This window comes from Eptatretus burgeri, unplaced genomic scaffold (genome assembly GCF_056783735.1).
Source record: "Eptatretus burgeri isolate ZD-2024b unplaced genomic scaffold, Ebu_testis_v1 Ebu_testis_scaffold_175, whole genome shotgun sequence".
In the NCBI taxonomy this organism is placed as follows: domain Eukaryota; kingdom Metazoa; phylum Chordata; class Myxini; order Myxiniformes; family Myxinidae; genus Eptatretus; species Eptatretus burgeri.
This window is the reverse complement of record NW_028222125.1, coordinates 17,501-70,703: the sequence shown is the minus strand read 5'-3', so window position 1 is coordinate 70,703 and position 53,203 is coordinate 17,501. Positions and strand designations below refer to the sequence as shown.

General features: G+C 39.0%; 1 protein-coding gene across 1 annotated transcript; it reads right to left on the bottom strand.

Moving 5' to 3' along the window:
* Positions 1-7,121: 7,121 nt before the first annotated feature.
* Positions 7,122-23,833, bottom strand: LOC147007431 (deoxyribonuclease gamma-like). The gene is made up of 8 exons (XM_085867166.1): positions 23,628-23,833; positions 20,096-20,193; positions 18,841-18,927; positions 12,378-12,490; positions 10,176-10,288; positions 9,531-9,676; positions 8,222-8,318; positions 7,122-7,675 (listed from the first exon to the last, which is right to left on the bottom strand). The coding sequence occupies exons 1-8, from the start codon at positions 23,769-23,771 to the stop codon at positions 7,616-7,618; spliced, it is 858 nt and encodes a 285-aa protein (XP_085723292.1). The 5' UTR covers positions 23,772-23,833; the 3' UTR covers positions 7,122-7,615.
* Between the last annotated feature and the right edge of the window lie 29,370 nt (positions 23,834-53,203).

Here is a 53,203-nt window from a genome sequence, read left to right as displayed (position 1 = left end):
AAAAGAAATCAAAACTGATAACTTGTATTCTTTGTGATAATACGGATGATATACTGTCTCCCCAAGATTTGGATAAATCAAAAAAGAACCTCGTTATCTTTGATGATTGTGTTAATGAGAGAAACCAAACGGAAATGGACAGCGACTACACAAGAGGGAGAAATTCTTCTTGTAATTGTATTTATCTTAGTAAATTGTACTTTCAACTTCCTCGTCATTCCATCAGAAACAATGCTAATACTTTTATTTTATTCAAGTTAAATTCAACAGATATAAACAATTTTTGGAGAGATAATTGTTATACAATATGTAGTAAAAAGGAATTTGGGGATTACATGAAGCACCCGACTGAAAAATATAAATATATTGTTGTGAAACAAGATGAGATATTAAATGATATTTTCCAATAAATAAATGGATGCGAAAGAAAGAGCAAGAAGATTTTAGGATCGAGTTTGTTTCAAAAGTTGTAAAACAACAGGAAGACATAAAGAAGAAACGCAGACATAAACTAACGGGTGAAGAAGCATTTGAAAGAAAACAAGAAAAAAATTTTGAACCACTTTTAAAAAATTCCAAAAAAAAATTGTAGATGTTTCCACAGTTCCCACAATATAATATACCCCTAAAAAACTTCAAATGACAAAAAAAAAGATTTCAGCCAAATGACGGAGGAAGAATTAGAGCATATAGGAGAATTAGAATATGATGATGAGGGATTATTTCAACAACTGGAAGAGAAAAATCAACCCCCTGATTATATTATGAATGCTCTTCAAAACAATGAATATTCAGCGGAATCCAAAACCAAAGCAGGACTCATTCCAACAGAACAACGAGCAATATTTCATCTTGTTCAAGAAAAGGGATTGATATTTAATGATGAATTAAGGTTCTTGAGTTCTGCTCATCCCTCTGTTAAACAAACCCCCAGATTAATTTTTCTTCTCACAAAAGATGGAAGACAAGCTTCATCTGTGAGGAATGAATCAAAGTATTTTAATAAACCATTGGATAATGAAAATAATGATGATAGAGTATATAATGATTTGACGAACTCTGTTGATTATAGGGTTAGTCTTTCTGGTAAACGTCGCAATAATGAGAAGGAGAAACACATTCTTCAGTCTTTAAGTAGGCCTGGTTCAGGTGCTCGTTTTCTTCCAAATGACCCATCGCAATTCTTTAATAGACTGTTATTGTTGTTAGGCAGTAAGAAGGCTGGAAATAACAATTGTTTTCATGAAGCATCAGCCATTTTAGACCAGTTGATGATCATGAAAATAATTAATAAATTTCAATATAAAGACATTTTATCTCATATTAAATAAGATGAGAAGCACAATCCTGAGTTTTAATTTCACAACAAGCGACCATACATCTTCATTCCCATATACACGACAACCTGACCCAACAAAAGAATATGAGGCATCTTTATTGTCCATGGAAACTTATAATACCTTATTTAATATAACTGAGAAAAATGACAAGTTTAGTTATAATCCGGGAAGTGGACACAAAACTATAACAGTCTAATCCGGAGCATATGAGATTTCTCAAATATCTTCCGAAATTGCTCGTCTTATGAAAGAACAGGGTGATGAACCAAAAAATATTGTTATAGACATTCAAAAACATACTTCAAAATCAACGATTAAACGTAAAAATAACTACAAGGTTGATTTCACAACAGATAATTCATTTAGAGAGTGGTTGGGTTTCTCCTCCAAAAAGATTGAAACTAATGGGACGTTTTACAGCGATAATGTCATTCAAATATCCTCAGGAATAAATTCGGTATTCATTTTCTGTGATTTGATTGATGGTTCTTATAATGATGGAATGAAAACAAATGCAATATTTTCAGTCAGCGCATACTCAACCCCAATTGGTTATAAATTCAATATGGAACCCAAAAATCTGGTTTATCTCCCTCTGTCAAGAAAAACCATACACAAAGTAAAGTTTAGGATAACCGACCAAGATAACCAAGAACCCTCAATCAAAATCTCAACCCCAACCCTCATTCAAAATCTCAACCCTCGCCCAACACAATGTTTTTTTTTTTTCAATACGTATTTCAACAATATATATTTTTTATGTTTTTTTTTTCTCTTCTTCCAATGATGTCTTTTAAGACTTTCAGGTTTGATGAAGGAGAAAGGTAGAGTAAGAACCTTCTTACACTTTTTTCCCAGAACTAACAATATATATTTTTATGTTTTTTTTCTCTTCTTCCAATTCTGTCTTTTAAGGCTTTCAGGTTTGATGAAGTAGAAAGGGGGAGTAAGAACTTTCTTGATATTGCTCTCATCAAGCACTATCCAACAAAGAACTACATAGATAGGTTTAGATCCCAAAGAGTGGTAGCATTTCAAGTCTCCAAAATAAACCCAACTTTCCAAGTCTCCAAGGTATAACCACATTCCTGTTGAGTTTCCAAGATACGTCTCACATTGTGAGTTATCAAGCCAGAACCCACATTTCAAGTCTCCAAAAATATAACCATCTATCCAAGACTCCAAGGTAGAACCACAATTTCCAGAAATATTGTGGGTTTCGGTGATAGATCTCACATAGTATAACTGTGGATCATCAAGGAAAACTCCATTTTTCCAATTTTTATGGGTTACGGTCATCGATCTCACATAGTATAACTGTGAATCATCAAGGAAATTTCCATTTTTCAAAATGTCTGAAATTTGTGAGTCTCCAAGGTAGGTTCCATATTTAGAACCATTTTGGCAGAACCCTTTTCCCAAGTGTCCAAGGTAGTTATTTAAACCATCAAAGCAGAACTCATTTACTGATTTTTTTCTTAAATTTGTGAGTCTCCAAGGTAAAACTTGTATTCTGGCTCATCAAGGTATAACTTGTTCAGTGGGTATTGTCTTGATAACTTGCAATGAGTACTATTGCTGTAAAACTCTTTTTCAGGATTTTGCTGGTCTCCAAGGTATAACTCTTTGGTTGGGCCATCAAGGTTGGGCTCGTTCTGTGGGTCTTGCTCGCTCACAAGGTCTTCAACCAAGCCAACAATTTCGTCCCAAGTTATGGAAAAAGCAGTATTTTCATTTTTTATTCCACAATTACACCATGTGATACAATAAACCTATGAGGTATAACTCTCACATAAAATTTATCCTGGAATCCACACATGACACAAATAGCTAAGTCTGCCTCGAAGAAATTCGGAGACCTGTTCAGATGTCGAAGATTCTTCTCCTATGAACAGTTGCTCCAACTCGACAAAGGATTGATTCATCCTTGTGACTGCTCACATCTGGGGAGGTTGCAGCTACACAAACTTACTGGACAGAATTGAATCCAAAGTTAGTTGACTTGTCAACTCTGCCAATGTGAACTCAAAACTTGACACGCTCAAATTACGCCACAGAGGAGGCTCTCTTTCTCTTTTCTGCAGATACTACTTCGGTTTCTGCTCACAAGAACTTACTTCTTGTGTACCTCCACCATTAGCGAGATCAAGGTATACTGGACAAGCCACTACATCACATGATTACTGTGTTGCCATTGGTGTCTCAAGGCTGGGTCATTACGTTGTTTTTTTTCTTCCCCTCCACTGCCAAACTCTGGAATTCTTTAACTTCTCACATCTTCCCAAACACATGACTTTCCCCTTTTCAAAAAACTGATTTATTACTTCCTCAAAAACTCTTCACCTATGCTCGTTTTCCTTATGTTTCTATAATTCTTGGGAAATTCTATAATTTCCTTATGTTTCTTAGGAGGAATCTGTGTCGATTCTAACATCAATACGCCTGCTGTACACCTTGTGAACCTCGAGTCTCCAAACCTTGATGTCATCTGGCTTCATATTTGTCTCTTGGCAATCACGATCTTTCTCTGTTTAACGAACTGTTCTCCCAATTCTGCAAACTTTATAGCTTTCTTTGACTGTCTTAACTCTTGCCATGAGGCCAGAACTTCCGAACACCCTCAATCAGAATTTCTCGATCTCGTAGACTTCAATGTACATTACAAGGAGTGGCGGAAATCTTCCCACATGGATGTTGGGGGGGTTGAAGCTCTTACATTTTCCATTCTTAATGATTTGGAACAAATTATCACCCACCCTACCCAAATCCCAGATCCTCATGACCACACGACCAATACTTTGGATTTATTCTTCACTTCCAATCCGTTGCTTTACAACCACAAAATTTCACCTGAAATTGGTTCTTCTGACAACAATCGTGTGAAAATCACTTGAATTACCACCACTTCTTCTCATCTGACTGCTCCGTTGAAACGTCAGTATTGGCATTTCAATAATGCTGACTGGACTGGTTTACAAAACTTCTTTTCTGACTTTCGCTGGAAAGACTACTGCCTCTCCTCAAGCGATGTCTCTATCTTTACTGAACGTACAGCTGAGGTTATTGTTGCAGAAATGGAGGCTTATATCCCCTTCTCTTTCAAATCTATCTCTTCTTCCTCTGACTCGCATTCAGCTTTCATATTTGCCATGTTATTCGTGAAGCTAAGCATTCCTTCATTCAAAAGAAATGTGACAACCTCTCATCTTCCACTAATAGATTTTTTGGTCCTCAGCTAAAAGTATCTCCAACAACCTCTGTCGCTCTACTTTTCCTTCGTTTTTCCATTCCAATGATACTATCGCTGTCTCTCCAACCAAAAAAGCAACTCTTTTTGGTTCTCTTTCTCCTCGAACTCCACTCTGGATGACTCGAACATTCCATCTCCCTCTGATACTCCTCTCACCAATCATATGTCCCTCCAAATCATCTCTTTTCATGCAGCCAAAAAATACTCCTCTCTCTGGACACAAGCAAGGCCAATTGGCAAGATGGCATTTCTCCTCGTGTTATGAAGGAATTTGCTTCATAGCTTGCACCCTGCTTGCTCGTTTGTTTCGTTTTTATTTAAAACCCCAAACTTTTCTACTTTCCTGGAAACATGCCTTAATGCAGCCTATTTTAAAGAAGGGTGATCCTTCAAACCCTTCGAATACCGTCCTCTTGCTCTGACTTCCACTGTTTCCAAAATCTTTGAATGTCGTCTCAATTTCCATTTTCTCAAGCATCTTGAACCTCACAGTCTTCCATCCGATCACCAATACGGCTTTCACAAAGCAAGATCTACAGGTGATATCCTTTCTTACATTATGAATATGAATGTCTGGGCCTCTTCTTTGAGAGACTTTGGGGAATCCTTTGTTGTAGATCTTGATATCTCAAAAGCCTTTGACAGAGTTTGGCATTGGGGTCTGATGTCCAAGCTTCCCTCTTTCGGCTTTCCTCCTTCACTCTGCTCTCTCGTATCGAGCTTCCTCTATGACCACTCTATCTCTGTAATTGTTGATGGTTCAACATCGATCCCCTTCCCTATCAACAGATGTGTACCTCAGGGTTCCATTCTGTCTCCAACACTCTTCCTTCTTTTTATCAATGACCTTTCTTCCAATCGTAACCAAATGCACTTATATGTTGATGATTCAACATTACATTCCTCCATGTCTTTCCCATCTGCCCCATCTTCCCTCACTCGATCTACATCTCGTTTCATCACAGCCACCTCTTTAAATTCGGATTTGGACAAAATCTCCAAGTGGGGCAAATGTAATCAAGTTAAGTTTAATGTCTCTCTCTCTCTCTCTCTCTCTCTCTCTCTCTCTCTCTCTCTCTCTCTCTCTCTCTCTCTCTCTCTCTCTCTCTCTCTCTCTCTCTCTCTCTCTCTCTCTCTCTCTCTCTCTCTCTCTCTCTCTCTCTCTCTCTCTCTCTCTCTCTCTCTCTCTCTCTCTCTCTCTCTCTCTCTCTCTCTCTCTCTCTCTCTCTCTCTCTCTCTCTCTCTCTCTCTCTCTCTCTCTCTCTCTCTCTCTCTCTCTCTCTCTCTCTATCTATCTATCTATCTATCTATCTCTTCTCCAATCTCCTTTGAAAATTCTACAATTACACTTTCTGATACAATAAACCTATGAGGTATTACTCTAACATAAAATGTATCCTGGAATCCACACATTACACAAATAGCTAAGTCTGCCTCGAAGAAATTAGGAGTCCTGTTCAGATGTCGAAAGTTCTTCTCCGATGAACAGTTGCTCCAACTCGAGAAATGATTGATTCGTCCTTGTGACTGCTCTCACATCTGGGGAGGTTGCAGCTACACAAACTTACTGGACAGAATTGAATCCAAAGTTAGTTGACTTGTCAATTCTGCCAATGTGAACTCAAAACTTGACACGCTCAAATTCCGCCACATAGGAGGCTCTCTTTCTCTTTTCTGCAGATAGTACTTCGGTTTCTGCTCACAAGAACTTACTTCTTGTGTACCTCCACCATTAGCGAGATCAAGGAATACTGGACAAGCCACTACATCACATGATTACTGTGTAGCCATTGGCGTCTCAAGGGTGGGTCGTTACGATGTTTTTTTTCTTCCCCTCCACTGCCATACTCTGGAATTCTTTAACTTCTCACATCTTCCCAAACACATGACTTTCCCCTTTTCAAAAAACTGATTTATTTCTTCCTCAAAAACTCTTCGACTATTCTCTTTTTCCTTACTTTTCGATCAATGCAGTTCTTTTATATAAGACTTGGCCTCGATGTGGACAATTTAGTCCATTACTGAAGACTTCAACATGAAAAAGGTGGGGCAGCTCAGCGAATGATGGGATTGAGGCAAAGCCATTGGGATCCCCACTCTTTGATGATAGTTGGAAAACTACTGGCTCCTGGGAAAAACCTTCCTGGGTCAGATTGCAGTCGTGTGTGTCGTGTATTTGCAGTAATTTCCCCTCTACCTCCTCACCCATCATGAAATATATAATTACCAATTTGAGTTTTTTTTTTAAATCAACAATTAAGTTCTGTTTTCAAGGCACACATCCTTTAATGGAATAACACAGCTGTGTGATCATCATCCCTAGTTTGTCTTGTGAAATCATTTGGAATGACATTTTGATCTATGTTTGTGTGAATGTTGTTCCCAATTGCAGCTTTTCTTCGGGTACATCTCTCGAATTGTACTGGATATCACATGGCCCATGACTTTTTGCAAACACCTAAAATGGAGCGGATTCTATAAATTATTTTCTTTCTGAAAATTATTCTGTCAGAATGATAACGACATGGCAGACCTCCACAAATGATTTATTATTCTTGTTCATGGCTTTCACACATTTATGAGGAGACCTGAAATGAAGCCATATTGAAGTGAACAGCAGGTAAGCAAATTCAAACGCAATACATTCATGTGTTTTCATGAGTTTTATTTGCAGGAAACAGACATTGATGGAAGAGTTACATAAAGAGTACAGGAGGAACAAGTAAATCAGAAGAAAAAGAACAGCTCGGTGAACTGGCATGCATAATGTGAAGAGGTTGTGAAAAGACTGCCCAATCACTTTACTGATGAACCCCAAGACAATACCATTTAAAACTTGTTCAATAAACCACTTATAGAATTATATGTTCGGCAAAAGATTTGCAAAGGGACAAGAAAAGCACAAATGCTGAATAATCACGAATTTAATCCCTTAAAAGCTCCATTATTAGCTGCATCCTTTCATTATGTGCTCTCGGCGATTGCATCAAATCGAGAGTTGCTCACGATCTTGGGTGCGACACGTTTAAACCGGTATTTCCTTCAGATCCACTTCGATAGGGTAATGGTCACTGACACACAGAGCCTGTGGGAGTATCAGGAAAAGGAATCCTTTAACCACGTTACTTTGAACATGTCCTCATAAACATTTCAAATCTTATCTCTTATCATCAAACTTATTGATCTAACAGATCAAATGTATTGTGTATAATATTACACTCGTCTCTGGGTACTTTAAATTCCAAACACACATTGATCATCTTCTGTGTTTACTGAGGACATTTATCACCTCTGAAATGTTGCTCCAGGTTCATTGAACTCATCCTCAATTAAAATGGGAAAAAGTATTATATAAAACAGAAATTTCATTAAACTGGGAAAACCAAAAAAATCATTACGTCCATGGAACACAGAACTGTATTAATTGTAAACCAGATAGATCTAAATGAAGGAGAAACGTAACCTTTCATCCTTCATTGCCATGTAAAACCCGATTGATGTACTTGTGCACACTTTATGGAACGCCAAGTATAACCAAGCACCAAACGATCAACCATCAATAGAAAAGTGCACTATGAATGATCGGTATGTTCTGAATGTCCAATCAGTGACAGGTATACCCTGCTCATACCTCATTCTCACTGAGAGAGTATTCCGTCTGAATGTTCAAAGGTTTTGCTGATCCAGGTACAATAGCCTCTTGTAATGCCGATCCAAAAACCACAAATCTGTAAGTTTGAAAACACGTGAAGGGAAACAAGGGGGAGAGAACCGAATTACACACAGAGGAAGGTAACTCCAACCCTACCCCAAAACCTAACCCAAACAGCACACAATATCTCATCATTATGTTTATCATGATAGGGTGTTGTGCCATTGGATGGACCAATGAATCGGTGTAGGATTTCAGAATGTAAGGATTCCCTGCAGATCCCACAAGGAAAAAGGTTAGGAAAACAAGTATAAAAAAGACATAAAATGACACAGCCCCGTTGTTTGAGTAATTTTGCTGTGTGGACGTGAAGGGCGAGCCCATATTTATGTGCAACTAAAATGGACGCCAGCCTACCAGTCGGCCATCTTCGATCTGATGTGGAAAAATAAATGACTAGCATATGTAAGACATCATTCGTTATGTGTATGACAAGTTTAAACAACATCGGTAAATGCATGTCCGAGAAATGGTTGAGGACACACGCACGCAGGGACGTGAACAGAAACCAAATCCGTTCGCCCTCATTTCGCATGAAGTCCAACAGAGGCTAATAAAGTTATTCATCTGAGATGGAAACCGACTTCGAAGTGGTTTCTGTGCCAGGTGTGTGTGTGTGTGTGTGTGTGTGTGTGTGTGTGTGTGTGTGTGTGTGTGTGTGTGTGTGTGTGTGTGTGTGTGTGTGTGTGTGTGTGTGTGTGTGTGTGTGTGTGTGTTCATTTATGTGTAGTGATGTAATCATATTGCAGTTGGTAGTTCATGAGTCTAACTGATAATCACACATAAATCATCATGAAACATGTAAAGATAATTTGTTACGAATCAAGAACACGTTTGTGCAAAGTTCCTTTGAAGAAAACAATTCACTTGTGTGTCTGCAAGGTGTTTATTATTTAGTTATTTATTTATTGATATTGCATTTAGTCTAAATGTTGTAGTTAACATTGGTTACTATTAACCAACACCAGGCTTGTGGTTAACAACTGAAGCTATGTCATTGTAAGAGGAAAGGGAAATGAAAGGAAATAGGTTGAGAGTTTGGAAAATAAGGGAAAGGGTTGGGGATAGGTAACAGGTAAGGAATCTGGGTGGAGTGGGGTAAGGAGAAGAACAAGTTTCACATTTTTGCGAATGTTATAACTGAATAATCCCAATGAGCACATCATTCAGGATTGTAGTTGCTCTTACTATATAATGTCCCAATATAATTGAGGAATTGCAAACAAACCGGTCATTTGCAGAGTTGATATCCTCTTTCACCATTGTGTCCATATTCTCATCAATGAGCCAAAGGAAGTCACCAAACTGGTTCAAACTTTCGTCCTCCTGAGGATGTTTCATGGCACTAAAGTCTCCGAGAAACATGGCGGTCATCTACAGAAGAAACAGAAAAAGGTAATGTGATCTCTTTGGATCCTCGATCACCAGAATTATATTATTTAATTTCTAATCTTCTTTCCAGATGAAGGATTGAAGGATGCGTGATGGTAATTGTGTAAATGTACTCATGTCCACGATTGAAGGATGTATGATCGACGTTATGGAAATGTACTTGTGTCCACAAAGCTCCATTTATGACTCCATTGATGATGTTGGCTTCGTGGACCCTCAAAAACCAGGGAATCCATCCAAACATTCGTTGCACATCCTGAGCCCTTGACTTTACACCATTGTTATTAAACTTTCTGAAGTATTTCTCAAAATTTTGTTGAAGGTTAATTTCAATATGTACCTGCGTTATAAATTATTGAATTTACATTGTGTCATAAAAAATATTTCAAGAGTCATAGAGTATGTGGAGTGGATATTAAATTTACAACGGGAGATCTGCACAGATTTTATTTAAAAAACGAGTTTTTTTTATTGTTCTTACCGTGTTGTACCACTTTGATTGAACTGCTTGAAACATTGAAGAAAGTTTACGACTTTCTTTCTTCACTTCATTTGGATCCGTCCAAATGGGGATAAGAATCAAATCCCTGATACCTGAGAAAACCAAAAATCATCCGTTATGATCCGCATAATCATTTGGCATAGGTTTTACGCCGGATGCCCTTCCTGACGCAACCCTGGTCGCCTCTTATGACACAGGGATATGGTACACCTATTCTAACCGGGGCATATACATATATATATATATATATATATATATATATATATATATATATATATATATATATATATATATATATATATATATATATATATATATATATATATATATATATATATATATATATATATATATATATATATATATATATATATATATAGAGCCTGGTGTTGGCGCAGTGGTTAGGGCAGCGGCTTGGGATCCAAAAGGTCCTGAGTTCAAGCCCCGTTGGGCCACTGAATTAATACACCAGGGGGTTGACTCAGCCTGTCATCCTTCCGAGGTCGGCGAAATGAGTACCAGTGTACTGGGCCGGTGTATACCCCGGTTAAAATAGGTGTACCATATCCCTGTGTCGTAAGAGGCGACCAGGGTTGCGTCAGGAAGGGCATCCGGCGTAAAACATGTGCCAAATCACTATGCGGATCATACGGATGATCCGCTGTGGCGACCCCGAACGGGACCAGCCGAAAGAAGAAGAAGAAGATATATATATATATATATATATATATATATATATATATATATATATATATATGTATATATAAATATATATATATTTTTTTTTCCAACGAAATGTTTATGTTATATGTTGAACAAAAAACATACCTTGGTGTGTTTTGATGATCATTCAGAGAGATTTTTGAATATCGCTCATATTGGTCATCTTTCCTCATAAATGTGTGTGTGTGTCAGGCCATTCATCCGTTAATCTCCTCCATAACTCCAAAACTATGAAAACTCGGGGCCCTGAACTTTGCATGCATACGAAGGGAACTCCACTGGAGTGCATTAATGAAAATTGGGTGTTTGAGTTAATTAAAATACACCTTTGGAAGATATAATTGTTTGCAATGTTAGTTCATTGTGTTTGCTATTTTTCAATTTAATTTCGACCCAAGGAGTACACCTGAATGCACACCGCTGATATGTATTACCTTTAGTGGATTTGTCATTGGAAATCAGTACTGTGAGGATTTTGTAACAACGCACATCGTTGGTGCACTCAGTCCTTGGAAAAAGATGAACAAGCTCAATCTAGATCCATACATTGGGAACATAATCTGTGCAGAGCGTTGGTGCTGCCTAAGCAGTTTCCTGGGCTATTGGGCAGAATGCTGGACAGATCGCCACTCCGACACAGGATACCAACAAGCTGGTACTTATTTTTGCCAACCTCAGGATGACAGGCTGAGTCAACGCCACCTGGTCTTAATTCAACAGCAAATCGGAATTTGAACTCAGGACCCTCGGATACCAAGCTCACCATTCCAGCCATTAAGACATGACCCAGCAATACGCTGAATCGACTAACGTGGAAATCTGCTTCAAAGAAAAAAATCTCAAGTTTGCCACTCATGTTGAGCTCAAGGAGAACCTATCACTGTTCGCTCGACTGCTCATCAATGCATGATCACACCCAGATGTTGATCTCCAAGTCGCTGTTGGAATGTGCCAGTTCAGTTCCATTCCAAGATCTCGATTTACATCAGATGGCTCCCTTCAAGTCTGCCTGAACAAGTTTAAGCTGATGGCGATCTTGGAAGCTCACACACAAAAGGACAATGAACCAAGGCATCTCAACACTGATCTCGAAACAATCACAGACAATGGGGAAGAGCGAGACACCGATTATATGGTGTCCTCATTCTGGGATCTCAAAATGTATTATTGAACTCGTATAAAAACATGGAACCCGACTTGCTTCCAATGTTCCATAACATATCAACACATTTAATACAATAAACATTAGATTTATCATAAAATTCCCATGGGAATACACAAGGCCCTGTACCAATGGGGGTGTTATGGAACAATCAAACGAACTCATGAACAATCATCACACAATAATAAATCACATTCCAAATCTGTAATGAAGTGTAATGAAATATTAGTAAATATTCTTTTGTACCGATAAAAGAGCATTGTGTAAACTAAAATGTGAAAGTTTTTAATACTTACTGGTGTTATTGGCCTGAAACCTCACGAAGAATGCCTCTGGATGAAAGATATTATAATCTATTAATTTTGGACCCTGTTCCGTGGAATCATATTTCATCTCCACCAAGTCTGATCTGCAAACAAACAAAACCAGTAACTAAACTTGCATTGAATCGTGTACAACATGTAATACAAACTTCCTGCTCACATTTCTTACATCAAGGATTTTCAACTTTTGTATGTTTGGGTCGACCCCTTCACACATATGGCAAAAACAGAGACCTCTTTCAGGGAGTGATCCCTCCCAGGAAATGAAAACTTCTTTAATACATGGTGTCAGACTCACGGAAGAGATCCAAACAAATCGCACACAGACACACATCTACACACGCACACACACACACACAGACACAGACACACACACACACACACACACACACAGACACACACACACACACACACAGACACACAGACACACACACACACACACACACACACACACACACACACACACACACACACACACACACACACACACACACACACACACACACACACACACACATCACTTGTTCCAGGATTTTCAGTCATCTGATTGTTCTTCCTGCACATTGAAGTTATAATTGTGGTCACGTGGTATCTGTTGGTCATATTTCCGGGGTCATGTTTCCAGTATTAACTCTGTTGAATTGAACTTGGTTCACCGTAGCACTGATAACCATTTGTGTGCGGACATTGTTTCACTGTGTAATTGTTCTTTCACCGAATGTTTTTCTTTATCTACTTCCGGTAATTTCCCGTGAATCTCATGAACCAGTTTCCTCGTATTTGTTCCTCTGCTCGTCTGTTGAAGAATATTCCCTTCGTGATCTTGTCAACTTGGTTCATCATTCTCAACACTTGAAACCTATTGATCTTCTTCTTCCTCTGCTTTGAGGTTGGGGGATATTTGGGGGTTTTGATCTTTTTCCTACACGGTGTGTGCTCCACCTATTGTCGCTCTCGTTCTGCTCATGTTTATGTTATGGTAGAGTTGTGTTTATTTATGACGAACTCAACATTTGGATTCTTGTGTCCACAATGTATGACATCACAGTTTGAGTGGTGGTTGTCCGTAAACAGAGCGTTCTGTTCCATGTGTTCAACACAGACATCCCTCAGTATGTTTGCCATGAACTTGCCTGCCACACAACTCAAGTTGACACCATGCTAATTGCCTTGTTCATTCCTGTTTCCTTTCTTTTTGATCAGCACTCCGTCAGCTTTCCTCCAGCCTGATGGAACTGTTCCTTTGAGAAGGGATTTCTGCTCGATTAAACAGAAGGATGTACACACGTCATTCAGAATGTTGGAATGGATCTGATCTGATCCTGGGAACCTGTGTGGTTTTTAAGTGATTGTTATTATTTTATAAATTGGTACAATATGATGATGGTTGTGAAGGAGAACGAAATAGAAATTAAAGAGACATTGTCCACCAAAAATGTTCAAATTCAAATTGAGATTCAAGTTTGTTTCATTCTGAATTATCTTCAAGTTTTGAAGGTTTATCCTTTCTCTTCATCACAAATCGATGAATCCTGAAGTTGTTGATCCCTTGATAAGTGCAGGAAAAAAGGGAAAGGATGTGATGAGAATCCACCGAGGAAGGATGTCGGTAAGAAACGATGGACGTCGTGGGAATATATATTATTGTGTACCTTATCGAGGCTCGTATGAGAGCGAGCACACAACACACAACAATGGGGGCATGAGACATGAGCGGCGGGAGTGGGAAGGACAACACAGTGGGGAACAGAGACATCAGGAAATCTGTGGAATGGGGCGGGGAGGGATGGGGGGGGGAACACGGGGGATACAAGATGGACATTACAGGGAATTTCAGTCAGGAAAGCAGGGAATTTGAAGCAGGTGGGTTTGGGGTGGACGAACGGGGGTACAAAAGATAGAGGTATTGGATGGGGGACAATAAGGTGTTGTGGTGAACAGCGGTTTTGAAGGCCTGGAGGGAAGAATGGGATTGAACAGAGTGAGGGAGTTTGTCCCAAAGGTGGGAAAAAGAGGAATGAAAGAGTGAAGGTGAGCAGTGTTTTGTGATTTTGGTGGTTTTACTCGAAGGGGTTGTTGGCGGACCTTGAGCACCCTTTGGAAACATAGTGGGGACAAATCACAGACTCAACAGGGAGGGGGGTGGGGGGCAAGACCGGAGAGGAGACGGCAGAAGACAAAAAGACCACTGACAGACCTGTGGTGAAAGAGAGAGAGAGGCCCAAAGACTCAGCCTCTTCATGGGAGATACCAATGATCCGAAATGCCTTGGTTTCCACAGGGTGAAGCCGAAAAACGTGGGAGGCAGGAGCACCAACCCAGAGGGGAAAGCAGAACTCCATCAGGCTGTGGACAAAAGCTTTGTAAGTGGTCAGTAGCTCAGGTGGGCCGAAGAAGGACTTTGCACGATGGAGGATTCCCAGTGACTGGCTTTGACTGGCTTTGAAGGCCAGGTTGGAAATGTGGCTTTCCCAGGAAAGATCATGGCACATAGTGAGACCCAGAAGCTTGAAAGAAAGGACTTCTTCAAGAGGATTGTTGAGAAAGTGGATTGGGGGGGGGGGGAGTCGAAACGGTCCTTTCAGAGAGACATAGTGAGAGTGTGAGATTTGTCCGGATTGAAAGACATGTTCCACGTGTTGGACCAGTTTGTGATTTAACCCAGATCTGCAGTGAGCGAAGAAGCTGCTGCATGCCGGTCTGAGGGATGACCGATGGTATGGCAGAGGGTAGAGTCATCAGGTCAGGTCAGGTCAGGTATGGGAGAATGTGCCAGAGCAGCGCGTCACTGCGTCCACTTTCCATCGGTCGGTACTCCAGGGGCCTCCGTTTGGCCACCCTCCAGGCAGATGCCTGGCCCATCCCCATTACCTTGAGATGCCGATCAGCCTGCTGAAACCACGAGGCATGTGGTCAGCCCATTGGCCTCCTCCACTCAAGAGACTCCCTCAATGAGATAATCTGGTGAGCAGGATCAGCACTAGGAAAATGAGGCACATGTCCATACAGCCACAGCTGATGCTCACAGACAATGCAGGTAACAAATCTCATTTGAGTCTCTCTCAGCAACCACTACTTGGACAAAAAGTCCGACTAGCGATAACCAAGGATTCTCCGAAGAGACCTGGCACCAAATGAATTAAGTCTCCGTCTCAGATCCTTGGTCAGAATCCAAGTCTCGCATCCATAGAGCAAGACTGGAAGCACCAATGACCTGAAGACTCGAACTTTTGTCCTCCCGCACAGGTACCGGCAGCGCCACACCCCATTATCCAGAAATCCATGACTCCCCAGGCCCGACCCAGATGTCTATTGACCTCTGATTCACAGCCAGCAGAGACATGAATATCACTGCCAAGGTAAGTGAATCTCACCACGACCTCAACATCCTCACCACAAACATGTACAGACAGGACAGCAGCATCCAAGATGTCATTGAGAACCTGGATCTTAGTCTTGACCCAGGAAATCCGTAATACCAGTGGCTCCCTCTCCTCATTCAGCACCTCGAGGGCCACCAAAAGGATATCTCAAGTCTCCACAAAGATGACTGCATCATCTGTGAAATCAAGGTCAGAGATCTTGACATTCCCAAACGATGCAAGGCAGCTTGATCTCTCTGATATCCTCCCTGGAATCCAGCCCATAGAAGTGCTGAAAAGTGTGGGGGGCAGTACGCACCCCTGACGAACTCCAGTAACAACTGGGAATATGTCAGCACTCTCAGTACCAGAGTGGTGTTCAGACATCAGATCGTTCAGTTTGGGTGGCACCCCATGAAGACCAAGAATCCTCCAGAGGGTATCCCGATTCACTGAATCAAATGATTTGCAGAGATCAATAAAGGCTGCAAGCAGCAAGAGTCATCAGCAAAGAGATAAATCGGATTTTCCAGAGAGTCGGAGAGATCGTTGATGAAAACAAAAAAGGACAGGGCCCATAACCCTGCCTTGAGGAACTCCAGCCTGGACAGGAAGAGGGGATGAAAGCACTCCAGTTTGGGCCACACGTTGACTGCAACAGTCGAGGAAGTCTGCAAGCCATCAGTGTAGATTGTCTTGGAGACCATCGCAAGAGAGTTTGGGGAGCAGGACAGGGTGCGATACCTTCTGAAAAGCACGCGATATGTCTGGAGATATGGCTCTGATTTCATGTCTGACATTGAGGACCTCAATCCATTGTTGGTAGAGCAGAAGCAGAATATCCAGGATAGAGTGATCTGGTCTGAAACCAAATTGATTGGAAATCAGGCCATTGGGAGGAGGAAGGATTTAATGTCTGAACCGATGAAGGATTCCATAGCCTTGCTGATGATTGGGAGAAGGCTGATTGGTCTGCAGTTGCAGGGATCTGTTTTTGCACATTTTTTATGTGGGACAGTAAATTTTGCTGATTTCCAAGCTGATGGCAGATGACCTTGAACAAATGAGAGGGTGAATAGAACAGAGAGATGGTGAGCAAGCACAGAGGAGCAGGTTTTTAGGACACGTGGGCTGATGCCATCTGGACCTGTTGCAGAATCTGAGTCGAGGTTTGACAGCAAGCTCTCCACCATGTCAGGAGAAAAGGACACAGAGACCAGGGACAGTGGCATGCGACTTGGTAAGGTTGGGACAGAAAGCGATGGGTTTTGGACACAAGATTTCAATGCAAACACCGAGTTTAGGCATTCAGCCGTTTTCACTTACGGTATCAGCAGTGGGGCCAATTGAGGTCAGGGAGGGGATGGAGGGGGAACACACACCTGAAACTGATTTGATTAGTTTCCTCCAGGATTTGGAGGAGGGAGAGAGGTTTGAGAGTTCAGACTTGAGCTTGGAAAGATGTTGTTTTCTGGCTCCCCTGAGGGTAGATACACACTTGCTCCAAGCTTTATGGAAGGAACTGAGATTACCCTGAGTTGGGTTTGCTTTCCATGAGGAAAAGGGAAGTTGTTTCAGGAGAACTGCCTCGCCACAAGCTACAGTGAACCATGGGAGGGAGGAAGGGTAGGACAACTGAAGACGAGAGGGGATAAATCTGTGCATGAGGGAGAGCAAATATCTTCGAAAGAATTCCCAGGATAAGTTGATGTTGGAGAAAGTAGTGACGGGAGACCAGTCTTGAAGTTTGATGGCTTCTTGGAGAGCCTGCCAGTCAGCTTGAGTGAAATGTCAGACTCGAATGCACTGAGGTGGTTCTCTGATAACAGCCAGAGAGATGTCCACTTTGACAAGGACGTGGTCAGAAGAACCGATTGGAGCAGAGAAAGAACAGCCAATATTTTCAGGCAAATTTGTCAAAATCAGATCCAGAAGAGATGGAATACAATTGGTTGATATCCGGGTCAGGAAGTTGACCAGTCCCAATGAGTCGCATAGAGCTTTTGCTGAAGTGCCATGACAGGTGAGAGAGGTACCCACACCTTGCAAACTGGTATGATGACAATTGAAGTCACCACATATGAGGTCGAATTGAGAACAGACTGTGGAAATAGAACAAGACAGGTGAATTATGATGCAGTGAAGAGCACCACACGTGTGAAAGAGGCAGATGAGGCATTATAAGAAACCGTTATTATTATTATTATTATTATTGTTATAATTATTATTTGAGAGTTTTCATCAGATTAGGAAATGGAATGTTTGTAGAAAAACCGTGGAGTTGAATCGTGAATGGGGAGAAACACGTGTTTATGGGAGGTGTAACGTCAAAAGTTAATTTATTTATTTCAAATAAGGATTGCGTTACATTTGGAAAAGGGAAGGTTGAGGTAAAATCGTGGAGGTGTGTGGTAAATATGGAACGGTAAACGCAGAGTGAAGCTGCTGGGTCAATGAAACGTATCAGGAAGAGTGGAGAGCGACACATGATTACAGGAGGTGTATATATAGAAAGGATACAAAGAAGATTATTAATTGTTGATGTATTTTTGAAGAATAGGTAAGATTCGCGAATGGAAGGTTGGTGGAAGAAATCGTGAAGGTAAAGGCTCGAGTGGGTCAGCGCAAGTAGAATAAAGGTGTGCCTGCAGGATTAAGAAGAAGAAGAGGAAGAAGCAGAAGGATCGGAACTCGTGGGTATGCCAGGAGAAAGGGAGATTATTTTTGGGGGGATTTAAGACAAGACACAGAGTGTTTTGTTGAGAGGGATGGGGGACGTTGGGAAAGTGGGGAAGATAGGAATTGCAGGTAATAGGGAGAGAATACAAATAAAAACCATTGTACACCAAGAGGGGAAGGATGGGTTGGAATGGAGTTGTAAGTGAAAAATCCCATTTTTATAAATATTATGTGAACTTGGACACGAAAGAAATGTTTATAATTCACTTTTTACATCCCATTCTCAAATCATCTTGGTACAACAAATGTCATGTGTGGATGTTTATAGAAGGGAATACAATTGATCTCACACCCCTCGATGTCATGATCCTTATCAAGATCATTGGATGACGTACCGGTAGATGAACGCAAACACTCTCCTCCAGGATCCTATCATCATTTCTTCACTCTTAATGTAGTTGTAGGTGTTTTCAGGGAACTCCCTAGGGGAGATGCTCCAGTTAATAAGTTCCAGTAAAACCTGTGTCAGGAAGTTGGATTTCAATGTAAACGTTCTTTTGATAATTCCATGTACTTTTCTGAACATCCATTTCAAAATAACATGAGATAAATATAATAATTATAAAGGTCCAACAACGTGAAGATATACAATGAAAAACAAACAACAAACAAAGTTAATGTAAAATGTGATGTAATAAAGAGCAGATCATGAACCATGCTTTAAACAGAGCGTCGGTGCTGCCGAAGTAGTTTACATGGCTCAGGTTACAATCATCGACGGGTCACCACTCTGACACAGGGAGTCAGGACAGGAATTTGGAATTTGGCCAAGGTGCCAGAGATAGCTCGCCAACTCTTCACGAAGTACACCGTGGGATCAATAATGTCCAAAAACGAATGCTGGAAGATGGGACGTCCAGTTCAACATCCATGCAAGGCATTGCACACACAAGCACACACACACACACAAACCCTGCCTGAGAAACACCACCCTGACAAATGATAGCTCGGCTGAGATTCAAACCCAAACGAGTCATCTTTGAGGTGAGTCTGCACACCTGCAGACCATGCTGCCAGCCCATGAGAGAAAGATGTAAGCAATTAAAATAGTAGATTATTAAATATAAACGAAATGATCCATGAGTTTAACATGATCAACCATCACAAGGTATTCCAATTCAGTCTCCAGATCTCTCTCAAAATGGTTCATTCTGGGAAGTCTATTATTTCCCCTTTCACTCTTGTCCATCTCTACTCTCTTATTTCCTGGCTTGGCGATGATGTACTCAAACACAAAACATGGTTCATGATGGAACCCTTTGAGAACCTTCATAATTCCAGAAATAAACTCGAACAACCTCTGCCACTGTCAGAATGTTGCAGAGAAATGTGTGAGTGAACTATAAAACTACATTTGAATAATTTCCTTCGAATTCTCAGAATTGTTTTCAGCTTAATCCAAACACTGTCATAAATATTTGATCTACAGCTTCATCATACCCTTCCAAATGTTTCTTTATTTAATAAGGACGGGGTCAGAGAAATGTCAAAGAGAAAAGTTCAAACTTCAGCACAAGGTCTTGTTCATGCTCATTGCCACTGAGAGGCTTCGTTAAAATGTAGATTTTGTAAATTATGAAGTTGCCAAACCTGTTCAGGAGGTCGACTAACATTGCTGCTCGATTCACGTCTCCTTCAGAAGGAGGTTTTGTTGTGATCAAGAGGAGAATGTCACAACGTGTGAAAATCTAAAGAGAACAAACAAAAGATCACTGACTATGAGCTGCACATGAAAGTGAAATGAAACACAAAGACGATTTTCTTGATACAGGTCCAGATTTAGACTCATTGAACCTCAATTCATTCAAAACAATGGAGAATGTTTCATTCAATTCATTCAAAAAATTATTCAACAATTCATTCAAAAACAAGGATTGTGTGTTAACCTTTTGAACCCTGAGCTCCTTGGACTTTCTGTTCCCCCACCCTGGGATCCCTTCAGAAAAATAATTGAAAAGTTGAAATTTGTTTTATTTTTGTTTTCTGCGTTTAAAATTATTTTTCTAGTCCTGTAATTACAATTAAATGATATTTTGAACCAAAGACTGTCTTGCTTTCTTTCTTCTTGAGTTTCTCACCAATACTCCAGTTTGTGGTTCCATTCAAACGAGCAGTCATATCCCGACTTTCCGATAAATAAGAATTCTTCACAGTCCGTGCACCAGTGTATTGTCTTGCAGCGTTTTGGCAAGTCCTCGTCCTTTGCCCGAGAGTTCCTTTGCTTTGCCATGATGTCCTTCTCTCTGCACACAACACATCGATTGTTGGTAGTCGCATGTGGAGCCTTTTCTACATCATGGTGAGCATCCCGTTTCAGTCCTCGCTCATCCTGAAACTGCTGAGCGTCGATTACCAAATGCTGTTTCAGTGGATTGAACATCTCCTGCAAGTTCCTGACAGTTTCTCCATAAATAAATTGAAATTGGCTGCTCTCTTGTTTGGTGGAGCATGGCACTTTGTGAAACCCATCAGAATGTATGCATTGTACACAGTACACATGAAGAATTTTATTACCAAGCGACCTGGCCATTTATCGTGGCGGTGGCATTTCTGCAATTGAGTAATTTGGTCATTTTTGTTTGTCCATCCCCCCCCCCCCCCCCCATATATGCATTATGGGCCTTCACTGCTTTTGGACAAGCAAGAGTAATCTTTCTTTTTTCAGCACCATCCCATTGAATCCCATTGAAGAGGAATTCCCATTCCCCTTTTTGATTTCATTGTTTCACCTTGTGAGGGTCTTGGGAAATTATCTTCTGCTGGTCATAGTAGTTCCACACCTCCTTATCCCTTGTTGTGTGATCATACACTTAACCACCTGAACTGAGGTGTTGAATCTGTCAGTGTACAGGGAATAATTCCATCCTGAGAATTTGTCAGTCATTCGGACGACCAAGTTCCCTGTAACCCCAAGGTTATCGATAGCTTCGGCATCATCTATCCTCCCAGTGCAAACTTCAACATGACACTGTAAACTCCCAATCCATCCTCTCCACGTCCTCTGCCCCAACCACGCCGTCGACCTCGACCACACCCCCCACCAACACCTCTGTGAACTCCCACAGCATTGTTGTCAGTACTGTCAGTTTCACTTTCCTGTTTGAAAAGTCATTCCCTTGCTCAAAATCACTATAATCATCATCATCATCATCATCATCATCATCATCATCGTCATCATCATCATCCACATCATCATCATCCACCTTCCTCATCAACAGACATCACATTTCGACTCATTTTGGAATGCTTTTTCACTAGAAACCTTCAAAAACGTTCGTGAATCTCATGCTACAACTTCCGCAGAATATTCACTTTGGTGTATTCACTAGGATGGGCCAATTGTGGTGTGTAACAAAGCGTGTGCACGGGGAAATCCTCCCTCGCACTTCCTGAGCTGTCCGCGGCAACATGGACCGAAGATCAGGTGCAATATAATGGAGCCACTAATTGCTCGGAAGTTACTCGTGATAAACAAGAGCATGTGGTGGCCGGTTACTGACCTGCCGCTTGGGCTTATGGAGGTTTCTTGAGCAGCTGGTTTCCCACCGCAAGGGTGAGAGAGTTAAAAAAAAAACTCAAATTCGCAGGTTTGAGTGAACATTACAAAAATATAAGAACTAATTTGTGTGGTTACAAAAAGCAAAACAATTATAAGATCTTATGAATATTTTCAAGTGTATTTGTTTGTGTGTTCGTATGTTATTATTTCATGGGTAAACCATAGCATCAAGAAGCCACAAATTTTGGGTGTCAGTCCTTCAGAATCTGACCAAGGTTTTAAGTGACAACACATTGCTCTGTTTTCAGGCTGCCAAAGGCCACTAGAAAGTGTATATTGGGATGTGGGGTAAGACAGTGCGGTCGCCATCCCGCAGACAAAAGGTAACCACCGTGAGGCTCGTAACTTCATCGCTGTTCAATGTCCGATACATCCCGAAATAACCGCTGTGAAAAGCTCACCCAGGTGGGCAGCGCAGGGTACCATCTCCCCCCAATCTTTGGACAGCACTGGGTAGCCACTTGTGGTTATCAATCGAATTCACAAACATTCCCAATGCAATATTATTTTGTATTCATTTTTAATTCCTCAAGAGAGTGCATAGAAGTGAAACATAAAAAAAACAAACAAGCACACAATTCTCAAATTCGATATGTTATGATGACAGGTTATATCTTCCAGAAGTATGTATTTAATTTTTTCCCCAAATTAATATATCCTTGACAATTAAATTACTTTATATCATTCATGTAAAGAAATGTAAGAGATATTTTGGATATCTTGGAAAATTCCTTGGAACAAACATGAAAATCTCATCTGGATGAATTCCTGCTTCTTCTCATGAGACAATGCTAATTATTGCTGCAGCTTTTATCCAAATATCATTCAAAAATGTATAAGCATAAATTTATTTTACAATAACATCTCATTTTGTTGTATCTCTCCTCCCACTAAACTCATTTTCATGTCACATTGGATTCCTAATAAAGAAATGCCTTTGCAACTCACCTCTGTAACTACTTGCAAACTTTATTTTCTGATTCCTAAAGGAATATTATCTCCACACCCTTATTACAAAAAGAAGATCGGGGTGATCGAGGCACATTGCTTCTCTTGACTAGTTTAGGGAAAGTGTTATGTTCTTCAAACCAATCATTAACCATATTGGCCTGTTTTTAGGAGGTCTTTTACCAGATTTATAGTGTCTCTTAATGTCTACATAGCATCGCCTTCGAATCAAAACATTCTTTCTGAAAATTGACCATTGTTTGTGAGAACCTTTTGATTCTAAGGTGGTGAAAGTCATGAAGTTTCTCTTCAGAAGTTGTATTTACTCCTTCAGAGGGATCAAAACACCCAAATGATGTAACACACATTTAGTAAATCACGTCCAACTCCTTCATCTGATTTTACAGCACAAACAATTAAAATAAATGCCTTATAAATGACACCAATTTCACTGAAATGTGTGATTTATTATACACTTAAGCAAATGACAAAATTTTCAATGGAACTGTCTTTATTTTTGCAATGAAGACAGTAATTACTTTCCCAGTTATTTTCATCATCTTCACTTTTAAAATTACATCAAAACCCCCATTATCATGCACAGATTTTGCTTACCTTGATTATCTCCTGCATGACTGTTGGACATTGCGATTGAACTCTGTTGCAGACCAGCCCACTGTATGAACAAACTTTCAAAGCATGGTTGATGTCAAAACAGCAGGCGAGGATGAAAAAGAACAAGAACAATGACTTATGCATCTTTCACTGGCGAGGAAAACAGTCGGCAAAATGTTCAAACTGCAGACGAAAAGGTTCACACAAGTGGTGAGGTCGAAGTTGGTCCTTATATAGCACCTCTTGACACATTTTGTGCCAAAGGTGTGGCTTTGCTGATGAGAAGTGCTGATCCATGCTTTCTGCAGGTAGGGACATTGTGATAAATAACAGGCTTTATTTCACAACACGTTTCGTTCCTCCACACATCACAAATAAAGAAGGAAACTTTTATGTTCCGGTTGAACAAGGACACACTTGTTTCAAGAAGGAAAGAACATCTTTATTCAAAGGACATTCTGTTCCCTCCACCTAGTCGACATGGTGGTTAAATTGTTGATTTGAGGTGTCTCAGAGATCTTGCAAAAATCTCATTCAAAACAATTTTTAAAAAGGTAAATTTGTCTTTTTGATCAATTTGTATACCTTGACGATGCTCATATGAGAGCAAAAGCATGGTTGATGGTTGATGCATGGTTGATGACGAAGAACATAATGCATGGTTGATGTCTTATTAAATAACAGATGAAATTGATCTCTCATTTTAAACAATTTAATAACAGGTTTAATTGATCTCTCTTATGTAAACAATTTAATTACTGGTGAAATTGATCTCTCTTTTTAATCAATTTAATAACACGTGAAATTGATCTCTCTTTTTAATCAATTTAATAACAGGTTTAATTGATCTCTCCTTTTAAACAATTTAATAACAGGTGAAATTGATCTCTCTTTTGAAACAATTTCATATCAGCTGCAATTGATCTCTCTTCTTAAACAATTTAATCACTGATGAAATTGATGTCTTTTTAAACAATTTAATTACAGGTGAAATTGATCACTCTTTTTAAACAATTTAATTACAGGTGAAATTGATCTCTCCTTTTGAACAATATAATCTTCTTGTTTTTCTTCTTCTTTCGGCTGCTGCCGTTAGGGGTCGCCACAGCGGATCATCCGTTATGATCCGCATAATGATTTGGCACAGGTTTTACACCGGATGCCCTTCCTGACGCAACCCTGGTCTCCTCTTATGACACAGGGATATGGTACACCTATTCTAACTGGGGCATACACCGGGCCCAGTACACTGGTACTCCCTTTGCCGACCTCAGAAGGATGACAGGCTGAGACAACCTCCTGGTGTGTATTAATTCAAGCGGCCAACGGGGCTTGAACTCAGGACCTTTTGGATCCCAAGCCGCTACCCAAACCACTACGCCAACACCAGGCTTTTTTTTAAGCCAACACCAGGCTTTTTAAACAATTTAATAACAGGTTTAATTGATCGTTTTTTAAACAATTTAATAACAGGTGAAATTGATCTTTCTATTTAAAACAATTTAAAATCAGGTGGAATTGATCTGTCTTCTTAAACAATTTAATATCAGGTGGAATTGATCTCTCTTCTTCAACAACTTAATAACAGGTGAAATTGATATATCTATTTAAAACAACTTAATAACAGGTGAAATTGATCTCTCTTCTTCAACAATTTAACAACAGGTGGAATTGATCTCTCTTCTTCAACAATTTAATTACAGGTGAAATTGATCTCTCTTCTTCAACAACTTAATAACAGGTGGAATTGATCTCTCTTCTTCAACAATTTAATAACAGGTGGATTTGATCTCTCTTCTTGAACAATTTAATAACAGGTGGAATTGATCTCTCTTCTTCAACAATTTAATAACAGGTGGAATTGATCTCTCTTCTTCAACAATTTAATAACAGGTGGAATTGATCTCTCTTCTTCAACAATTTAAGAACAGGTGAAATTGATATGTCTATTTAAAACAATTTAATAACAGGTGAAATTGATATGTCTATTTAAAACAATTTAATAACAGGTGAAATTGATATGTCTATTTAAAACAATTTAATATCAGGTGGAATTGATATGTCTATTTAAAACAATTTAATAACAGATGAAATTGATATGTCTATTTAAAACAACTTAATAACAGGTGAAATTGATCTCTCTTCTTCAACAATTTAACAACAGGTGGAATTGATCTCTCTTCTTCAACAATTTAATAACAGGTGATATTGTTCTCTCTTCTTCAACAATTAATAACAGGTGGAATTGATCTCTCTTCTTCAACAATTTAATAACAGGTGGAATTGATCTCTCTTCTTCAACAATTTAATAACAGGTGGAATTGATCTCTCTTCTTCAACAATTTAATAACAGGTGGAATTGATCTCTCTTCTTCAACAATTTAATAACAGGTGAAATTGATATGTCTATTTAAAACAATTTAATAACAGGTGAAATTGATATGTCTATTTAAAACAATTTAATTACAGGTGGAATTGATATGTCTATTTAAAACAATTTAATAACAGGTGAAATTGATATGTCTATTACAAACAATTTAATAAAAGGTGAAATTGATATGTCTATTTAAAACAATTTAATAACAGGTGAAATTGATATGTCTATTTAAAACAATTTAATAACAGGTGAAATTGATATGTCTATTTAAAACTGCTTCAAACTAATTTGCAAATGATCGACACAAAGTGCAATATTAATTCTTCCAAATTATAATCATCATTTTGACTTTTTAAATATTCTGATATTCTTTTAAAAATGTCATTAATTCTGATAATGAAAGACGATGACCATTGATTATTCTGACAGAGATCATCAGACGTCACGATGTGTTGACTTTATCTTCATGTGTGCGCATTGTGACTGAAGAATCTCATTGAAACCTGTACATCATCAATCTATTTCACAAAATGTTCTTTTATTTGTTCTGCAAGATTCCACACCCATCAGAATTAATGGTAACAAAATTCAAAATGTTCAAAGACTTCTTGGTCATAATGTCCCACATCTGACCTTGTCTGGGCCGGTTTAAAGAAATATGCACACAGGAGGGAAAAATCAGAAAGTTTTTATCGCCTTGGTCAAAAACAACAAACGCACAGGAATGCAAGCAACGGTCAAACAGCGGTCCAACTACCAGCAAAGCAATTCTGGACAGATTAATATATCAGGCTGTCAGCATCATATAATTCCTTTACAGAGGTTTGTCAGTACACAAAGGCTTGCCAGCACATTGATGAGAAATCTAAGAACAGAGAGAGAAAGGGAGGGAAGAGAATGGAGGAAGAAAAAGAGAGGACATGGAGTACATCCAGAGAGCAATTCGAGAATAATGAAAGAATAATACAGGAAAGCAGACATAAAGCTGTGGAGGCAATTGGCTTTTGGCCTTTTGGCTCCAATACATAATAAGCAAGAGAGGATACATTTGATTACAAGTTCTAATAAAATACATTTGATTATAACTTCCAATAAAATGAGTTGCATCAAGGTGAATATATGTGGAGTAATTAGAAACAGGGGTAGTGAAAAGAAAACAGGTGTAGCAATTAATGTTAATAGAAACGGGTGTGGTAATTAGAAACAGGTGTAAACTGAGACAACAATACTTATTAATGGCCACATTCAAACATTCATTATAAAACGACCAAAACAAGAAAGACTGACTCAATCAGTCAATTTCCTGACCCAGATCAAAACCAATGGATCTCCATCTCTTCTGGATCTGATTTTGACAAAATTTCCCTGAAAATATCTGCTGTTTTTCCTCCACTCCAATCACTTATTCAGACCACGTCCTTGTCAATGTGAACATCTCTCTGGCTGTCATCAGAGAACCCCCTCAGCGCCGTCGAATCTGGTATTTCACTCAAGCCGGCTGGCAGGTTCTCCAAGCAGCCATCAAACTTCTAGACTGGTGTTTCTCTACTTTCTTTCGCAAAGCAGCCATCGCTACTTTCTCCAACATCAACTCATCCTGGGAATTCTTTCCAAGAAACTTGCTCTCTCTCATGCACAGATTTATCCCCTGTCGTCTTCAGTTGTCCTACCCTTCCTCTCGCCCATGGTTCACGGAGGCTTGTTACGAGGCAGTTGTCCTGAAACAACTTGCCTTTGCCTCAGGAAAGCAAACCCAACTGAGGGTAATCTCAGTTCCTTCCAAAAAGCTCAGTACAAGTGTGTATTTACCCTCAGGAGAGCCAGAAAACATCTTTCTAAGGTCAAGTCTGAACTCTCAACCTCTCTCCCTTCTCCAAATCCTGGTGGCATCTAATCAAATCTGTTTCTGGTGTATGTTCCCTTCCATCCCCTCCCTTACCTCAAATGGCCGCACTGCTGAGACCGCATGTGAAAAAGCTGAATGCCTAAACTCGGTGTTTGCATCAAAATCTCGTGACCAAAACCCACTGCTTTCTGTACCAACCTTACCCAGTTGCATGCAACTGTCCCTGGTCTCTGTGTCCTTTTCTTCTGACAAGGTGGAGAGCTTGCATTCAAACCTCGACTCAGATTCTGCAACCGGTCCTGAAGGCATCAGCCCACGTGTCCTAAAAACCTGCTCGCTCCTCTGCTCTTGCTCACCCTCTCTCTGTTCTATTCACCCTCTCATTTGCTCAACGTCATCTGCCATCTGCTTGGAAATCAGCAAACATCACTGCCCTGCATAAAAAGGTGCAAAAACAGTTCCCTGTAACTGCAGACCAATCGGCCTTCTCCCAATCATCAGCAAGGTTATGGAATCCATCATCGCTTCAGACATTAAGTCCTTTCTCTTCTCTAATGGCCTGATTTCCGATCATCAATTTAGTTTCAGACCAGGTCACCTTATGCTGGATATGCTGCTTCTGCTCTCCCAACAATGGATGGAGGTCCTCAATGGCGGACATGAAATCAGAACCATATCCCAAGACATATTGCGTGCTTTTGACACGGTCTGACACCCTGCCCTGCTCACCAAACTCTCTTCCTATGGTATCCAAGGCCATCTCCACTCATGACTCGCAGACTTCCTCTCCTGTCACAGTCAACGTGTGACCCTAAATGGAGTTCTTTCATCCCCTCTTCTTGTCCAGGCTGGATTTCCTCAAGGCAGCGTTCTGGGCCCTGTTCTTTTTCTGGTTTTCATCAATGATCTCTCCAACTCTGGAAAATCCTCTTTATCTCTTTGCTGATGACTCCACCCTCTGCCGTACCATCGGTCATCCCTCAGACCGGCAAGCAGCAGCTTCTTCACTCACTGCAGATCTGGGTAAAATCAAAAAATGGTCCAACACGTGGAACATATCTTTCAATCCAGACAAATCTTGCACTCTCACTTTGTTTCTCCGAAAGGACCGTTTCGAACCCCACCATTTCCAAAGCCAGTCGACAACTGGGAATCCTCCGTCGTGCAAAGTCCTTCCTTGGCTCACCTGAGTTCTTGACCACATACAAATCTTTCGTCCACAGCCTGATGGAGTACTCCCCTCTGGGCTGGTGCTCCTGCCTCCGACCTTTCTCGGCTTCACGCTGTGGAAACCAAGGCATTTAGGATCATTTGTGTCTCCCGCACTGAGGCTGCCTTTCGGCCACTCACTCTCTCGCTGCAGGCAGGTTGGTGGTCTTTCTGTTTTCTACTGTGTCCCTCTCTGGTCTCGCCCCCCCCGCCCTCTCTGTGATTTATCCCCACAATATTTCCGCAGGTCGCTCAAGGTCTGCTATCAACGCCCTTCTGGTAAAACTACCAAAATCACGAATCACTGCTCACCTTCACTCTTTCATTCCTCTTTTTCCAACTTTTGGAACAAACTCCCTCACTCTGTTCAATCCCATTCTTCCCTCCAGGCCTTCAAAACAACTGTCCACCACCACCTCTTATCATCCCCCATCCAAATCCTCAATCTTTTCTACCCCCATTAATCCAACCCAAACTCACCCGCTTCAAATTTCCTGCTTTCCTTCAAGAAAGTCCCTGTAATGTCCATCTTTTATACCCCGTGTTCCCCGCCCCATACCTCTCCCTTCCACAGATTAATGTCTCCGTTCCCCACTGTTTTGTCCTTCCCTCTCCCACCCCTCTTGTCTCATGCCCCCCTTGCTGTGCGTTGTCTGTGAGCTCTCATACGAGCCTCGACAAGATCGACAAAAATAAAATAAAACTAGAACTGCCACTTTATAACTTCTGGCAGTGATGACCGGGTACCCGTAAATGACGCCTTTGATACGACGTGAGACTTAAACGGGTCGCAAAGTTTCACGACGATACGATGAGCGGTTCTGGAGAAAACGATATTTAATGTTGTTCTTGAATCCGACGTGGCTGCCAAACCGTGTGACCTATCGATTAGAAATTAAAAAAATTATATTCACCACTCGTGTGCGATACGTACGTGAAGTTTAGCCTCGATCTGACCGGCCGTTCTGGAGAAGAAGATGTTTGAAGGTTTTAGGGTAAATTTGACCGTGGCCGCCAAACCGTGTGACCTTTCGATTAGAAATTAACAGACTTGTGAAAGGATGTCTTGGGGAAAGTGTGCGTGAATTTTTGTCTCGATCTGTCCGGCTGTTCTGGAGAAGAAGATTTAAAAAAAATTATTAATTTTCAATCCATACCAAGATGGCTGACGAACCATGTGACCGATAACATCACAAATTTATATTCTGCTTCAAACCGTGTATTGGAACACGTCTGTCAAGTTTAGTGTTCATCAGAAAATGTGTGTTTTTCTATCCAAGATGGCCGCCACACAATGTGACTTGTGACATCATAATTTTTAGCATGTCTTATTTTCACACTTCATTATTTACTCTTCTTCGTCATTGTTTACTCTTGTTCTTCGTTTTTTACTCTTCTTCTTCATATTTTACTCTTCTTCTTCATTGTTTTACTCTTCTTCTTCATTTTTTTGTCTTCTTCTTCTTCATATTTTTTTACTCTTCTTCTTCATTGTATTTTACTCTTCTTCATTATTTACTCTTGTACTTCATTATTTACTCTTCTTTTTCTTCTTCCTCATTTTTCCCTTCTTCTTCAATTTTTACTCTTATTCTTCATTTTTCACTCTTCTTCATTTATACTCTTCTTCTTCTTCTTCTTCATTATTTACTCTGCATCTTCATTTTTTACTCTTCTTCTTCATTATTTAGTCTTCTTCTTCATTTTTTCTCTTCTTCTTCTTGTTTTAGTCTTCTTCTTCATTTTTTACTCTTCTTCTTCTTCATTATTTACTCTTCTTCTAAATTAAAATGAAGAGAGCTCGGTGTTCTTCTTCTTCTTCTTCTTCTGCTGAAGGCAAAACCTTGAGGACGAGGCTCTTGGACACATTGGTCCTCGTTAACATATGTGCAGGCATGAGGCTAGATTATAGTAGCCAAGTATTGCTTTGATAGATTATGTGGTTCCAGAGAAAACATTATTTAATATAATTCTTGAATCCAACATGGCCGCCAAACCATGTGACCTATCAATTTGAAATTAACAAAGTTATATTCACTACTCGTGTGCACTATCCACACCTCAGCCTTTGATACGACATGAGATACATGAGATGACAAAAAAAATTATATTCTGCTTTCAACTGTGTCGTGTATACATGTACATATATATATATATATATATATATATATATATATATATATATATATATATATATATATATATAAATATATATATATACATATATATACATATATATATATTTTTTTTTTTTTTTTTCGTTTTCGAACAACGAACTTTCACAAACGTCGACACCTCGGCTCGATGATGTAGCCTATTGTTCCTCGGATACAAACCTGTACAGCATGTTACTGTTCTGAATACTGTGGGCAATTGCAACACACATCCAAGAGAGACGGAAGACACGTTCGTTTTACCTTTGTACTGTTCATGATGGCCATCGGTGTTGTTAGCAGCAGATTACAATCTCATCTCGCATCGATTATCGAAAGGTGAATAATTGGCGTTTGCATTTTATAAATATGTAATCATTGAATCGATGTTATAATTTACAAATGAATAAACGAGCTCCTGTCAATTGTGTGATATATTTTGGGAACAGTGCGATTGTTTTAACAACATTAAAAGCTTCACCAAAAAAAAAATTTGTGTTTTAATTTCGACGAAGAACAACGATTTATTCGTGGAATTCTTCAATTCAAAGGTAATTTACTTGCTGGAAGGTAAACGTGGATTCATTGGTTCAGTTTGAAAGCGATTTAGCACGATCGCTGTTAGGGTTAGGGTTTTGTTAGGGTTAGGGTTAGGGTTAGGGTTCCTTGAATCCCGATTTAGCACGATCCTGTTTTTTTCGCGATGACGTTTTATGGACCTCAACGATCGCATTATAACAGGGCCACACTCGTTTATTATCATTATGAGGTATTATGTACTGTGCAGCGTACATAATTGTATGTGCTATTTTGATACATTATGAGGTATTTTTTAATTTTTTTATTTATATTTATATTTATATTTATATATTTTTATACTATTTTTAGAGATATATATTTTTAATTTTTATATTTTTATATATATTTATATTTTATACGATTTATCCATTATTTTTATATAATGGAGCTGACAGATCCGTCGTAAATGTGATTTTGTGATCGCCGTCGTTGCCCGAAACGTCGTTCGGCGGCGCAAGACTGAATTTGGCCAAGGATTTGGGGAATGTCAGAAATGTAAAAACAAGAGAAATGGATGGCCTTCATGACAAGGATTATTTGGAACTCCAAGTGTTTAAAAGGTCTTTTTCACTATCAAAATTAAGACCAATGACTGCACTGTTGTCCCAATAAGAAAGCCAAACATGCGAAACACACACACACACACACACACACACACACACACACACACACACACACACACACACACACACACACACACACACACACACACACACACACACACACACACACACACACACACACACACACACACACACACACACACACACACACACACACACACGACTCCCACGCCGCACGGAACGCAAACCGATGCCGATAATAGAAAGACAACATCCCACCACATTGTGCATGATACGGGCAGCACGTACTTTTCAACCCATTGCTGGACGAGTTATATCGATCGGGTTTCGTCCCGCGCACACAACCGCAAAATCACCCGAGTGCTGGCCACGTGCGTAATGGCGGATCCACGTGCACTGTACGGAACGTGCTCGAAGGCAGACCCGTGCGCCGCTCGTGACTTTGTTTTCGTACATAGCCGGGCACGAATGGACACATCTTACTGTCCGTGCATGGGTTCGCCATAACGTCGTATCTTCGGTCCTCGCGGTCCGTTAATGTCCCCTCACCTCAATGGCCAGCGAAGCTGCGATCAGGCGGGGGCATGTTGTACTGCTCGGGCCATGATGGCGCACACAGAGCGTTGGCCAGAGCTGGTTGGGGGCGCACGAGTGGGCGTGCGGGACCGACGCTACCCTGGGCCGCTCGTCAGGGCACCGCCCGGGAAATCTTGCAGGGCGATTCATGTCGCGGAGTTCGGTGTGGGCGATTCGTATCATGCCGTGAGTTCGGAACAGGACATCTTTGTGGCGATAAAGGTCGGAGCGGGTATGTCTCTCCCTCTCTCCCTCTCTCCCTCTCTCCTCCCCCCCCTCCCCACTGCACTCTCCTCCACCCTCTCTCCGTTTGTCCTCTCTGTCTCTCTCCCCCTCTGTCCCTCTCTCTGTCTCTCTCCCCCTCTGTCCCTCTCTCTGTCTCTCTCCCCCTCTGTCCCTCTCTCTGTCTCTCTCCCACTCTGTCCCTCTCTCTTTCTCTCTCCATCTCTGTCCCTCTCTCTTTCTCTCTCATCTCTTTCTCTCTCATCTCTGTCCCTCTCTCTTTCTCTCGCTCTCTCTCTCGTTTTTCGCTCAACCTGGACCTCGACTCCGCCTTCTGTCGGCATCAATTTGGCTCTTCTTCCTCCTCTCCACCCACACGACTCAAACCCCTCCTTCATGCCCATGGTCTCGACTTGAATTGCCTGAAGCAGTAGATGACGCGCCATCTACCAGGGGGGTACCGCGCCACGCAGCACTCCCCCAAACGTATTGGTGGCGCGTTCAGGTACCGCATATCATTTAAACAAAGGCACTGAGAGACCGTAGCCTAAACTCCTCTCCTGTCTTGCCTCAATCCCTCTTCATCGGGTTGTCTGTGTGTGTGGGTCTGTGTCGGTGTGTGTGACCTGCACCTATCCAAGTAAGTAACCCTGCAGAATCGTTATTATTATTTTCGTGTTTGGTCTGCTCTGTGTCCGCTTTTATAAGTTGCTTGTTAATTAATGCACCACACCTCTCTCCTCTATCTCTGCACAACACACGCCAATAAATCTCTTGATCATACCACATACCTTTCCTCGCCCATTGTAATAAATTATTATGAGAAATGTTCCCTGCTCGTGTTTGTCTTTTCTTCCATTGATCCAGCATGGTCCGAATCCGAGTTTAGCTGGGACTATGTTCCCAACAATCCATTCCTTTCAACCGGTACATCCTTGGCAGTGTTGCTTAGCTGCATCCCATCCAGTAAAGTGATCCAGTCCAGTTGAGTGATCCGGTTCGGAGAAGGCTTACCGAGGGCATGTTCCCCGGTAAATAAACCACATGGTTATTTTTAGGTAACCGGATTAACTAGACGGAGGACCCTAAGTCACGTGGTTGACTTATTAGCATCCACAGTCTGTTAAGCGACCCGCCGCGTCGCGGAATTATCAGTGTGTGACAGCCTACAATTACGGGGAGTCGGGTGGGAGCCGAGAGAGCTCCCTCCTCCCCCCCTAGTGGTCTTCTCACCTGACCCCTGGCCCACAACAATATATTAAGCGACAAACACTTTACCTTGCAGACATGTCCAGAACACAGAACCTTCATCTAACCATCGACTGAAACTCTCATTCAAATATTCAAACTGTCATTTACAACCGATTTTAACATGCTGAACTGCATATCTTAGCAACCAAGAAGAAATTATATAAATGCATAATTACAATGTATTATTTATTTATTGCATTTTCATCAAAACACCTCCATTATTTAATGCCATGGGTACCGAGTGTATGATGAAGAGCCGGACCTGGTGCTCCCGCTCACAATTAACTTTGTGGTACGGTGGGTTGCTTTACGACCATGAACGCCAATTAGTTAACCAAGAGTTCCAGTCTTCACCGTCTAATTTTGTCATTGAACTGGAAGTCACATGGCTTTGTCAGTGGGGAGTGTGTCCTCGGCAAAGCACCAATCCTATATTGATTCGATCTTAATTAGGGCACCTGAGCAATTACCACAGGTGCTGCCGACAATGACAGGTTAATTAGTTTGTCAATGTCAATGAAATCTATCCAGGTTCGGACAATTTTGGATGAATGGAAGGAAACGACAAGAACGGACAGGTTGAAACGTCAACAAGGAATTTATTAATGAGGAAAAAATAAATAAACTGAAGAACTTTTTATTTATTTGTGATGAAAATAGGGAAATTCAAATCACTCAAAATAATCTGAAGCAAATAAAGAATTTATCAGGCATTGAGAGAAAAACTGACAAAGAGCAGATGATTATCACTATGCCTTACTTTACGCTGAAACACGAGACAAGGATACCCAGCAGATCATGCAGGGGAAAGAAATCCGTGCTCTCTTACCAAGGAAGAAGTGATCATATGTCAAATAAAATTTCCTGAAATGTGTGAGCGGACCTTGGTCGATTGCCAGTGCCCGGCCTTGCCTTACACCCTCTCAGAAACGGGCTTGAACTTGAACCGTCACCCACCATTAGGAGAAGCTCACAAACTGTCATCAGCGGTCAGGACTGTGAGGCTGGAAGGCTGTCACCAACTCACCAGCTCACCAACCGACTGTCACCAGCTCAGCAACAGACTGTCTATCACCTGCTCACCAACCATCACAAAACTCTCAAGAAAAACGGTCCTCCCATCCTTTTATAGGTGACCAGTGTGGGTGCAGCCTCAAGTAGACCAGCCAAATCCACCTTGACTATTTGCGCATTGTTTCATGTGACCAACCGTCAACCTTGCGATCATTCCTTCCTCGTTCAGCCCGACATGAACAAGAGCCAGCCAGCATCTATAGAGCTGCCAAGCAGAGCATCAAACGTCGATGAAAAAAGGTGGTCGACAACATCAGTGAAAGAGTTGTGTCGAATGTCGATGAAAGATAGGTGGGTGAGGTAAATGATCCACAGCGTATTTGACCATCAGAATAACCATTCAGGAAAAGCCTGTGGTGTGCTTAATCAAATGTCCTGCAAGTCCAAATTGTAAATAAATCCTCCACCTCCAAGCCAATGTGTCCTGATGGAAAGGGGGTAGACAAGCCTCCTTGGGCTAACAGCTATCTCATGTGCATGAATGTGTCTGTCGTAAAGAGAAAAAGGCCATCCCATAAGAAAGGGAATCTCTTCGATACCCTTCTCCAACGCATCTAAGTTAGAATCCCACCAGACATGGGAATGGGTCTGTCATGGACATGCATTCAGGGAAATAACTGTCTGAGGACCTAAATGTTTGTGTGCATTAGTCAGATCCGATTCTGTAATCCACAACTATATGTATATGTATAAATATCTGTTTAATCAAGAATATTAATAAAAGAATTTACCTCACTGAAATAATTAATTCATAATTATTATCATAACAAATGCAATGCAATCGGAACTTGTTCACACGAAAACCAACCAAAGTTAAACTAGAAGGGTACTCGGTAGAGCGCACACCTCTGCCACGTAATGCCTGATCCACGAGAACATATTGGGCCCAATACATTTTTGAAATATCATGCTGTACAGCACTATATCGTTTTTGGCCCGATCTCTCAATGGTGAAGAATAACTTTAAAAATAAAAACAATTCTCCTATTCGGATCTTCATCAAAATTGAAGGAATTCGGCCTTGTCACACACCCAACCTGTCCACCAAGTTGCATCCAAATCCGTCCACAACTTTGTGAGATATCATGCCATACAGTGGGGAGAACAAGTATTTGATACACTGCCGATTTTGCAGGTTTTCCCACTTACAAAGCACGTAGAGGTCTGTAGTTTTCATCATAGGTACAATTCAACTGTGAAAGACGGAATCTTAAACAAAAATCCTGAAAAATCACATTGTATGATTTTTAAATAATTGATTTGCATTTTATTGCATGAAATAAGTATTTGATACATCAGAAAAACAGAACTTAATATTTGGTACAGAAACCTTTGTTTGCAATTTCAGAGATCAGACGTTTCCTGTAGTTCTTAATCAGGTTTGCACAGACTGCAGCAGGGATTTTGGCCCACTCTTCGATACAGATCTTCTCCAGATCCTTCAGGTTTCGGGGCCGTCGCTGGGCAACACAGACTTTCAGCTCCCTCCAAAGATTTTCCATTGGGTTCAGGTCTGGAGACTGGCTCGGCCACTCCAGGACCTTGAGATGCTTCTTCCGGAGCCACTCCTTAGTTGCCCTGGCTGTGTGTTTCGGGTCGTTGTCATGCTGGAAGATCCAGCCACGCTCCATCTTCAATGCTCTTGTTGAGGGAAGGAGGTTGTTGGCCAAGATCTCGCGATACATGGCCCCATCCATCCTTCCCTCAATACGGTGCAGTCGTCCTGTCCCCTTTGCAGAAAAGCATCCCCAAAGAATGATGTTTCCACCACCATGCTTCAAGGTTGGGATGGTGTTCTTGGGGTTGAACTCATCCTTCTTCTTCCTCTAAACACGGCGAGGGGAGTTTAAACCAAAAAGCTCTAATTTGGTCTCATCAGACCACATGACCTTTTCCCATTCCTCCTCTGGATCATCCAGATGGTCATTGGCAAACTTCAGACGGGCCTGGACATGCGCTGGCTTGAGCAGAGGGACCTTGCGTGTGCTGCACGATTTTAATGACACAAACATCATCAATAACGTTAACGACACAAACATTGTGACGTTAACGACACAAACATCATCAATACAACGACACGTACGAGATAATATCTTAGCAAATCCTAATATTTTCCCCTTCATCAGTTTCTGCATGGACGAAAATTCACAGAAAATAAGAAAAAATGTCACAAGTCGGGGTTGACAATTCCCACTAATGGGATACCCTTAACCTGTTAAAACATTATCCCACAAAAAGATAGAAACATGTGAAATAAAACAACATTAACATCATCCTTGAGCTTGTTTATCAAAACAATGAAAACTTGATTGTTTATTTTTAGAAAAGAATGTTCTATCAAACCTGACATATGAAAACTTATTAAAAGAGTTTAAAACCTTGTCAATCACTTTGAAGAGTGAATCCCTCACTAGTACTAAATCCAAATTTGTAAATACAGTCATGCGCCGCTTCACGACGTTCCGGGCAACGACGGATCGCATATACGACGGGTCTGCCAGTTCTGGAAAAAAAAATGAAAAAAAAAATTCACTGAAAAATTCCTTTCGCCGAGTGATGTAGCCTCGTATAAAAATAGCACATACAATTATGTACACTCGACAGAACATAATACCTCATAATGATAATAAACAACGACAGTGTGGTCCTGTTATAATGCGATCGTTGAGGTCCATAAAATGTCATCGCGAAAAAAGCAGGGTCGTGCAAAATCAGGATTCAAGGAAATCGGCTTTCAAACTGAACCAATGTTTCCACGTTTACCTTCTAGCAAGTAAATTGCCTTTGAATTGAAGAATTACACGAATAAATCGTTGTTGTTCGTCAATTAAAACACAATTTTTTTTTAGTGAAGCTTTTTATGTTGTTAAAACAATCGCACTGTTCTGAAAATATATCGCACAATTGACAGGTGCTCGTTTATTCATTTGTAAATTATAACATCGATGCAATGATTACGTATTTATAAAATCCAAACGCTATTTATTCACCTTTCTATAATCAATGCGAGAGGAGGTTGTAAGCTGCTGCTAACAACACTGATGGCCGTCATGAACTGCACAAAGGTAAATCTAACGTGTCTTCTGTCTCTTGGATGTGTGTTACAATTGCCGACAGTATTCAGTACAGTAACATGCTGTACAGGTTTGTTTCCGAGGAGCAATAGGCTACACCATACAGCTTAGGTGTCTAGGTTTGTGTAAGTACGATGTTCGAAAACGATGTTCGAAAACGAAAAAAAAAAAGATGTTCGCACAATGACGACGTCGCTGACCGATGAGTTTCTCAGAACGTAACCCCGTCATTAAGGGGCGCATGACTGTAAAGTAAAAAATCAAAAACTTCAACTGACTTGATATTGAGGTTTCCAATTCTATCTCAGAACTCTAAATAAGAATTAATATTCCAGAAAGTGTTAATACCAGAATTATTCTCAATTACTATACAATATTTCCTGAACTATTCCCGAACAACTTGTAATCCTGTGTTAATTATAACCGATAACTGTTTGGTGGAACACTGCCTGGCACCCACTATAAACCTATACTTGTATGGGTTCTTATGAAGCTTATGTATCCAGAAAAGTCGAGGAATACAAAGATTTACCTCTTTACATTTAATACCGAAATTACGAACTAAAACTTCCTGAAGCTCAGAGATAATATCTTAGAGTGACTAATGACAAGGAACATATGTGCAATTTCCTATGCTGGTGAAATTAACCGTATCAATGTCTAACTCTCTTAATAAAACCTCCACATAAAACTTTTTCCACACCACAACAAAATTATGAGCAGCCTTATCCACTGGAGCGATTACAGAGCTATCATGGAGATTCTGAATGTCTTTCCAAACACTCGGCTTGTTCAACATTAGTTAACACCGACCCAGTGAAAGGAAGTCCCAACTACTAAAAAAAACTTAATCCTGTTATCCAGGACTTCCCCAACCCTGTTAAACCATGCAATAAAACTGTTTACAGATAACTTAAACTTGGTGCACATATTGTTCATAAAATTGGAGACCGAATCCTCAATTGAAGACCTATTGCAGCTCCAAGGTTGAGTTACGAGTTCCCGATATTTACCTCCCATTTTCATCAGATCCCTATTTTCTCTCTTACTAATTACATTTAAATCCCCAGAAACTACGTGTCCACAAGGACCAGATAGAAAAGGGGAAGATGAACATGCACAGTCGGTTTCCAAAATGTCCTTTTCGATATCTATCCTTAGAGTTTTAAGAAATTTACCATAATTGAATAAGGATTGTCCAATGGTGTTCGTGAAAGTGAAATAAACCATCAATGGGTTTCACTCCCTTACTTTATCTTGTAATAAACTCTCGACACTAATATCCCTAAAATGCAATGAAGCCGAAGGCGATACACCTGCTTGCTGAAAAAATCACAAACTAAGAACTCGCGGATCCCATCAACTTTGGGACACTCTTATTCACGGGAACCCTGGTAGAAAAAGCCTTGATCAAAAACGAGCACATATCAGATGAACCTGCTAAACTCTGGAGAATATTAGCAATGACTTGTTTGGAACATGACCTCGGAAGTATATAAAAATCCTCACGTGATCCTTCCATGGAAGATAATTTGACATTAACAATTGAGTTACCTCCATTCTTTGGTACAAGCTTAAACCTTTTCAGCAACCAGAGTGATTCATTAAAGCCATTCAGTAACATTTGATTGATCTTCTCGTGGCTGGCAAGCATTGACTCCGACATGCTTGCAACGCCCTCCATGCTACGTTGGTGGTCAAAGGTTGCTTGGTATTCACAGCAATCTCATAACTTTCCACCTTTTCTTTCTAGCCAAGCTCTTATTGGATGAGTGGCCAAGGCCCCAAAAGTGACCTACATTTTGAGATACCCCTCTTATGGTATAACAAGGCAACGTTGGTGTGGGATTTGCAGCCTGATATTGAACTTCCGGATCAGGGGTCGGTGCATGTGTATGACTGATCGGTGCTCTGTGCTCCCACCTCTTCTCAGCTAAGTTCCCCCAAACATTTACATTATGTGTTGTTGTTTGGTTTTTATCATTGTTTTGCTATCCATGTTTTCATTATATTTTCTTTCCCAATCTGTGTCCTGCTGTGTTGAATCATTGAGTTAGTCACTCGAGTTCAGTTGAGCCTATTCGTGATCGTCAATTGTGCTTCCAAGGTTGCGATTTGAGTGTGGGGTGGGGGGGATTTTCCTGTGGTTTTTGTATCCCTGGCACCACACTTGAAATTGCCATCCCCATGTGGTATAAATTTCTCCCCCCACCCCCGTCGAAAAAAGTTATATCAATGGTGATTGAATTCGTGAAGTTGTAACGTCTGACATTTAAATATGATAAATGTTTGCTGCACCCTTTTTGAGCACGAACTGATTTAAAAAAATGTTCAAGCACACAAACAGCATAAGATCAGCATGACATCGGGGTGAACTTGATTTTTTTTCAATGTAATGAAGTTTGGTTTCACTGGATCCGGATCAGAGTGTGAAGGTGTTTCGTGTGCAAAGTGGATCGCATGGGATTCCACTTATCCGTTATGATCTCACAAACCTGCACATCATGAAACACAGCAAATTAACTCATGAAAATGGACTACGTCATCGTCATTACAATGCTGTATTTCGATCCAACATCAAAAAAATAAATCCCTTATTTTCCTGTCAAACTTTGATTTAAGTGATAAGTTTTGAATCCATACGTGAAGAGTTTAAATAGTTCCAAGATTAATTTTTTCATCACTTTTTTTCAGTGTGAGAATTGTATTAATTAGTGAAATATTTCGGTTATTTCTCCGCAATATGCTCACCGAGTGGGTTCCAGTGTGCGGTCATACATGCATTCATGCTAACGTACATCCATTAATATGTGACTCAAACATCTACTCACCAACGACCTGACCGACTCCTCACAAACCACCCGAAGAATCAGGACCTAATTTGGTACGATTCACTTGGACATTGTCAGGTCAGGTCAGATTCAATCTGTAACTTGCTCGAGGTACCATATAAACCTGCACTAATATGTTTCATGTTCGGGTTGTTGGGGACTAAACCGTCTCCCCCACCAGGTTTTCTCGTGAGGAGGGTGTATTATATTGCTGCCCAACAGGATTAAAAACAAAACCTCTCAAAGGGCGGAGGAGCTCCTTGTGAGCCAACGGACATCCATATAGAGTGCCAACTGTGTCTGCGAACATCCTCCTGCAGTTGGGTTACATTGTCTTTCGGAGGTTAGTGACAGGACTTGAACTCCGGCCACCGGAAAACCCTTCACTCAGCAAAACACAAGAAACCTGAAAACCCACCCCGTGGGAGTACCTCCTGTACTGCTGCCCTTCACAGGGTATTAGGTAGTTGGCTGTAGACAGCAACCACTCAGGGTAGTACTACCGTTCTGAGTTTGGAGAGTTCATGTGGTGCCCGGAACCATCTTACACTCTCCGTGTCGGGATTGCTGGTTTCACTTTCTGTCTCACTCAAACTACAGCTTCCGGGATCGCTTTAATATCTCTTTCTTGAAAACACAAAATCACACACTTTTCAAGCAAACATCACACACTTTTCCAACAAAGAGCACACACTTTTCAAACAAACATCACACACTTTTCAAACAAACATCACACACTTTTCAAACAAACATCACACACTTTTCAAACACACATCACACACTTTTCAAAGAAACATCATTCACTTTTCAAACAAACATCACACACTTTTCAAACAAACATCACACACTTTTCAAACACACATCACACACTTTTCAAACACACATCACACACTTTTCAAACACACATCACACACTTTTCAAACACACATCACACACTTTTCAAACACACATCACACACTTTTCAAACAAACATCATACACTTTTCAAGCACACATCACACACTTTTCAAACACATATCACACACTTTTCAAACAAACATAACAAACTTTTCAAACAAATATCATACACTTTTCAATCAAACGTCACAGACTTTTCAAACAAAGATCACACACTTTTCAAACAAACGTCACAGACTTTTCAAACAAACATCATACAATTTTCAAACAAATGTCACATACTTTTCAAACAATCGTCACAGACTTTTCAAACAAATATCACACACTTTTCAAACAAACGTCACAGACTTTTCAAACAAATATCACACACTTTTCAAACAAATGTCAGACTTTTCAAACAAACATCACACACTTTTCAAACAAACATCACGCACTTTTCTTCCTCACTCATTTTCACTCCTCACTTCACATTCTCTCTCTTTGATTTCTCTTTCCTCTCATTTCCCTCAGACAGCCTCCAATTAAATATGATAAAGTCCCAAAAGTTAATAGCCCTGAGTTCATGGCATTATGGGGTGCGTTGCAACTCCGGTGGCCGCTGCCAATGAGAGGGGGTGGGTGCGGGTCTCAGGCAGTATTTGAATTGGTCCCTCCCAAGACACTTACCTTTTGAACCAACGTGACTCTTTTTCAATTCATTTCACCAACGTTCGTCTTTCCTCAACTCTTTCCGCTGTTGAACATCATCCAGCAAGCTCCTCTCCTAATATTTTGCTTCTCTCAGAGACACAGTTATCACATGACGTTCTTGTTAATTCTTATAACATTTCGAATTGCAATGTTCACTCACGGTTCCGCTTCAAAGGAGCAGTCTGTGTCGATTCTAACATCAACACGCCTGCTGTACACCTTGTGAGTAGGGTGAATACACTGATTCTGGCTCACTTTTCCCCATGTAAGTGAATGGGGGATTTTCAGCAATTCATATTTTTCCCATAAAAATAAACCCCCTTTTTATCTCTCCCAAGGTATATTTATTTGTCTCTCCTATTAACCTTCGGGCACTCTTTTCAAATTACCAATGCAATAAGATCAAGATTTGTTCAAGTAGTAAAGTAGTAATGTGATTTGTTAAAGGTGATTCTAAAGAAATATCTGAAACATGTAAGCCTCGGGGCATACTTTTTCAAATAACCAATGCATATTGTTTAGCTCACTCATTGAACCTATAAAGATTTCTTCATTCTCAAATTCCTTCAATGGTCTAATTTTCTTTGCACAATAATCCCCATCTGAAATATTTAAAAATATAACATTTGAATCTTTATATTTTTAAAGATACCCCTTTTGTGCCATTATGAAATGATAAACTTCTCTCAATGCTCTTGTTTGACCACCTCCTGAGCCACATATCATTTTGAGATGAGGGTAAATTGTTTTTCCATTGTTCAATTGATAACCACCAAAGTTTTCAGTCCATTCAGGGATATTTATTTATTTCTTTACATCCTCTAACTTTCTCGTTTTTAAATTGATTTGCTTATTTGTTTTATTTACCTTTGTTTTTCGTTGTTTTTTCAATAAGACTTATTTGATATTATTTTACATTCATGATGTTTTCCATTTATATACCAAGACTGAGATTTTCTCCACTCTTTAGTTTGATTAATGCTTGGTTTGACCATTTACATATTGTGAAAAACGTGACGGTAACCCTTAAAAACCCCAATCCATCTTCTCATCTATAAAACACAATCTATTCTATCCACTCTATCATACAATATCCATATGGAACACAATCTATTCCATTATCTAAAATAAATCGCTTATCATCAAAGGCTCCGAATGCCTTTTTATTTCCTTCTTCACTATATATCTTATGTTTATAACTTCTTATTTTATTCGTTTTCCTCTATTCTTCTTTCTTGTTCATCAAACAATTATAATAATTTCTAAAAGTTATTGATTTCTTTATTACATATTTCTTTATTCCCTTTAACCTCTTATCAATCTGATCACCATACTTGTAAGCATATGCCTTTGCTCTCAATCCAATAAACTCACTCATTACTTTTCCACCCAACTCATCTTTAAACTTACCAATAACCTTTTCATTCTTTTTCGAAAATAACTCACTCGACTTACTAAAATTACTTGTGTCATATACTCCATTATTTTTCTTCATATCTTGAAAAACATCATCAGTTTTTATATCTAGGATATAACTATCAGTGTACAAATTCAACAATGAAACATTTTCACCATACTCTTTCTTTAAGCCATTATACAAATAATATCTTTGATAAATCAAGAACTGCTGTTCCAATATAAATTGCTTTATCCATTTCAAGACTTTTATTTCCTTTTCCATATGAATAGCAGAAAAGTTCTCTGAAAAAACCTCTTCTCTCTTAAAACTTGGTTTATTTATCAATCAAGAAGCTTCTTTCCAAGATGTTGCAAATCTAATGTTTTGCCTGTTTCTAACATTCTCCATTGTCTTTCCAAAGACAGCATTATTCATCAATTTATAGAATTCCCCTTCAAATTTTACTTTTGTATTTGTTCTCATATCTGTATTGAATTTAATATACTTTTTCATCCAAGGACTTTGTTTAAATTTTAAAACTCTATGAATTTTAGCTACTCTCAATCCTTCTCTCAAAAATTGTTTCAAGCTTCTCTGATGCAAAACATGTCCCTCTTAATCATAGAATGTTGTTAATAACTTTTCTGTTGATTTGCCTTTAATATTAAAACTTTTATGATAATCACTTAACCATTCTTTCTTTGGGTTTTTTTTTCACATGCAAAAGGAAGTTCTTCATGCTATTATGAAGATCACTCGGGTACCTCAAATCAACTTCAAAATAATAACCGTCTTCTTCCTCATTCAATTCCTCTTGAGAAGAAATAACAATATTCATCAAAGCCTTTTCATAAGCCTTTTCTTCCACCCACTCTAATTTACCATAAGGCAGAGACTGAGACATTGCCCATCCATACAAATTATTAGCATCAAAATACATCAAATAATTGCTTTCTTTTTCACTGTCACAATTTGGAAGATATTTGTTATTTGCTTCAGCATATCTTTTTGAACATACTTGTGATATTCCACCTCTCTTCGACTTCTCAATCATCAAAAGCATATCTACATCAGTGATTAAATCTATATCTTGTTTTGTCATTTTCAACATTGCACTCCAAGCTAAACCAGGAGCTGTGAAATAGTGGGCAGGATCTAATCCATAACAATTTTTATGATGACAGATTGATCTAAAAGCTGCAACACATCAGCGAACAATAAAACATCTGTTTTTAGACACAAATCATGATATTCTCCAAGGTTCTTTGTCTTAAATATTTTCCAAATTTCTTCTGTGTGTTTATATTCCTTCTCACTTATCTCTTCTTCATAAAGGTTATTGTAGAAACTTTCTTTTGTAGGAAGTTGTGTTTCTTTAAATCTCATAAATGAATCCATTTAATCACAAGGTTAAATTCCCAAACTTGCAAGAATTTTCTCTTTACTTTGAATTTCAGTCCTTGTTTGAATTATCTCTCCAGTGAGAATTCCCTCTTTAATCAGAATTTCATCTTTAATCAGAATTTCCTCTTTAGTTGGAATTTCATTCATTGTTTGAATTTTCTTTATAATTAGAATTTCTTCGTCAGTTAGAATTTCATCATTAATTTCCTCATTAATTAGAATTTCGTCTTTACTTTGAATTCTCTCTTTAATCTGAATTTCCTCTTTCGTTAGAATTTCCTCTTTTGGAAAGAATGAATTAAGATTTGGAAAAGACGCCGTGGAGCTTAGATTTGATGCTCGGTTGGCTTGTGGTGCTCCCATAAACTTGCAAGAATCTTGAAACCTAATTCGAGTTTGTTGTTTTGTGAATTTCATTTTTGTAAATGAAATATACTTTTGACTTGTATTTGTTATGGCAGAAATATTCCCTGGTGTTTTTGAAAGTTCATTTATAAATGGATGTGTTTCACAGTTGGCTCTGTTGTGAAGAAAGACTGGAATAAAAGAAGGAAATTTATAATTAAGATTACAACAGGACTGAGCGGGACCTCTATATTTACCAGTAAGATGACTATGATCCCTAACTTTAGACTCCTCAATTTCCTCCTCACACATATGACAGATATTGTTCTTTCTCAATTCTAATTTTTCTTCTTCGGTTAATTTCATCGGTTCCTTTGTTTCTTTCATTAATTTATTTCCTCTTATACAATCCTTTTCAAATCGTTTTACAAACTCTTGTGAAGCTTTTTTCCACTATAATGTTCAAGTTTATTATACTTTTCTCCAACAGATGATTTGCTATAATAACAGACACCACAAGGAATATGTTTTTGAGATTTATTTGTATATGATTCTTTTCGATTAGGAGAAGCAGTATTTATCTTTATTAGGATACAATCAAAATCAGCGTATATCACAAATGGGTGCATAATAGATTTATTATAATTTTAAAAATAAATCTTTTCACCAGGTTTAGGCATTGCAATTACAGCTGATTTATGATTACTACGATATTTTGAATGTTGTTCTAATCGTTCTTTTGTATGAAATTAATTAAGACTGAAATGAATTGTATATCGCTTACAAGGATATATTTTGTTTGCTGTTCTGAATACCTGAGAAGAGATTAATCTTGATAAATTATTGATGTATGTATAATGTGAATTCTTTCCAACACTAAAATATAAAAGATCAATGTGTGTTTCTTCATTTTTATAGTTGTTTGAAATTTTTAATATTTGAACTTTGTTTGTATCCGTTCATCCATATACATTGATAGAAAGATTCTTCTTTTTCTCAAATTTATGAATATCTGTTTGTGGCATTGGGAATTTAAAATCTTTGATGTCCAAGGTATTCTCATATTTCATGTATTGTTTTACTCTTTCTGAATTACAATAAGACCATCTGTAATATGCAAAGAGAAATTTGTATTTTTTTCAACAACCCTAAAGATGTAAATCCTGATGAAATAAAGGATGTTAATATCTCAAGTGAAATGAGATTTCGTTCAATTGTAGTTAATGATCATTTTAAAATTACCTTAAATTTAAAAAATGTTGTCGTTGAATCTGGTAATGGAAAAAAAGTATATAGATATCAATGGTAATGTTGTTTCTTCTAATTAAATGTGAGTCAATATTCAACTGAAGATTTTGAAGATTATGAGAGTGATTATGACAGTTTTATAGATGATTCTGAAGATGAACTTTAGTTTAAGTAAAGTTTTACTTTATAAATATGCGAGACTTCCCTGATTCTCCATATGACAAATTTGAGAATTGTCCTGCGTGTGATAGAGTGGGATTAAACACAGAGTCAAAAGCCTAAAAACAATGTATATTCTGTGATTATCTTCGAATTAATGATAATAAAAAATATATTAAAAGGAAAATATTTCTTTTAGATTTACACAAGGGAAGAAACTGAACATATTAGAGAAATGTTCAAAGGATTGTTGTTATATATTATTCATGGATGTGATTTTCAGGGAAATATCAACACAAGATAATGCATTAATAAAATAATGGATTATCTTGAAATTAAACCCGAACTTAGGTTAAAATATAGAGTTTCTGAAAATGCCAACAAGAAATTAAATAACCTGTTTTCCAAATATATAAATGAATGATTTTTTAGCCATTTGGGAAAATAAGATAAAATTTAACAATCATAAAAATCTTCTGAATTCATTAAGATGCCCCATAGTTGGTTCAAGTGGATGTGGAAAAACCTGCTTACTTTTGAATATACTCCTGACTCCCAACTTTTAGATTATGATAATTCAATAATTTTCACAAAGTCGAGTTTTCAACCAGAGTATCAACTATTCTCACAAGGTATTAATGCTGGTCTTCAAAAAGAAGATATAATCGGTTTATTTAAACTTCAAAAAAACCGAAATGATTAAAACATTGAAGATATAATACAACGATTTTGTGATGCACAGAGATGTGAAAAGAAATCAAAACTGATAACTTGTATTCTTTGTGATAATACGGATGATATACTGTCTCCCCAAGATTTGGATAAATCAAAAAAGAACCTCGTTATCTTTGATGATTGTGTTAATGAGAGAAACCAAACGGAAATGGACAGCGACTACACAAGAGGGAGACATTCTTCTTGTAATTGTATTTATCTTAGTCAATTGTACTTTCAACTTCCTCGTCATTCCATCAGAAACAATGCTAATACTTTTATTTTATTCAAGTTAAATTCAACAGATATAAACAATTTTTGGAGAGATAATTGTTATACAATATGTAGTAAAAAGGAATTTGGGGATTACATGAAGCACCCGACTGAAAAATATAAATATATTGTTGTGAAACAAGATGAGATATTAAATGATATTTTCCAATAAATAAATGGATGCGAAAGAAAGAGCAAGAAGATTTAAGGATCGAGTTTGTTTCAAAAGTTGTAAAACAACAGGAAGACATAAAGAAGAAACGCAGACATAAACTTATGGGTGAAGAATCATTTGAAAGAAAACAAGAAAAAAATTTTAAACCACTTTTAAAAAATTCCAAAAAAAAATTGTAGATGTTTCCACAGTTCCCACAATATAATATACTCCTAAAAAACTTCAAATGACAAAAAAAAAGATTTCAGCCAAATGACGGAGGAAGAATTAGAGCATATAGGAGAATTAGAATATGATGATGAGGGATTATTTCAACAACTGGAAGAGAAAAATCAACCCCCTGATTATATTATGAATGCTCTTCAAAACAATGAATATTCAGCGGAATCCAAAACCAAAGCAGGACTCATTCCAACAGAACAACGAGCAATATTTCATCTTGTTCAAGAAAAGGGATTGATATTTAATGATGAATTAAGGTTCTTGAGTTCTGCTCATCCCTCTGTTAAACAAACCCCCAGATTAATTTTTCTTCTCACAAAAGATGGAAGACAAGCTTCAACTGTGAGGAATGAATCAAAGTATTTTAATAAACCATTGGATAATGAAAATAATGATGATAGAGTATATAATGATTTGACGAACTCTGTTGATTATAGGGTTAGTCTTTCTGGTAAACGTCGCAATAATGAGAAGGAGAAACACATTGTTCAGTCTTTAAGTAGGCCTGGTTCAGGTGCTCGTTTTCTTCCAAATGACCCATCGCAATTCGTTAATAGACTTATTGTTGTTAGGCAGTAAGAAGGCTGGAAATAACAATTGTTTTCATGAAGCATCAGCCATTTTAGACCAGTTGATGATCATGAAAATAATTAATAAATTTCAATATAAGGACATTTTATCTCATATTAAATAAGATGAGAAGCACAATCCTGAGTTTTAATTTCACAACAAGCGACCATACATCTTCATTCCCATATACACGACAACCTGACCCAACAAAAGAATATGAGGCATCTTTATTGTCCATGGAAACTTATAATACTTTATTTAATATAACTGAGAAAATGACAAGTTTAGTGGACACAAAGAAGTGGACACAAAACTATAACAGTCTAACCCGGAGCATATGAGATTTCTCAAATATCTTCCGAAATTGCTCGTCTTATGAAAGAACAGGGTGATGAACCAAAAATATTGTTATAGACATTCAAAAACATACTTCAAAATCAACGATTAAACTTAAAAATAACTACAAGGTTGATTTCACAACAGATAATTCATTTAGAGAGTGATTGGGTTTCTCCTCCAAAAACATTGAAACTCATGGGACGTTTTACATCGATAATGTCATTCAAATATCCTCAGGAATAAATTCGGTATTAATTTTCTGTGATTTGTTTGATGGTGCTTATAATGATGGAATGAAAACAAATGCAATATTTTCAGTCGGCGCATACTCAACCCCAATTGGTTATAAATTCAATATGGAACCCAAAAATCTGGTTTATCTCCCTCTGTCAGGAAAAACCATATACAAAGTAAAGTTTAGGATAAACGACCAAGATAACCAAGAACCCTCATTCAAAATGTCAACCCCAACCCTCATTCAAAATCTCAACCCCAACCCTCATTCAAAATCTCAACCCTCGCCCAACACAATGTTTTTTTTTTTCAATTCGTATTTCAACAATATATATTTTTTATGTTTTTTTTCTCTTCTTCCAATGATGTCTTTTAAGACTTTCAGGTTTGATGAAGGAGAAAGGTAGAGTAAGAACCTTCTTACACTTTCTTCCCAGAACTAACAATATATATTTTTGTGTTTTTTTCTCTTCTTCCATTTCTGTCTTTTAAGGCTTTCAGGTTTGATGAAGTAGAAAGGGGGAGTAAGAACTTTCTTGATATTGCTCTCATCAAGCACTATCCAACAAAGAACTACATAGATAGGTTTAGATCCCAAAGAGTGGTAGCATTTCAAGTCTCCAAAATAAACCCAACTTTCCAAGTCTCCAAGGTATAACCACATTCCTGTTGAGTTTCCAAGATATGTCTCACATTGTGAGTTATCAAGCCAGAACCCACATTTCAAGTCTCCAAAAATATAACCATCTATCCAAGACTCCAAGGTAGAACCACAATTTCCAGAAATATTGTGGGTTTCGGTGATAGATCTCACATAGTATAACTGTGGATCATCAAGGAAAACTCCATTTTTCCAATTTTTATGGGTTTCGGTCATCGATCTCACATAGTATAACTGTGGATCATCAAGGAAATCTCCATTTTTCAAAATGTCTGAAATTTGTGAGTCTCCGAGGTAGGTTCCATATTTAGAACCATTTTGGCAGAACCCTTTTCCCAAGTGTCCAAGGTAGTTATTTAAACCATCAAGGCAGAACTCATTTACTGATTTTTTTTTCTTAAATTTGTGAGTCTCCAAGGTAAAACTTGTATTCTGGCTCATGAAGGTATAACTTGTTCAGTGGGTATTGTCTTGATAACTCGCAATGAGTACTATTGCTGTAAAACTCTTTTTCAGGATTTTGCTGGTCTCCAAGGTATAACTCTTTGGTTGGGCCATCAAGGTTGGGCTCGTTCTGTGGGTCTTGGTCACTCACAAGGTCTTCAACCAAGCCAACAATTTCGTCCCAGGTTATGGCAAAAGCAGTATTTTCATTTTTTTTATTCCACAATTACACCATGTGATACAATAAACCTATGAGGTATAACTCTCACATAAAATTTATCCTGGAATCCACACATGACACAAATAGCTAAGTCTGCCTCGAAGAAATTCGGAGACCTGTTCAGATGTCGAAGATTCTTCTCCTATGAACAGTTGCTCCAACTCGACAAAGGATTGATTCATCCTTGTGACTGCTCACATCTGGGGAGGTTGCAGCTACACAAACTTACTGGACAGAATTGAATCCAAAGTTAGTTGACTTGTCAACTCTGCCAATGTGAACTCAAAACTTGACACGCTCAAATTACGCCACAGAGGAGGCTCTCTTTCTCTTTTCTGCAGATACTACTTCGGTTTCTGCTCACAAGAACTTACTTCTTGTGTACCTCCACCATTAGCGAGATCAAGGAATACTGGACAAGCCACTACATCACATGATTACTGTGTTGCCATTGGTGTCTCAAGGGTGGGTCATTACGTTGTTTTTTTTCTTCCTCCACTGCCAAACTCTGGAATTCTTTAACTTCTCAAATCTTCCCAAACACATGACTTTCCCCTTTTCAAAAAACTGATTTATTACTTCCTCAAAAACTCTTCACCTATTCTCTTTTTCCTTATGTTTCTATAATTCTTGGGAAATTCTATAATTTCCTTATGTTTCTTAGGAGGAATCTGTGTCGATTCTAACATCAACACGCCTGCTGTACACCTTGTGAACCTCGAGTCTCCAAACCTTGATGTCATCTGGCTTCATATATGTCTCTTGGCAATCGCTATCTTTCTCTGTTTAACAAACTGTTCTCCCAATTCTGCAAACTTTATAGCTTTCTTTGACTGTCTTAACTCTTGCCATGAGACCATGACTTCTGAACACCCTCAATCAGGATTTCTCTATCTCGGAGACTTCAATGTACATTACAAGGAGTGGTGGAAATCTTCCCACACGGATGTTGGGGGGTTGAAGCTCTTACATTTTCCATTCTTAATGATTTGTAACAAATTATCACCCACTCTACCCAAATCCCAGATCGTCATGACCACACGACCAATACTTTGGATTTATTCTTCACTTCCAATCCGTTGCTTTTCAACCACAAAATTTCACCTGAAATTGGTTCTTCTGACCTCAATCGTGTGAAAATCACTTGAATTACCACCACTTCTCATCTGAATGCTCCGTTGAAATGTCAGTATTGGCATTTCAATAATGCTGACTGGACTGGTTTACAAAACTTCTTTAATGACTTTCCTGGAAAGACTACTGCCTCTCCTCAAGCGATGTCTCTATCTTTACTGAACATACAGCTGAGGTTATTGTTGCAGGAATGGAGGCTTATATCCCCTTCTCTTTCAAATCTATCTCTCTTACTAGTTCTCAGTTCAATAATTCCGGCTCTCTGGCCATTCGTGCAAGGGATGCCACATATCGGACATGGAAAACTCTTCTTCCTCCGATTCGCATTCTGCTTTCATATTTTCCAGAAATCATTGCAAACATGTTATTCGTGAAGCTAAGCATTCCTTTATTCAAAATAAATGTGACAACCTCTCATCTTCCACTAATGGATCTTTCTGGTCCTAAGCTAAAAGTATCTCCAACAACCTCTGTCTCTCTCTACCTTTCCTTCGCTTTTCCGTTCCAATGATGCTATCGCTGTCTCTCCAACCGATAAAGCAACTCTTTTTTGGTTCTCTTTTCTCCTCTAACTCCACTCTAGATGACTCTAACATTCCATCTCCCTCTGATACTCCTCTCACCAATCATATGTCCCTCCAAATCATCTCTTTTCATGCAGTCAAAAAAATAC

What these genes read in the sequence shown, in the direction of transcription:
- LOC147007431 (XM_085867166.1), bottom strand. Translation starts at nt 23,771, where the DNA reads ATGCATAAGTCATTGTTCTTGTTCTTTTTCATCCTCGCCTGCTGTTTT. An exon ending in GTGTTTGCGTTCATCTACCG is followed by an intron (nt 12,491 to 18,840) that starts GTACGTCATCCA and finishes GTTTGTTTGCAG; the next exon opens with ATCAGACTTGGTGGAGATGA. An exon ending in AATCAAAGTGGTACAACACG is followed by an intron (nt 9,677 to 10,175) that starts GTAAGAACAATA and finishes TTTCTTCTGTAG; the next exon opens with ATGACCGCCATGTTTCTCGG.